Below are 72,089 nucleotides of genomic sequence, written 5' to 3' on the forward strand. Positions count from 1 at the left end.
AACTGTCTAAAACTAAACACCGATAAGACCGAGGTAATGGTGTTTGGAGACCTAAAACCATCTTGGCCTGGTCTGGTGGCCACCAGAAATGGGTAATCCACCTACTCCAGTCTCGAAGGTTAGAAACTTAGGAGTGTTGTTTGACAACAAACTAAGTTTCACTAATCATGCTAATGCAGTGGTCTCCTCCTCCTTTTACACGCTACGAAAAGTGAAAAAGTTACTACCTTTCCTTCCCCTGTCTGCCGGGAAAACACTTATGTCCTCCTTGGTGTTATCCAAGGTGGATTACTGTAATGGGCTTCTGCTGAATGCCCAGGAGCAGGTTTTTAAAAGATTACAAATGGTGCAGAACGCTGCTGCACGAATTCTGACCAAAACTCCTAAGTTCGCGCCCATTTCCCACATTGTTTACCAACTTCATTGGCTCCCTGTGAAAAAAAGAACCAAATTTAAGGCTTTGTGTATTATGTACAAAGCATTGAACAGCCAAGGACCTGACTTTTTTAGGGAATCACTGTTGGTGTATGCCCCTAAGAGAGCTTTAAGATCTGCCTCATCTGCATCCCTTTGCATTCAACGGGTGAGAACAGTTACATGGGGAGACAGACGCTTCCTGGTAGCTGCCTCGAGGCTCTGGAATACCTTGCCCCACCATATAAAATGCAGTCCATCATTGATGATTTTTAGAAAGCAAGTGAAGACCTGGCTATTCATTCAATAAATGCAAAGGAGTTGCCTTTCTCTCTGCCTCTCTGTCTGCCTAGCGCCGAGACACCATTCGTGGTATTTGTTTGCGCTTTATAAGTTTAAAAAATAAATAAATAAATAAATTGTTCAGCTGAAGGACGCACTGGACCGGGCTATTGGGGTGTGTAGGTACCCGAGAGTGCAGGTGTCCTAGGTGGGGTGGGGGGGTCGAAAGACTTTGGTGGGGCTTTCGAGTGGCGCTTTTCCTAGTCTAGGGGGGTCAAGGTAGGAGGACTGGGGCGTTTCTGGACAGAGGGGGGAGTGTACATACGACAAGTTATTTAATCAGTTAGTCAGGCATTGTGCAGTTGGCATTTATGTTTATGTTGTACTTCGGGGGGAACCATTTTAGGGGTGGGGGTGGGGGTGGGGGGTTGTTAGGTAGTTCATATTTAGTTAGGCCTAGTTTTGTATGGCACAGGCCAAGGGTTTTGTATTTGTGATGTGCACCTGCTTCCAATAAAGCGGCCTTTGTCACACCTTATACTGTGTCTGCAGTTGGTCTATCTCCCCTCCCCTCTCCCGATGGGCCGCAATGGGGCTTTGCAGGGGAGTGGCCGACTGGAGGGAGGCTTGCTGCCCCCGGATGTTTTGGGGCCCGGGAGGGGGGGTAGTGGCCGAGCCAGCGCAGTTCGCGGGCTGTTTTTGGGCTAGGTCGGTGGTTTGGGCTGGGCTTGGGCTCCCCTTGGGCTGGCTTTGGGCTTGCTTGGGCTGGGGGTAATATAAGAGGCCATGTTGTGTCACTGTCCACCATTTTGGGGACAGTGACACGGCAGCCGGAGGGTTAGGCAGGAGCGTTTTTGTCCCTCCCACCCACCCAATAAAGCGGTTGGAGGGGGAGGTCCCATGGTTTCCTGGGTTTTTTCATGGCGCAGTCAGGGAGGTTTGTTTCCTGGGGGAGGGGTTTTTAGGACTTTTCTTGGGAGCCGGTGCATCAGGGGGTTGTGTTGTAGGGGTTTTGGTGTCGCTGGAACAGGTGCTGATGTGATGGTTGCTTCGGGACGCTTTTCCTAGTTTAGGGGGGCGTTTCTGGACAGAGGGGGGGGGGAGTGTACATACCACAAGTTATTTTATCAGTTAGTCAGGCATTGTGCAGTTGGCATTTATGTTTATGTTGTTCTTCGGGGGGAACCATTTTAGGGGTGGGGGGTTGTTAGGTAGTTCATATTTAGTTAGGCCTAGTTTTGTACGGCACAGGCCAAGGGTTTTGTATTTGTGAGGTGCACCTGCTTCCAATAAAGTGGCCTTTGTCACACCTTATACTGTGTCTGTGGTTGGTCTGTCTCCTGCCCTCTCCCAATGGGCCCCAAATCGAGTCTGCGCAGTTTATTACACAATACACACTGCGTAGACTCGAGGAGTCTTACCGCGCCTCCAATAATTCCAGGAAAGTGTAAGCGCCATTCCTTTGAGCTCCAGTTCTGGTGTCTGCAGGGTCGTGTTGATGTCACCTAAACGCTTTTCTGAGCAGTGATAGTCCCGAACGTTCGAAGACAGCAAGAGAAAAAAGTAAGCAAAAAAGCCTAGAAGGTATTGCTGCAGACACTTGCTCATTGCATTCGCTGTAATTCAGTAAAAAGAGTCACGGAAACACACCATAATCCTCTGACAGCCGTTGTTAAACCAGAGTCTGTAGTGTACTGAGCAAGTTACTTGCTCTGATTATTAGGCTGGAGTCCGTCCTGAGTTGCTTGCTATAAACGAATAATTATTTCATTTCAACTCTGTGAAAGGAGATGGTCTGAGGTGATGGACTGCAAAGTGCAAGCCCCCCCTCCCTCTCACTAACAGCTGTCTCACAGACAGCTCACTGTCCATAAGTCTGTCGGGCCTAGCAGCAATTGCGTGTGCAAGTTTGCAGTGACCTTCTTAGAAATGTTTGGAAACTGGCACTTAATTTCTATTTACAAATGAAAGCACTGGTAGAAGCCCACCAGTTAGTATTGTGATGAGTGCCCTTAAAGGCTGTCTGTAAAACCTATGGCTTTATTTACAAATGTGTTTGTGCAAACTGTACTGTAATAAGTACAATTTGGCTCACTGTTTCAAAACTTTCTTGAAAAGAACATCTGCAGAAAGCCCGGAGGTAAATTAGACTTTCTCGTTAGGCTCAGCTACTTTAGATCAGGTCACCAATTTAAGCCTCACCAGTTTCAAAGTTCACTGGCCGCCACTGCGATACGCCACCATGTTCTGTGAGGTACGGAGGGTATGGTTGCCGCAGTGGATGTGGGGCATAAACCTGATGGGGCAACTTTGATTCGGCGAATCACGAGATGACTGCATGTCCCTAGCAAGTGTGTGCACCAGAATACAGGCTAGGTAAGTGTTGGAAAGTGGGTTATTGGTAGGGGCAAATGTAGGTCTGCCACTGGCAATAAGGCCACTAACACATGATAGGACTCAGCATAGGTCTTAGAAAATTATTCCTTTGCTCAACCCTTGGTAACGTGGCTGCGAGCAGACAGGCTTAACTTCAAAGACAGGTATGTAAAGCATTCAAAAACATCATTTCAGTAAATAATTAAGACACAACACAAAATAAAAATCCAACACCAATTTATAAACATAGGTAATATTTTTATCTTTTAAATGACACCAAAACAAAAATAATCCACTGTAAGGAACCAGAGATATGAATTTTTAAAGATTAGTCACTTTCTACTGCTTAGAAACCAACAGTGCCCCTTAAGTCATTTCGTTTTCTCTGTCAGGGACATACCTTTATAAATTGTTCTGAAGAATTCCCACCACTGTAGGGGGCCGCCTTCTTCAGCAAGCGGGGTCCAGTTAGAACACCTTCCTGGCATTCTGCTTGCGGGTCCCAAAGTATCCAAGGTTCTGGAATCACCAAGAGGGTCCTTGAAAGTGTGAAACTTCAATTCCGCAATCCACTTGAACAAAACCCTTACAAATCCACTAGTACTCCAGTCTTTGAATTCTTTGTGGGGCTGTCCAGGTGAGCTCTGTAACCTGTATCTTGCAGGGAGTTTCCACTCTTGAGTCTTTTGGCAGAAAGGTAATCCACAGGGCTGTAGTTTCAGATGGTGCAGTCTTCATAGGTCAGGCCTTAGAGTTCCTTGCACATCAAAACCTTCAGCAGGGCACTTCTTGCTTCATTCAGTTTCAAGCAGCAGATCTGGAGGGCTCTGCCCCTCTCAGATACTTATTCAAAATTCTCTGGGTCAAGCACCAGGTCACTGCTGACCAATGAGATCAGGGCAACTCCTCATAGTTATGACCACATCCTGTGGAGTGTGGCATTAGTTTGTCCCAGAGTGCATCATCCTTCCAAATCCATAATGGCTGATTTTCCAGCAAGGAGGTAAGAGCTGGCTAAACACACCCCCTGGGATATCTCATTTCCATGGACCATCCCCGTACCATCTGCAAATACCTTTCTTAAGCCTAGTCCTGACTCTGGGTCACGACTGTCATAGTGGACTAAAACCCAGGCCTCCCCTCTTGCCTTTGAAGAGCGTAGTTTACGACGCCACCTCCTGGCCTGGCATTCCTAAAGAACAGATCACTGCCCTCCCAGCAGCCTGGCTAATCCACTTAACTCTGACCAATCAGGGCAGACCACTGAAAGGCTGAATTTGGACTTACAAACAAGAAAGTCTCATAACTTATTGTATGTACACTTTAGGGGAAATTCAACAATATAATATCGTTGGATTTACTACGACCATTCTGGGAAGTCTTTGAATGGTCCGGCTAGTCCTCTCCTATCAATATTTATTAATCAATCACTTCCTACCATGTTAACCTATGGGCCATGGGGTTTGCAATGGGGAAAATGACTTGCACCACTTTTGTAGCACCAGGGCCTATAAAACTATATTTTATAAGTATTTCCCTAATTTCTACCGGACCCCCACCCCCTGAGCAACTAGGGGAGACTTCAGGGGTTCTGAATTTGCAGAAATATTGCAGATCACCCTTACCCAATTCTTCCAGCATCAAAGTCGAATTTGAGCACCTCTTTAAGACAATGTGGGGAGTGAAATGTAAAATTTCACTTTACCCAGGCTTCTAAAAACTCATTTTATAAGGGCGCTCCTTATAGATAACTGACCCCCCACCCCTGGGATACCAAGGGGTGACCCTGGGGGTCCCTAATATGCAAAAACATGGTAGGTTTTTAATTTGTAACGGCCCCTACCCCCAAAGTCGAGTTTGGGCACAATTTAAGGTTTAAAAACTGTCCTGGCCACCAGTGCAGCTTTTAAAGTGACCTCAGGCTTCAGCACTGCACACATGCTGGTGCAGAGAATCTGCTGGCCTCTAAACTGCCATGCACCAGGATACTGGAGACTTCTAGGTAGTTTCAATCCCCTGCCCTATTACATACTAGGGGCTTAGGTGGTAGGTCATGCCAAATACAGGGGTACCCCACCGTACTATAGTGTACCCTAGTGTATGTTGGGTGTCTTAACTGTGTTCTATCATTCAAATCGTTTTTATTGAAGAAAAGCAACATAAGATGAACAGAAAGTAAATGACAAAAAGCATAATAGAAAAACTACATACAATACATACGGGTATTGCTGGCACTGTAGTCACTTGACAAATGAGGTGTAAGATAACATTACAAAGATGCACATTTATGTCATTATACCTGTACTATACAGCCATGAAATTGTTCTACATGTCTGAACAAAATATACACGGAATAAATAAAGTATAAAGCATAAAGTATAAAATACACAAGTACTTGAACGGTAAGTTACAAATAGCACATAAACTGGTTCTTAACGGCAAGATATCAAATATAGCCCATGATAAAATCTTGTCAGTGTCGCAATACCACAGTGTAGGAGGAAACAAGCCATCAACTATGTCTCTCAGAACATATTCGGGTCACATTCATGCAAGTAAGAGAACCTAGTGCTCCCTCTACAGGGGGTCGAATGAGAAGGAGGAAGCATACAGAGATTTCCAGAGTTTTTTAGTGGATGCACGCCAGGGGGAGGATTGTAAGGCACTATTGTCTACTCCTCTGATACAAGATACCCATTCTCGCCACATCTTAAAGGAGACTTCCTCAGCATTCTTCCATTTACACAGTATAACCTTACATGCTAGGGTGAGAAGCAGGTCTAGCAGTTGTCGATCATATTTGTTAGTCACAGTTGGGTCTACAGCACCTAAAATGACATAGATAAATTCTCTCCGCGGTTTGATTTTAAAAATATGTTATATGCAGTTGAAAATGTTATTCCAATAGTTGTTTAGGGAAGGGCAATGAAAAAACATATGTGACAGGTCACCTTCAGCCTGATTACAGTTCCAGCACTTTGGGCTATCCCGTAAGTTAAGTTTAAACAGTTTTTGGGGTCTTAACTGTGTTCTAATGTGTTCCTTTTAGCTTGGCCCTGGCACTGTGCCTAGTTAAACAGAGCCCAGGCTCAGTCAGAGTCAGTTACCACAGTTCCAGTCAGCAAAAAGTTGGGGGTGCCCAGGACACAGGATGACTTTGCAACAGTAAGGTAGAAAGACGTAATGTAGGGAGAAAATATGCTGCACTGTGGAATTGATGTGTGCGTGATTGAACACTGCCAGAAAGGTGTCACACAATACCTGTGATAGCTCCTTGAATTTGAGCAAGAAGGGTGAATGGGTGCCCACCTGGTTGTGGAAGTGGAATGTACCTGAGTTGTGGGTGGACCCAGAATCTTCCAGCTGCCCCTAGTATATTGCCCATTCTGCACGAACCCTACAGTTTCACACCCACTCACAGAAAATGTCAGAAGGCAATATGAGAAGACAAAGCAAAAATAAGTCTGTGAGGTTCTGTGCTTAACACAGACTCCGTACCTGATTCACAAAGGTAAATTTACACTTTTCTGCCAGTGTGTGGGTGTGGATGCTGTGAAGTCTGCTGCACTTCCACTTGTGCATAATGCACATATAGTAGCCTTGAGTAAGGCATAGCAGCAGCTCTTGAGACTGGGCGTGCTAAAAATGGGACATTTATACACAGAGGGCAGTTTTATAATGCTGCTCAAATTTAAAACATTGGGAGAGACAACCCCACTGTACACCGTCCTCTACTTCAGCATCCAACTCATGCTCCAGAGCAGCAGTCACACTTTGTTAGAGGAGCCAGGGACACTACTTGTCTTATAACATTCCTGTTACCGCAACAAGTTAGAACACGACTAAGGAACAGAAAACTCAAGCGGAAAGCCAAATAACTATGGGATTGAATTAACAGAGGGGCAATAGCAGTTCTGCTACTCTCAAACAATATACATCTCACTAAATAGCAGGCATAGACTGATCCGTTACAAATACTTAGAAAGGTTACATCACACCCCAATGAAACTGAATCATTTGGCGTTGAGGCAGACACAGAGTCACAGTGGAATATACTCAGTGACAGACTTCATGCGCTTTGCCCATCTAAGTAAAAAGGCAATACTTCCCTCTCTGGAGAAGTTACTCGTGATACATCACAGTTCAGCGCCAAGACGCCTCTGCGTTTGCACGCTCTATAAATGCTTTACTTACTTACCTGCCTCATGCTATTGACTTACTGGTAGAGGGTCCTTGGACTACAATCAGACATGATGGTCGTGAACTTTCAGCTGGCCACATTAATGGCATTGCTGGGTTACAGAAGGGAATTGGAGGCTACCAACAGGTAATTCTGGCAATCACATTGCTATTGGCTAAATGAAGTGTGGCCATATGGTAAGAGCTAAAACTAACCATTATGGAGTGGCTGAGGAAGGGACTTAGTGTATTGTAATGATCCAGTGAATGTATAAACCACATTGACCCCTCACATTTTATGTCCTAGAGATATCTAGGACCCACCTATGGTCATAATAGTTACAAACAGTGAAAGATCTTGCATATTCAAGAGGAAAATTGTAAAAGCCTGTTTGTAGGAGAATTACACTGGGGCAAAGAGAAGCAGATACAAGTGAGGTACTGCCTAACAGCTAGGGTGGTCGACTTCGAATCTGGGGAACTAGGTTTGAGTCTTGGCAATGATGCTGAACATCCTGTGATTCTGGGCAAATCAATTAATATCTAACAAAAAAATGATTGCGTCCTCATGTAATGCAACTGGCGCTATGTAAAGCGCTCCGATACCCGATTCGGGTCAAGTTTGCGCTATATAAAACTCTGTAAAACAAAACAAAACCATTACAACTTATGTTGCTTATATAGACAGTTTTTTAGGATAAAATAAACTATGAGCATCAAAGAGTAAGAGTTAACTGATGAATGCACAACAAACATGAATCCCTGGTGACGTGCATTTAGTACTGTAACTATATCATACAATGAGACTCAAAATCTTGTGACTAGTGATCCACAACGCTGTACTCTGATACCTTTTTGAATGAAAATTAAAGCAAGCATATTTTCTGTTTCTATATTTGTGTATCAAACACACAAAGGGCCATGGGAGGATGCTTGCAATTTGTCTAATCACTGACAACCGTTCAGGGTAGCATTCAAACCCATCATTTTTGTACCCACCATGCCACCTCAGATTAGACCCAGCCATTTGCAAATCAGTATTGGGCCTGCTCCAGTGGGAGCAGTACAGCCCAAACTGCCAAACCAAGTCTTCCGGAGCACAAGAGACCCAAGACCATTTTTTGGCCTGATTGCGCCTCTTCAGTCGCATGTAGCTTGGTTCCAGTGGCACAGTGAGCAAGAGACCCATGTCTGCCCATACCCTTGGTCACGTAGGGCATTGCATCAGACACACAAAAGGTGATGGGAGGCTGCTTGAATTAAGTCTAACCCCTGCTAATTGCTCAGGGTAGCATTCCAACCCATCATTCTTTTGCTCGCCATGCCATCCCAGCTGTATACAAATCATTCTTTACCCAGCTCCGTTGGGAACAGTCCGGCCCGAACTGCCAAGCAAGGTCCTCTCTGAACTGGAAAACATGCAGTCCAGGATGGGTTTTGGCCTGATTTGGTCTCTTCCGTCAAGTGTAGATTGGTCCAAAGGGCACAGTGAGCAAGATATCCACATCAGGACATACCCTTGGCCACTCATGGTGTTATGTCTAACACATAAAGGTAATCAGAGGATAACCACTGGCAGTCACTCAGGTAGCATTCCAACCCATCATTCTTTTGTCCACCATGACACCTCAAATTAGACCTAGCCAGCCATATGCAAATCAGTTTTGGTCCTGCTCCATTGGGAACAGTCTAGCCTGTACTGCCAGACCAAGTCCTATCAGAACCAGAACACAAACAACCCAAGACCAGTTTTAGCCTGAATGGGTCTCTTCAGTCGAGTTTAGCTTGGTTCCAATGGTACAGTGAGTAAGAGACCTAAGTAGGTTGAAACCAGTCTGCTGTTGCTTGTGGTCTCTTGCCTGGTAGTTTGGATGGACTGTTCCCATGAAGAGCTTGGTCGGTACTGATTTGTATAAGCCGGGCATTTATCTAGAGTGGCATCTTGGGCAAAAAACTATAGAATGGAATATGGCCCAAGCGATTGCCAGTGGCTGAGAATAATTCAAGCATTTCATACATCACCTTGTCATTGCCGTAGTTGTATACGTGGGTATTCATAATGTGCTAATTTTTATATCAATATGTGAATTGTTCATTGAAAATTCGAAATGAACATTTTTTCAAAAAATCTGCCAGGACATCCTTCAGTAATACAGCGTTCACTGTAACCTATGCTTTAGAGCGCCCTAAACCAATAATTGATTTACGGAACATATCTAGTTTTCAGGAATAGGAAATTTGTTGGACAGTTCATTGTGTTTCTGGATTCTACTGAATGACATATTTCCATCTACTTTGGGTCTCTGACAAGAATGTAGCACTTTGCTGCTGTTGGCATGACCTGAGATGACCTGCAGATGTTTACCTCAACTTTTTAAGGGCTGCTTAGTCTTTTGGGTCTTTCCTCTAGACGTAATAGCATGTTTATGGCATTCTAATTTCAACTAAGTTCAGTCTTTGTTTCTTGAGCTCAAGAAGACTACAGGATAAAGTGGGCTCATGTTTACAACAATAGCTATGATGGCCAATGTCATGTTACTGCAAAATGTTTCCCCACTACAGAATGAAGCCCATAAAACTTTTAAGGTGCTTTAACGAGACAGAGGAGCGGCCACACCAATGTCTCTCAAGTTCAGGATGTCCCAAATCAAAAAGAAAACAGACTTTGTCACCACACTAGGACAAGTAAGTGAAAGGGTTGTCGACTGTAGAGTCCTGTATTACTCTCTTTCAAAACTCTTTGCGCCTCTTTCTTCAATACACCTCCTCTAACGAACACGCGTTTCGTCAGGCTTCGTCAAGAGATGGGTTATTCCTAACCAGTTTAAAATGAGTTGACTTAATGTGTTATTTTGGGATATGATTTCTAGCCTTGGAGAAGTCAAGGTGACTACCATTAGGAATACTTGTCACAGCGTGCTCACAAGATCGGTTTGCTTTTTGGGTTCATTTTTTGTTTCCCCGGTTTTTACTCACTGGTGGACATCATAGGGCTCCCTCTCTCCACAGTAATGCTCAATTGCTATATAGTCCTACTGTTTTTCATTAGGGCAGAGCTCCAGCTGGTGTCTTGCACCTTGCTTAGCGAGGTTCAGTGCTACCTGTAGATGTCAACAGAGGGGGCTGTAGTGCTGAGTTGGTGATTTGCACGGGTAGAGTTGAATCGTTTATTTACAGCCGCTGGCCACAAGAGGCATGCTGAGATGGCAGTAATGGCACTGAGTTGTTTATCACTTCATTGATGTCCTCTAAACGTCCAGATGCTAGCTCTGAAAGGCCACCAGACAGAATTAGACGTCCACAGTCCTACTCTTGTCATTTGCTGGGAGTAAGCTTGCGTATGAAATAGTGAGGGTACAACCAGACAGGGTTACGCTTAACGACCCCACATGTAAACCCAGTATGATCAACTTTACACTCAGCATGTTTTCTATATACCGTGCATGTAATGTATGGGTGTAAAATGATGCCACTGTATGTTTCACATCCATTTTCCAGGGTGGAGTCGATGCAAGGCCGTGTTTCTCATTCTACAGGGCTGCATGATGATGGTCCAAGTTGTCACTGACACCTCAGAGCCTGCAACAGTATTATGGATATGTCTTTTCAGCTCTTCATAAGAGTTCAGTAACTATGTACTGCAAAAGCCAGCAAAAGTGTCTTTCTCTCTCTCTCTCTCTCTCTCGCTCTCTCTATCTCTCTCTCTCTCTCTCTCTCTCTCAGAGTCGCTGGTTACCATCCCGCCTGGTGGAAGTCTCCCTCCATGGTGACCACCTAAACTTGTCATCTCGGGTTGCCCAAGATACCTAAGCAAATTCCAGTAAAATGCATCTTAGCTTTGGGAAATTGGTGGGTATTCTAAGCAGTGATAGGCATCTTTGACATCATGCTTCCCACCCTTGGCAGGAAGCTGCACCTGCCATAATACAGCCAATCAGTGCTCGCACGTTGCTGCCATCCTCAACGTTTCGAAAACTATCGCTGGGATAATGGTGTCTCGTGCATAATGGTAGTCATTCTTGGCATACTGTCGGTATCGTTGTGGATTCTTCTCAAATTATGGTATGTTGGTTTCCACTCCCAGCTATCTCTGGCATACTATAGGCATTATCGCCATGATAGTTACTACCTACGTCTTGTTACCCATTATAAGAAAAGGCATCATATTTGTAGTAGTCTCTCCACGATTTCCTAATTGTCTTTGATCGCTTGTATTGCCCTGTATTCTATGAAGCTGTTAAACAGTGTCACAGCATATATATACGCTCCCCCAAAAGCATGTATTGTACCATGGTTTCACCTAATAGACATATTGTTTGGGGAACACTCTCTTCTACAGTGACTCCAGCAAATTCAAAATACTACAGCGCATCTTATGTTTAACCTTCCAGGTCGGTCCACCAGCTTCACTTGTCACCTTAATGTCAATTGGCTTCCAGTCACACAATTGATTATCTTTAACCGCATCGATGCGGCGGCTTTTCTCGCTGTGTGCAGCATTTTTTAAATTACCGCGTTACATGACGAGCTCAGCTCGTCATCAGCACACAGCTGGTAAGCCTGATGACGAGCTGAGCTCGTCATCAGCATCGAAGTGGTTAAAGCTCTTTGTTTGGACTACAAGGTCTTCTATCATTCTGGGCTAAACTATTTTCAAGACAAGCTCATTCACTAGTCCTCTGCTTGATAGCTCAGCTTTTTATCAGCCCTTCTTGTTGTTGTTTCATGCATCTTATGTTCTTGTTTTGACACCACGCCATTTCTGTCTTAGCAGCTAAGCGCTAGAACTCTCTACATATTAGTCTTTGGGCTACCACTCCTCTGTTGCCTTCCACAAACAACAGAAAGACTGGCCTTTTTTTTTAACTTAACTATGTTCTTGTGTCTAGATATTACTGTTAGGTGAATAAACTCTCCAGTAGGGCGATGATAAGTTGTTGCAGAAATTGCATTACTGGTGTGGAAGTTAACGTAATTTGTTTTTAAGTGCAGCGTGTATTCACACCACCCTCATATATGAGAAAAACAGTATAGCTCTAGAAAGTACCACTGTGTGGTGCTTAACTGCAGTTTAAAAATATTACGGTGTACATGGCAAGTACATTGCCATTTTAGGAATCTTAATTTTATAGGTGTTGTCAAGTGGTTAGCATACCCAGACCAAGTCCAAAGTGCAAGGAGTGAAGGTTTCAATATCATAAACTGTGCTGCGCAAGTGGAAAATGGTCATGGTTGGTTTCATCAGGTGTGAATGAAATAGAGTATTTTTGATGAAATTTCAGAAAATACCATAAAAAGTTTTTTTTTTTTTTTTTTAAATATTTTTATTATTTTCACCTGGTATTGAGTTACAAAATACAATCAAATATTATTTCAGATTAAACAAGTTTGTCACATACAGACATGATCATCTCCCAGCTTATCATCAATGTACATAAATCGAGACTTAATGTCAATTCAGTTCAATTCAGTTCAATTCTAGTATTCCCCATATTTTCTCGTATTTCTGCAATGATTTGACACCTCTAAGTTCTGCCAATGTACATTCCATGGTATTGATTTCGTTAACTAAGTACCACCATTCCAAGGCATTAGGTGGCTTAGGACTGACCCAAGCTCTAGCTAAAATTAGTTTAGCGCAGGATAGTAAGATAGATAATAGTACGGGATGTGGTTGATTTGTAGTGTATAAACCTAATATTACCATGGGGGCTGTTATTGATGTGCTGGTAACGTTTTTCATAGCTAGAATTTTCCCCACTTCTTCCCAGAACTTCCCAAGTTTTGGACATGTGAACAGCATATGTGTTAGATCTGCTGCATATTCGTCACATTTTGGGCACTTGGTTTTTTCACAAATACCATAAAAAAAAAAAAAAGTTTTGTTAAATTACATCAAACTATTACGGTATCTCTCATTACTTTTTTTTAAAAAAATGAGCATGCAACTACTGTATAGGAGTATCACAAATATATTGAAAAGAAGCTAGTTCCAGAAGAATATAACTCTGTGAGACATTTTCTATGAAATCCAGTCTCCTGCTAGTATCTTGCAAAGGTACCTATGAAATTTGCTCTCTCACTTAAAAAGAGGTTATCCACAATTTCAGAAATTGAAATTCTGTAATTTCTCTCATTTTACCGGTGCATTTAAATTGTTTCCAGGCCTATGTTTTTTATGTGGTACTACACATCCTTACATTTTTCTTCAGTAAAACTCAGTCTTAGTCACTCTGTTTCGAGCTTAAGGAAATCAAATAATCTAGTCTAGCATTCTACTTTGTAAGCAGTTAAATATTCACACAATGTAATGATTCAATATCAGTTTGAATACCAATCTGTATTGCAAGGGAACATTTCACCAGATGCATCTACACTTGCGCTTTGGCAGACAAAACCTGAATTAAATAATGTGTGTAGTGGCCGAACTCCAACAAAACAGCATCAATGTTTTGGAGCGTTGTGTTCTGTCTTTAATATTCCTTCCTCTCTTCTGTATTTCTCAAATTCCTCTGGCCCTTTGTGTTGGAAATTTCAATCTCATCTTTTAAAACACAACTATACGTTTCAGTATTTTAATTGTTAATGCCCCACTGAATTATGGTCTCTATAAATCCTTCCATAGGCATAAATAACTGATGACTAAGCAGTTCACGGGACCATGGAGCTTGTTAGCAAAAAGGCAGAGAACACACAGAACGTCAAACAGGATCAGAGAGGCATACTATGACCTATTTGGAGATTCTCATTTGGATAAACCTTATGGCATATTTGGCGTGTTTATCCCCTGTCTTTTTTGCTTCTGACCTCCTGTTTTTGACTGAGTGCGGCATTTCATCTTTGCTGGGTTTAGAATTCTGGGCACTTTACCACTGCTGATCAGAGCTAAAGTGCAAGTAGCCCTTGTGTAAAATATGATTGTGATTGGTGGTCTATGATTGGCATATTCAATTACTGGTAAGTCCCTAGTAAAGTACACTGTGTGTGCCCAGGGTCTGTAAATCAAATGCTACTAGTAGGCCTGCAATGCTGATTGTGCCACCCACATGAGTAGTCCTGTAACCATGTCCCAGACCTGCAACTGCAGTGTCTGTGTAGATTGAAACTACAATGTCAACCTGTCAAGTGCATCCACATCCCAGGCCCAAACCTTCCCTGTTATCACATGTAAGGCACCGCACAGCAGGGTGCAGTGTATTTTAAAGATAGGACATGTAGTGGTGTGTTTTACATGTCCTGATAGTGAAATACTGCTAATTCAATTTTTCACTAGTTCATGGACTATGTATCCCAAATGGTTATCATTGGAGCTGCTGTGTAACATCTTAAAAGTGTAACTTCCAATTGGAAAGAGATACAGATTTGAAGTTTGGGCTCTCTGTACTCACAACTAAAAAATATGTGAAGTTGGCTTTAGAATTATGTGTTTGAAAATTCCATCTTTAGAAAGTGAGCATTTTCTTGCTATACCATTCTTTGCATCTGTCTGCCTGTGGAACCCATGATTGGTTTAGACTAACAGTTGGGTTGTTTGTGCCTTGACTGTATACAGTTACACAAAGGGAGCTGAGGTGTGCCCTGCATATCCTGATGGCCGACCACCAGGCTGATGGGTCTTCATGGGCTAGAGTGGCAGGAGGAGATGTCACTAACACCTGAAAAGGGCTGTGCCTGTCCTCATAAAAAGCTGTCTCCACCACCCTGTAGTGTGTCTGGAGTCTGGTCAGGGCAAAACAGGGCCTGGCGCACTACAAAAATATACTTTTAAGTTTGCCTACTTCACAGGCAGAAACTGATATAAGTAGTGTAGCTGTGACTACATATTTTTCGAACACTTCAGGACTAAAAGGAGATTCTGTCAAGAAGAAGAGCTGGGGAAGCTACACGAGGTGAACTGCCACAATGCTTGTTGCTGTTTTGGGCTGGCCTGCTGCTTCTGTCTTGGAGAGTGAAAGGACTGGTACTTTGATTTTTTTTGTATCCTGCTTGCCAGGGTTCTCAAAGGGCTTGTGTGTGCTTGCCTCTGTTAAGAAGTCTCAGGGCCATCAAAGACTTCACCTGCAGCCGTGGAATTCTCTGCTGGGATTTCTGACCTACCAAGTGGTGCCAATTCCAGTTCTGGACCATTGGCGGTGGCTTCGCTGCATAAAAGAAAAGAACCAGCTATCGGCTGAAAAACGAATGCAACACTGCAGTGCGGCCAAAGATTTGATGCAGTGCCTGCTGTGCGACTGAAAGATTGCTGCAGCCCAAGTCCTGAGCACCGTGTCTTGGATGTCTGTGACACCTGCTCCAGCTCAGACGTGGGCCCTGCTGTGCAGCTGAAGAAATCGACGCATCACCTGCTCGCAGCTGAAAAATCAATGTAGCGCCTGCTTCGTCGCTGCTGACGCATCAACCCAGCGCGTCCGGATTATAGCGCCTCGCACCCATGCACAAAGTCCTTCATCTACGTTCCCCTGAAGTAAGAAACTGAGCAGGCATGTCCATATTTTGATACATCACCTCCCCTGACAGTAAGGAACTGACGCATCACCTCCCCTGTGCCGCAGTAGGGAACCTATGAATCACCACAACTAGCAGTAAGGAACAGACGCATCACCTTCCATGAGAGTAAGCAAATTGATGCATCAATTTACTTTCACGGCACCTCACCTCCCCAGCGCCTGTATTTGTCTTTGATTTGACTCATCGCATGTACCTTGTGATAAAAGTGACACATCCATAGTTTCCTATGGACTGAACTATTTTGAACATTTTAAAAGTGATATCTTTGCTTGTGTATGTTGGCTTTGTAGTGGTGTGTTTTACATGTCCTGATAGTGAAATACTGCTAATTCAATTTTTCACTAGTTCATGGACTATGTATCCCAAATGGTTATCATTGGAGCTGCCGTGTAACATCTTAAAAGTGTAACGTCCAATTGGAAAGAGATACAGATTTGAAGTTTGGGCTCTCTGTACTCACAACTAAAAAATATGTGAAGTTGGCTTTAGAATTATGTGTTTGAAAATTCCATCTTTAGAAAGTGAGCATTTTCTTGCTATACCATTCTTTGCATCTGTCTGCCTGTGGAACCCATGATTGGTTTAGACTAACAGTTGGGTTGTTTGTGCCTTGACTGTATACAGTTACACAAAGGGAGCTGAGGTGTGCCCTGCATATCCTGATGGCCGACCACCAGGCTGATGGGTCTTCATGGGCTAGATTGGCAGGAGGAGATGTCACTAACACCTGAAAAGGGCTGTGCCTGTCCTCATAAAAGCTTGTCATTTTGGTCATATTTTATTGAGATAAAAATTGGTTGTTTTTCTAAACTGGTGAGGTGTCCTTTTGTAGTGTTTTCACTGTGTTACTGTGTGTGTTGGTACAAATGCTTTACATAATGCCTCGGAGATAAGCCTGATTGCTAGTAACAAGCTACCAAGGGGGTGAATAAGGGTTATCTTAGCTGTGCAATTCTTTTACCCTGATTAGAATAAGGGCCCCTACTTGGAAAGGGTGCAAGGGTTTCTAACATCTTAAAACAAATATTATGCTACTACCAACAGCCTTAAGGGATGTGGAAAAGATAATCACTGTTATATACAAGTCTGCATACTTTAATTTACCAATATTTAGAAGTAGAGGCTCACTGTCAAAATAAAAGTATTTCTTTTTATTTACACTAGGATTCACAGTTGTTCAACCTTGAATGTAAATATGAACAATACTCAATTATTGTCACTCTGCCCTTTAAACCGTTGATGCAGCTGCCTGTTCAATGTTTACAGCTTTAGGTTTAATTTGATGCCAAGAAAAATAGATTCAAATACTAACATTTTCAGATCCTTAAAGTTTACCGAACTTGTAACAGACCAGATATTGAAAACAGCTAATAAATATTGAAGAGTTAATTAGTTTAAAAAAAGAGCACTATTCAGCCCAAATGGAATATATGTATTTCTGCATCCAGATCCAGGATTTCTGTTTACCATTGCCACACAGTTGCTCTTCAAGGTCCCCCAATATCACTCTACCACTCAAGATAACAGAGGATCCAAGCTAGGATGCCATAATTTATTATCTAATAACAACAGGGGGTACCCAATCAACCACTAGGCATCTGGGTGAAAATAAACTAGCAAAATACAAGTGATGCCAATGATATCAATTTAGACAAACTTATTTCAGGAGAAAGACACCATCAATTATCTATCTCCACCATACACATTTGTAAATGACTAAATCGACTGTTCTATTTTTATGTTCATCTTACGGCTAATTATCTTGAAAAAAACACAAAACACATCAGTGATATCTAGTACTCTTTTAGTAGTCTTTTCAAAAGTTTTTTGTAGTATTATAATCATACACATCAATATCTATTCTCTTCAATCGAGCAATTTTTAACAGGACATACAGGTAAAACAAATGAATAACAAATAAAGTTATACAAACGTTGACCCTTAATCCATGGGTTATGTCTGAAGCCCAATAGTTTGCAAATATGGAAAAAACGGTAATGGCTCTTATAACCCTAATTCCTTCTTCGAACACCACAATTGTATCTAGGAGTAGGTGAAGCACAACTCAATGTTTTTATGGCTTCTCAAATCAGTCCAACTCCTAGGGAATATATCCCGTATTGTTTCCAAATCAAACAAAGTGTGTCGAAATCAACAATAAACTGTCGACGCGTTTCGGCCTGTCAGGCAGTTTCAGGCCTCATCAGGACAATGGGCAAACAAAACAAGCAGTACTTTACCTAAGACAAAAGTCAAAACATACAATAAATATTCATCTAAAATATTCACATTATCATGACATTAACATTCACGGACACAGGTACCCTAGGGTGCCATTACCATTCTAGAGGGGAAAGTTCTTCTCTGAGGTTGGGGTCTCTTATTTAGTATCACACCGAAAGGAAAAGTGATTGTAGTCAAAAAACCACCACCAAGTAAGTACATTTGTGAGTAAAAAAGACGAATTCTCTAATCTCACTTTTCCTTATACCCTAAAGACACCATATTGCCATGCATTAAACCACTATTCTAAAAATCTAACCAATACGCCCTACGTGAAACTCAATATGTTACCTACCACATTCAAACCCGGTATACAATTCCAGCCTATTTTCAAATTGGTCTTCGCTATAGTGTATCACACCAAGCATATCATTTGGCAATTCTCCATATCTGCGAACAACCTGCAATGTCAATATACACAAAATGAAACTACATCTAAATAGATCATAGTTACCATCACAGGAAGAAATCAATCCCCCTATCCTAGTTCCCCTGGGGCCTTTTAGTATATTCTCGTGTCAAATCGAGTTCAAATTATAGTCCCCTTTACCGAAGCTCTGACACGTCCAAAACTGGCAAGGTCATTCATTTAAATCAGGATGTGACCCAGTACATGGCTCGTATTAATAAATAACTCTCCCTAAATCTACAAGAAAAAAGTATGTACACCCATCCCTAGTGAATAAACGTGTCTAAAACACAAGTCTCAAAAACCTAGCCCTCGCCACAATTACTGGCGTGTTAGATAGCATACTATCAGCTCGGGTGGAAGCTATTAAACAATGTAATAGTGGATGGAATGACTTTTCATTAAAAATAACTGCTGCAATAGTGAGTGGAATGACTTTTCATGATGATGAAATAACATATTTGTAACTACAAGTAGAGTCCAACATAGTTTGCCATCATGATGTGTGTATTGAAGTCAGATACTGTCCGCGATCAATGATGGCTACCCGAGTTCATAATATATATGCATTAATTGTCCACAACCCAGCTTCCTCTCCTATTACTTGTTGACTTTATACTTGTTTTTGATCGTGTACAGCACTCCTCTGCTTTTTGGCTAGGTTTGCTCTATAGAAACACCAAAGACAAACATACATATAAATAGTTATCCTCTTAATGAAATTAAAGGCAGAAGCAACCATTATGAAGAAACCAGCAGAATAAAAATGTTCAAAATCTGATGTAAGGAATTTCAGTAACAACAAAAAGGACAGTCGCAGATTAGTAGGTTGAAGGGAAGAGAGGGAGGGTGGTATTAGCTGAATGATTGATTACAGAGTAAAATACGGACTAATTACAGGATACAGAGAATTACTTGGAAGAAGTATGGAAAAGAGCGATTGTTGGGAAAGATAAAATCACATTTTAAAGTACTTAGGAATTTTAACTGTATAACGAATATATAGAAGATGAGATATTAGGATGCAAGTGGGAAAACGAAGGAATTGAGAGCCTTAAATAAATAGTGGTGACTAATCATAGAGCAAATAAAAAAGGAATCAGTTGTGTGTTGTGGAGATACTGCTTAAGAGGAACAGACGTCAATGGTGGGTAAGAAAGTAGGGATTCGTTGGTGGCTGTAGGTGGAAGAGGTTTTGTAGTATCAAAGGGAATAGGGAGAAAATAATAGAGAGAATAAACTGGGGGAGGGGGATGTTAGAATACAGTCCTTAAAAATATCGTCAGAACAAAATATGATTTCCAGAATTTTGATTACCACAATATCACTACCACAATATCTTGAAAGAGCATGGGAGGTAGTCATTGATGAGAAGAGAAGAAAGAGTGGTCAAACGAGAGCAGCGAGGAGAGTGGCGGAGTTAAAGTTGTGTTAAAAATCAAGTAAAAGACTGATTTTTAATTTTGTGTAGAACAACAGCAGAAATAGAAAGTGATTGGTTATGACGTGAAGGAACTATTTCAAAAAAGGATCCTAGTACAAGTAACAGCTACTGGCCTTAAACCAAAAAAAGCATAGTATAATATTAAGAAATATTTGATTTAAATGATTTGATTAAATGATTTGCCAGAAGATACATCTTAGCTTCGGGGCACAGCACACTGGTTAGCAGCTGGCAGCTTATTGCAAATTACGAGTCCTTTGGTAGATCAAAGTACTGCAATTCAGTAGTTCTAAATCATCCATTTTCTTCACCATTGCCCTTTGTAATGTATTAACATTCAAGGATGTACCTTGTCCCAAAAAAATATAATATTTAATGTCACCAATTATAGTCACATGGGTTAGAATGCGTTTCAATAACAGTAACAGTTAGGCCAAGCAAAAGTGACAAAACAAATAAGCCAAACACCAGAAAAGATGGATTCTACTCACAAAGGCTGAAAACCAATGAGGGCTTCTGCTGCTGGGTGACACCTGCAAGAAAAGGACACAGTGAGAACACATCACGCAACCTCTTAGGATACAAATCACATTTCCATCAGTAGCTATGTCAGTAGTATGTATTCCCCCTGCGAACATATCTTTTAAAAGACAAACCATGTACTGGGTGGGGTGGGATTCTCACTTGCGGAAGGTTTTCTCCTGTTTTCTCGTTATTAGTAAAAAAAAACTTGCTTGCATAGCACTACATACAGCTCTTTGGTAATTTTTAACCACCGCAAGTAACAGATTTACTACTACCCAATACACCGAATTTTAGCAGGAGTATTTTTTTTCATCGAACTGTGACATATCCTTGCTGACCTAACATTTTCCTCCTGGACAGTTCCCTTAGTGGAACAGGTGGGCGACCTGCTTTGCAGAGAAAACAGAACTCCGTGTTTGGCAGTGAATAAACTGATGTGTGTTACTGATGGAGTCAATTAGTTTGGAAACAATTGAGCAACTGATTGACAAGTTAGTTGATAGAGTGTGAGGGGCTGGGTCAGTGACTGAATATTTCAGTAATTAATTGGGGCATATGTACAAATAAATAAGGTAGCGAGCGGGTGGGTATTTGCGATCACAAGAATATGTGATTAAGTAAAGTTTGAATAACCAAACTAGCTTATTCATTATTACTGTATTATCAACTATCTTGTAAATTTGCTTCCCAGTTCACCCAAATTCAATTTAACAAACAGTGGTAGGAAGACTCAAGTTTTTTATTTCCATTGAGATGCTCCCTTCACCTCCTCCTGTCAACCCCCACCCCCCCAGTTTTCACCGCTCTGAGCAACCCTTTAACCTCATACAACACTCTCCTCTTCTTCCTTTTATCCTTACTCCCACACCTCACACTTTGTCCTGATCTTAATTCGTGTACATCCCATGTTCTCCTTCCATACACTTCAGTTCTCTATTCCCAGCACTTCCCATTTGTATTCCTTTCTCCCTACTTTCACGATCCACAGGCCTCCGTTCTCTTTCCCTTTCCAATCACTCCCATCGCACTGACGTATAACAGCTCCAGCTTTTGATGGCCTTAGGGCCATGGAAACATACTTTTTCTATGCAACAAATTACGAGCCATTTCTAAAACATTAATATCCTCACTTACATTTTCTCTTAGTGAATGATAGTAATAATAATTATTATCATAACCAATTAACATAATACATTTCAGTTGAGCCAGCGAACATGGCTAAAGCATCAGTGTGAAGGAAAATCACATTAACGGTTCCTGAATTTAATTTAAGAATCTGTCAATCCGATTTGGCTAAAATGTGATGTGTAATAGTCCAGAATCTTCCTAAGCACATTTTTTTTAAAATGTATAACTGTATAAATGTATAACTGGAAGAGTACAAGTTTCATATATAGAAACTCTGCATTTGTCCAAAAGCAAAGAGGGTGACGTTTGTTTCAACCAATCTGCTTTCATAGGAACTTCTGCTTAGGTCAAAATATTTTGTCAAATACATTGCAGTTCACCAATCAAAGAAAAAAACGAAGGAATGAGCTACACACAAACCAGAATCTAGTGATACCAAGCACTATGATTTAAGAATGACTGCATACTATTGGGGGATCACTTCCTCGAATGAAAACAACGATACATCCAGATTTACTACTGGGAAGACAAAGGATCCCCAATCCTGGACAATATCTGGCAGAACTAAAAAGGGAAAATAGCTTTTGTGATCGTCTTGGAAAGGTGCTCCACTGGAGGGATGCTCGAGATCTGTTTGCAGCAGGTTGATTACTTTGGTCTTTCTACTCAACTACTCGATCACGTTATCACAAACGTTCCTAAAAGGTGGGGACTTCCGGAATATCAGAGGTCCTCCTAATTACAGGGGCTTAATAATAGTTTTACTTTGACATGATTTGCTAGTGAGCCTATTTAGCATGTCTCGCTTCTCCCACCAAGGTAATGGATCCATGCACTCATCTGTCTAACAACCTGGTTACCGTCAGCTCAACAATTTCAACGACACCTTGCTGTGTCTAATCCTAGAAAACTGTGAATAAGTTCAATGTGGACCTTCAGCAGTCTACGTGCAAAAGGAACGTAGCTGCTCCTAAAGAAAGAGTAAGAGAGGGTTGGTTGGAATAGACTGTGGCCCGAGAAATCTTCCTTATCAGAAGATAGAGCCCTCACACACCCAAATGGGTGCCAGGCTTCATCGTGGCGCTTTGCTCCTCGTGGGCTGGCGCTGCAAATTCCCACGGGCCACGCGAGAGGACTCTTTATCAGCAATCTTTTCTATTTACCATTAGGATGAGTGAGGGAAAGTCAAGATAGTGTAGTAAGTATAGTGAGATGTGTTTTTAAACTACCTAAGGAGTACCACTTGGTTTTTATAAAAGGGTCCCCTTGGCAGGGCTAAAAAGTGAGTTTTGTCAGTGGGATATTAGGAACCATGACAGCCTCACAGTGTATCTACTGAGGTCGTCATATTTCACGCCTGAGTGGTACAGATGGTATCTCTGGCGTTTCTTCGAGACCGAAAAGTAATATATCCGTACCCTACACCAAAATGAGATAAGTGACTGGGGTTACAATGATTTTTAGTAAAAACCTGAAAATTTGCTATACTCACATGTATGTTGAATCATTAGCTAGATCTCAAATTCCAACCCTGCTGGTGTATTGGTAAATGCGTCTTAGATCAAGGCAGAGACCCACATGTATACTGCAGCTCAATGTGGTCCCACGCGGATATGCATTCGTGACCTACACCTCTCTGCCCATCTATAGGTAGAATTTGAAATCTAACTTGTGATTCAACATACACCTCAGGATAGTGAATTTGTTGCCCTGCTGAACCAGCAGTGCAGGAGGCCCACAAGCTTTGTGATTTCAGATGGACCCATTTATCTGGAGAGGTGTGGTGCAGCGGCCGGGGCAGCTGACTTCAGAGCACAGGGGTCACGGTTCGATCCCCGGTAGCAGATCAGCTCAGCACCATGTGACTCTGGGCAATAGCTCACTTAATTTCCACGACAGCCCCCAGCGCCTTGAGACCCATGAGGGCGAGTAGTTCACACTTTAAAAATACTGGATTTATTTTATCTGGGCAAGTGCATTGCCCTGTCACAGAAAACTACATGTGGAAACATCTGCTCAGCCTCAGCTTGACCTGAAAGATGCAGGACTGGACAGGCCCCCTTTCCAGCAGCATATTGTCTTCCAGGTGAAGGAAGAGGGGCTTCTCCGTAGCAGGGTGGTGCCGAATAGTCAACCTGCAGTGAAATAGTGCAATGGGCACCACCATTTAGTTTCACTTTCTGTGCCTTAGTCATCGTGTTCATATGTGCAGAGAGCAAAAAAAAAACAAGCATTTACAATGCAATGGTTTCGCCTTTGGAAAAGTTTGATCTATTGGCTTTGTAAATGACAAAATTTGTATTTATGTGTTGGTTTTGAAAACAGATAAATAAATGGCATTGTCATTTACATTGCCATTAGCTTAATCTCTCGCAAATGTGAGACCTATTGTACCCTACGGACGAGCTCAGCAGACAGCAATTACTACCACACACGCACACCCAGAGCCACACAAACACACCCAGAGCCAGCCACACACACACACCCAGAGCCACACAAACACACCCAGAGCCAGCCACACACACACACCCAGAGCCAGCCACACACACACACACCCAGAGCCAGCCACACACACACACACCCAGAGCCACACACACACCCAGAGCCACACACACACCCAGAGCCACACACACACACCCAGAGCCACACACACACCCCCAGAGCCACAAACACACACACCCAGAGCCACACACACACACCCAGAGCCACACACACACACACACCCAGAGCAACACACACACACACACACACCCAGAGCCACACACACACACCCAGAGCCACACACACACACACACACCCAGCCCACACACACACACACACACACACACACAGAGCCACACACACACACACACCCAGAGCCACACACACACACCCAGAGCCACACACACACACACAACCAGAGCCACACATACACACACACCCAGAGCCTCACACACACACACCCACACACAGACACACAGAGCCACACAGACACACAGAGCCACACACACACCAAGAGCAACACACACACACCCAGAGCCACACACACACACACACCCAGAGCCACACACACACACCCAGAGCCACACACGCACACCCAGAGCCACACACACACAGAGCCACACACACACACCCAGAGCCACACACACACACACCCAGAGCCACACACACACCCAGAGCCACACACACACCCAGTCACCCAGTGAAGGTACCTTAGAGGAGAAGAACGGGACACTATCAGGATAATCTGTGTCAGAGCAATCAGGGTTGGATTAATCGAAGTTAGTGGGCAACTGTAGGTGGAAATTAGAGGACAGCCGTGGTACGTCAGTGATTACTAGCTTCGATTAATCCAACCCTGATTGCACTGACACGGATTATCCTGATAGTGTCCCGTTCTTCTCCTGTAAGGTACCTTCACTATCGGTGCCAGCACACAGGACAGACTGTTGAAGCAAGTAGCCAAACCTATTGGGTAAGCATTGCCTGCCTCATCATTTTAGCATGGCATCTGTGGTAATGCATGTGCCTGGTTGTCATTATCTCTTCATTTGATTTTATCCACCACATAGTTGTGGCTTGTATTACACTGAACCCCATGAGTAAGTCCCATTCTCAATGGGTCTGGTGTTTTAAACATGTTGTTTTTGTCCAAGCACTTATACGTCCTTTTGAGGGATCAGAGGCATCACGTTTCCTTATGCTCTTTGTTTTTCCCCCTGTTGGTTTCACCTCCGAAGCAGGGCCGGCTGGCCTGCCTCGAATTACCCTAAGGAAGGTAGTATAGCCCCTTCCCCAGTTCGACACTTAGGTCCTGATGAATTGCTTTAGGTAGCATGAAACATGTCGACCATTTATATAGGTAGTGGATACGGGACTGGATCATAATTCCAGTGGGTATCCCTCCTTCACTGTTTTTATTAAGGGAGGCTACCACACTATTAAAATTTGATTGTGGATTACCTCACCTTTTTTATTTTCTGCACACACACACTTCTCACATCTACACCAATATCTGTGCCCTCATACCCGCAAACAACAAATGGCAGGAACAAAAGATCTCAGATAAAGAGCCCCTTCGCAGGTGCCCGGCAGACATTGCAGCGCCAGTCTGACGAGGAGCAGAACCCAGATGATGAAGTATGACACCTAGCTCGCTGGGTGTGTGAGGGTTTTAGTTCCGAAAGGGGCATTCCCCCTTCTATCCCCTTCACTTTCCTTTCGCTTGGTTCGTTTTTACAATTCCCTGGGGAACTTTGTACCTCTTCTTGTCTTGGATTTATTTAGTGAAGTCATTGCTGCTGGATCAGGAGATAAGAATAATGGTGGCAGGCAAGGATATAGAGAGGGGATGTAGAAGGTAAGAAGTTGAAATGGTTTGAGTGTTGCGGATTCACTAATGATGCAAGACCTGTGATCTTCTAAATGGCAGTGAGTCTACTGGTTGTCTTCTTCTGATCACTGTAACCTATAGGGATGGGGACATTGAATGTTGGTGGCTGTAGACAAGAGCCTCTTTTATGTAATGAAAAGGATGAAGAGTTCACATAGTTTTATGTATGATGATGAATCTGATGTGAGAGGCATGGAGAACTGTCAAAGGTACATTGATGAGCATGAGGAGAAAGTTGTATATGCTTGGGAATAGGATGTGGATAAGACTCTGGAAGTTTTCCAAGCGAGTGCAGTATGAGTGCATGTACGGTCTTGATCTAGGTTTGAGTTGGGGACAGAGTGAGGTGCATGGTTTGAGAGGAATACGGTGAGTGTCCTTTTCTTGGAGTTACGGGCTCAAGTCGAGACCATTCCCAGCCCTAAAAGTCATAATCAGGAAGTACTCTTGACATTGAAGGTTATTTACCATGCGTGTCCGAGCATGAGATGCCCCGCCGGCAGTGGATGTTTTAGAAGGTGGGAAAGGAAGGATTGAACCGATGGGCCCCTGGAGGCTTCCTGTAATGGCTTCAGGAGTGTTTTTGCCCCGTAGCAGTCAGAACTTGACCCGAAGGTATCGGGTATCAAAGCGCTTTACATAGCACCAGTTGCGTTACATGAGGACACATTCATTTTTGTTCAGGGCCGGACTGGGAACCAAATCCGGCCCTGGCAAAGTGCTCGGTTGCCCGCCCCCCTGGGGGGGGAATGCACCGCGCTCTTTGCCAGGGCCGGTTTTCGTCCGATTTTGTTTCAGGGCCGTTTTTACAAAATGGCCCCCAGGGGCCCAAAACCGGCCCCCACCCTTGTGGCCCACTGGGGGATTGCCCGGTGCCCGCAACGGCCAGTCCGGGCCTGTTTTTGTTAGGCGCGGGGAGATTAGAATTGCCCAGAATCACAGGATGTTCCGAGTCATTGCCGAGACTCGACTCCTGTTCTACAGATTCGAGGTTGACCGTCCTAGCCGTTAGGCCAACTCCTCTCCGGAGGAGTTGCATATTTGCATGAGTGGGAAGCCAGGAAAGGGCAGGAAAAAGAGGGGCTGGCGTGTGGAGGGCAGGAGTGGTGTTAGGCTGGACCAGAATCTTCTGGGGGTGGTTTGCTTGTTAGTAACTGCTGGCTGGAAGGAAAGTGAGGGAATGAACCGGTTGAGGCTGACAACTGTGGCATTCTGACTCTGGTGGCCTCGAGGAAGCTTCTGTCCCCAGAAACAGTGTTTCTGGGTCCTGGAACCCTAACATTTCACCAAAGATTACTTCTGTCAGACACTTATTAATAAGTGCTGAAGTGTTCACCGGTATATGGCAGCTGATTCCACTTTTTTCAAATTTTCTTTAAAAAGTCAGGCAAAAATCGTATAAAATAAAACACTATGTGGACAAAAGGGGATCCCTGTTCTCTCCATTGAGTCATGCCAAGTTTTATGAAACATACAGTATATGTGATTGTGGTGTTGTAGCTGTTGTGTATCTGGCTGTGTACCTCCACCACTGCTTTGATCCAGGTTGTGCACTCGGTTGCATAATTGTAGCTTGTATGCAATCTGTACTGTGGAGGTGTAATATTCCAATGTGCACTGTAGCAACAGCTGTAACTGGGGTCTATCAGGAATGCCTTCCCTCGTAGGATATGTACATACAAGGGTAATAAGCTACACTGTCTAGCATTGCAACCCTGAGTATACCCAGGTGCAAAAGCAGTCCAAGCATATTTCATCCCCTTGAGCATCCGTTTCTTCATTGATGAGCACCGTTGGCACACTGCTTGTCACATTAAGCAGCCCACTAAAATATTCAAGCACCACACACATATATTGGAAGAACTTCAGTATATCATGTGCATATGCTCATGTAGAAATGTGTCAGCAGGAAAATATAACAGCACCAGATTTGCTACTGTTATACTTGGGAGGGAGGTTCATGAATACAGCACCTGCACTTACAAAATGCAACGATTTGAAGGTCAAGAGTTTGAATCCTAGCAGGGCAAGCTCAGACTTGCATCCTGCTGAGGTCATTCAATTAAGTTACGAAAATTGGGCAACAATATTTGTTCATTTACAGTGCTTAGAAATGGCAGAAGAGTTCTACTATGTGCTATATAAATGCAAGGTATTTTTAGAGAACCTTAAAGCAAATCTTGTATTTTAATTCTTACTACACATTCATTTTCATGGCCTAATAACCTGCAAATGGACAGCAACAAGGACATAGTATTGAGCACTGCATTTCTTGTGGCAGAAGTATTTGATTTATGTGCATTGTGGGGCATATTATCAAGGGGGTTTATCTCCGCTTTTTTGGCTTTAAAAGCCAAGAAAGCGGAGATAAAATGATCTCCCTATTACCAAGCTGCCGCTAACACCAGTTAGCGACAGCTAGTAGGAGATAGCGACCATCTTGGGCCCCACTTTGCATGTCAGTGATATTTATCACTAATGAGATGCAAAGTGGGCGTGCCAAGATGTTAGAGACTGAAAACAGTCGCTAACATCGCTATCTCCTATTACCAACCTTTGGAGATATTCGCGCTAAGCGGGAATATCTCCAAAAGCTAACACCTGCCCTGAGCAGTTCTTAGCCATGTTATCCAATGGGAGGTGGATAACATGGCTAAGAGCATTTGCTCGATAATGCATGAATATCGCTGACTTTTCAGCGATATTCATGCATTGCGGCCGTTTTTTATCGCATTTGCGATAAACCTTGCTAATAGCAAGGTTTATCTGCGATAAAAATCGCCGATGTGCGGCGATAATTTTTGTCTCTAAACAAGTTAGAGACAAAAATTATCGCTAGTTGTTGGTAATATGCCCCTAAGTGTTTTCATCAAGCGCCCAGTTTTCTGAAAAGCAATTACAAGATTTGTTTGTGATGAGAAATAATACTTCTGGCAGCCCCTGAATTAATGGGACGTACCTTAAGATTCCTTTGAGCAGAGCGTGTAAGACATACTAGCTAATATTGTTTTTAAACCTCCTTATAAAAAACAAAGTTTGATACCATGTGTTTCCAAGCTGTCGTGAGGCAGGAGCACCCTTCGTTGTCCAATGATTGCAATCAATGCATGGTGTTTATGCCTCAGCAGCAAAATGAAACACTTAGCCATTGCCAGTTCCTGCAGACAGGTAAAGGAGGGTGCCGGAGGCTTAGTGTCTTGCTTAGTATCATTACATTTGATGAATGGAGCGGCTAAATTCTCCTGTGCCAACATAGCTACTATAAAATCTTAGTGATAGCGGTGGGTGACCCAATATACCCTTGCGGGCTTGGGCAATTAAAGTATTCTAGGGAAGGCTGCCAGCAAGGGATTTATTTGGCACTTAGAATTTAAAAGTGTAGTGCAGTCTATGTTGATTAGACTTGGCAGCTGAATGAAGCAGCGACTTTTCAATCTATTATGAACCTGTTATCCCAGATCTATGGTGACTACCACACTAGCCCCATAGAACTACAATAGTCAGAACAGATTCCGTGAAAAACTTGTAGTTTCAAACAGTGAATGAGATATTAAACACAGGAATGAAGGTAAAGCAACACGAAGAAAGTTTGTTTTTAGAAAAAATTATTATTATTTATATTCATCCAGAAATAAATCATCAAAAAAAAATGGAGGGTGTACAGTTATTAACAAATGCATATATTTCTTATGTAAATGGAGCTGATGAAACAATCCATAAATACAAAAGAAACCAATCCAGTCTAAAGGAAATTAAATAAAATTGACTTCTTTAAAAGATGATGAATAGAAAGCCAAAAGTTGGAGAAGAGACTTGGATTGATTTGTCGACGTTTCGGTCTCAGTGGTGTAATCCAGAGACCATCATCAGGACAGGGAGGTAATGCAATAAGGATGACCCTTATACAGTGTATAAGACCAAGCTATTGGTGAACTTGCATAAAATTTAAAGGTTCATTATCTTAGGGAAGTTTCAAGTCTGCCCTTTGATTGTATCCAAAAGTTTTGGTCAGCAAAAGATTCTTTTTGTTGTGGAAACTGTGGCAAGAGTATCAGGATCCAAGATAGTTTGAGAACGAGTAAATCGAACGAAGCGTCAACTCTGTATCCAGTCAGGAGTGAGCGGCTCACTCCTGACTGGATACAGAGTTGACGCTTCGTTCGATTTACTCGTTCTCAAACTATCTTGGATCCTGATACTCTTGCCACAGTTTCCACAACAAAAAGAATCTTTTGCTGACCAAAACTTTTGGATACAATCAAAGGGCAGACTTGAAACTTCCCTAAGATAATGAACCTTTAAATTTTATGCAAGTTCACCAATAGCTTGGTCTTATACACTGTATAAGGGTCATCCTTATTGCATTACCTCCCTGTCCTGATGATGGTCTCTGGATTACACCACTGAGACCGAAACGTCGACAATTCAATCCAAGTCTCTTCTCCAACTTTTGGCTTTCTATTCATCATCTTTTAAAGAAGTCAATTTTATTTAATTTCCTTTAGACTGGATTGGTTTCTTTTGTATTTATGGATTGTTTCATCAGCTCCATTTACATAAGAAATATATGCATTTGTTAATAACTGTACACCCTCCATTTTTTTTTTGATGATTTATTTCTGGATGAATATAAATAATAATAATTTTTTCTAAAAACAAACTTTCTTCGTGTTGCTTTACCTTCATTCCTGTGTTTAATATCTCATTCACTGTTTGAAACTACAAGTTTTTCACGGAATCTGTTCTGACTATTGTAGTTCTATGGGGCTAGTGTGGTAGTCACCATAGATCTGGGATAACAGGTTCATAATAGATTGAAAAGTCGCTGCTTCATTCAGCTGCCAAGTCTAATCAACATAGACTGCACTACACTTTTAAATTCTAAGTGCCAAATAAATCCCTTGCTGGCAGCCTTCCCTAGAATACTATACAATCTTGACAACAATGCACACAGATGAGACAGCATTTCTTAACAAGTTAGAGGCACAATATTAGGTGTATGTTAAAAAAGGTGAAAGAGAACAAAATAATCAAAGAACATAGCTTTTAAGGGAGGAGTGACCGACTAGTTTTAATTTCATTTTGAATGGTTTTCATTTCACCTCACAGGTAATCCCCAGAAGGCCCTTTCATAAAGACTGTGCTGATTTAGGATTTTGTGAGACCCTGGACAAAGTTAACCCCTCATCAATCACATTTCGGTATGTCCTGCAGTCACCATGACTACAGAGCATGTTCATGTTTTTGATGTTAATTGCATCCCTGAAGCTCTTGCTGCTTGTGTGCATAGAGTGATAAGTAACCCTGAACACGGTGGGTGGCAGGGTGATTGCATGGGGGGGGGGGGGGGGATTACAATATCTTGCAGGGGGGGGGGCTAAGATTTTATTACGCCGCTGTATGCAAGCACATGGACGGCCGGAAATAAGGTTAGGAGTCCAGGGCCCTTTAAAATGTGAATGCCAGCCCCATGGCTCCAGGTTTGAAAAATTCTTAGTACAGTGGAAATTGGGACAGAGGGGGGAGTAAGGGGTGTACGTGGTATTCTAAAAAGCAATAAAAGATCAAACACTCGGTTTGCCAGCCTCACAACTCAGCAAACAACATAGAAAGGGAGAAAAACGCATTTAGGCCATGTCCTCCCTCCACCTTCATCTTTTCCCGCCTTTCTCACTCCCTCCAGGGCTCTCTGCGGCGCTGTGAAAAACGTAAGCAAAGGGAACTGAGCCGGAAAGGCGTGAAGTGGGTGCAGCGGACGTGAAACATGTTTGGAAGCCAGCAGAGTGTGCAAACTGCCCGCCGCTGGCAAGACCCCGAGGCACGCCCAGGGTCACGGGGTGCACGGCCAGCTCACAGCAGACCCGCAGCGCCTTTATAGTCTCGCTAGGAGCTTTTCCAGATTTAAAATACATGTTTTACACAGTTAAATTAATTTTATTTGAAATCTTTACTAAAATAACGTAAAATTTTCGCTTAATCGACAGCACATCAATGAAAAAAAAAGCAAAACATGAATTCATGTATAAATTCAAGCTTGCACCAAAATGTAATAATCACCTAATAGACAAATTACTTTTTTTCTGGAGATTGTTTTTAGACGTTGGGATGGACTGAGGTGTGGTGCACAGTGGCACGGTCAGTGGCCTGTTCTACTCCTCAAACCAATGCTTTAAATGGGCCGGTACTTCTTATTTTTATCACCCCGAGTACCGGCACTTCTCTATGGCGGGGTGGAGTACCGGTACTGATGGAGGGTAGGCGCATTGGAGGCTAGTGGTAGTAGCCTCTCTTTGACAGCCACATCACTTTTATAGCTCTAAACTGAACACCCAATGAACTATTCAGCGTGGGCTGATTTGCATGATAACCCAGTGTTCGCCCTCATGCTGTGTTGCAAGGAATCGAGGCAACACAGTGACAGCACAATGAGAACAGCCATGGGAGGTTAAACGGGCTTTAATCCCACCTGATTCTTTTGTGTGAGTGTCTGCTTAGGTGTGTCTGTTTGCCTGCTTGTGTGTGCGTGTTTTTGTGAGAGTAATATTACAAAATAAGGAAATGTTAAAATATCCCTGTTAGACTTTCATTTTGTATCACAAATTAACCTGATTTGTTTATAGAAAGACATTTCTCGTGTGTGCTGCAACTAGTATATAAGCCAATAAACTTTACATGTCTTGCCTTTAGCCCCGCCCATAGTCCTGCCCACTCACCAGATTTAAATGAGTACCTGCACTATATTTTTCCCATTTAAAGCGCAGCCTCAAACTATGTCCTTAAGTGAATGACATGAGATCCTTTGATATCAGCAATATTTAGAGCGCTCTGTTACTGGTTTATCCGCCCAATGGGCTCCTGATAATCTCATAGAAGCATGGCCGAGGATTGAAAGTTGGGCATAACTATCTCAGTGCAGACACATAGCTCACTCAGTGTGTCTCTGTGCAAGGCACACAGCAGGCTCCATGCAGTAGTTCAGAAGAAGAAATTCTGAAACTGTGCACACTTAATTTTGTTTTATTATTGTTGTGTCCTGTGTACTCTGCAATGCATTCTTCCCTAGTGCTCTGCTCCCTGCTGCTCAGCCAGTGTGAGAGGTCATGTAGAAGGGTGCGAGTGTTCGTGCTTGGATGGGTAACAGTTGGAGTGAGTGGGCTGAGCAGCATGGATACTGCTCCTGGTGGGGCTTACTTAACAGCTTACTTACCATCCAACCTGTAACTGGCTGTAACTGAGTCTTAATAAACCTCTTCTTATATTACACTACTGGCTACTGGATTACTTACAAGTCAACAAAAAGAGAGGTAGGGAAAAAGCAACACTCTTAGTCCCCACTATAACTAGAAAAATAACAACAAAAGAGTGTTACTTGGTTGGAAACACAAAAGTAATCGAGCACAAGAGATCAACAACACCAATTAGGTTTGTTTAGAAAGCCCTCACTCACCGACCTGGTTGGTGACATGCTTCATCATTGGGCCCCACTGGGTGTGACCGAATGTCACCCCAGTGTGCTTCAACGCCAGATTTACTGCGGAGCGGGTAATGTGAAGATGTGAAGGCTAGGTGATGAGTTACGTGAACAGAGTAATGTGTGAATTAAAAATGCCTTGTATGTATCAAAAATTAATTTAATGACTGATCACCAAGGGAATATTAAAAAATGTGTTGAGAAAATCAAATCGCCGGTAAATCATGAATGGAGGGGTTGGAACATGAATTTACCAAGGTTTTTCAACAGATGTATGTGTTGGAGAATGCAGTTTAGGAACTTCCTCGTAACATTAACATTAATGCCATACTGGCCACCCTAATAGGCCACCCATCCGTCGATCCTAAAGATTTTTCGCCAAAGGAGCAAGTGGACAAAAGGACTGAGAAAGCGATCACATGAAGCTAATAATATGTATCTTAGAGCAGAGACCTTGCCTGAACAGCAGGCATGTTTCCTGTCGGATATCTTGTGTGACTCAATCAACTCAGCTGCAATGGCTTCTGGGGCCTTAGTCTTCACTCGCAGACATATGTGAATCTGGGTCAGAAAAATAGACACAGCAGAGAAATCAGTCCTGCCTTTTTGAGGCAATAAATTGTTTGGATATTTGCTTGAGCAGATTGTAACTAAGGCTTTTAAGGACTGTAAGCATGCCTTGTCTTACAAAGGCAAAAGGAACAAATGATGGACGGTATGCTGAACAATGCAAACATTCACCCCCAGTCACAAAGATCTGTTTGTCCATCAATTGTTCTTTTTGCATTTGCCTTACAAATGGGAAACTGGTCTATCTAAGTCTTACAAACATTATAAGAAGAATGATGATTACAGGTCGTCCCGGAAGAGGCGTTTTCAGCCTAGAAAGATAGAAAATCAGAGTTCTCATCTTTGAAACAAGGACCTAAACAGCAGAAATCCTGACTATCCCTCCGGAGAGAACCTTCCGGTTGGAGGCCACCTTAGTTTTTCCAGTCAGAATAGGAAGCAGCCATCTTCAATCAATGTGTTCAAATTATCATTCTGAAAGGCAATGTGATCAAATTCATCCACCAACCTCCAGAATCACATGCCTACGCCATTGCCAAAGATCAGGCAAAAATCATCAGCTTTATGGGGCGTTCAACGTCTTTTACAGAGAACATAGATAGTCCTGGTTCCCTTAGAAGAAGAGGGACAGGGATTTTACTCAATCCTGTTGTTGATGCAAACAACATCTGAAGCATTCGGACCATTACTGGATCAGAAGTAGGTCAACAAATGGGTGAGAACAATCCATTTCAAGATGGGCAGTATTCATAAGATAATTCTGATGGTTCTGCCAGGAGAATTCATCATGCTGTGGATTTGCAAGACACTTACCTCTGAATTCATATTTTTTTCCTCGACATCAAAAGTATTTATGATTTGCAGTTGAAGGCCAGCATTTTCAGTTTGCATCACTTCCTTTTGGGTAGGCCTGGGTGGTGAACTCTGCTCTGTTTGTGGAGTGTTTCACACTCCGCGCTCTGCAAAGCACTTGGACTTCTGAAAAACTCCACTCAGTCAATCAATTAATCAATCAGTCATGGTATTTATAAAGCACACTACCTACCCGTGAGGGTCTCAAGGCACTGGAGGGGGGGGGAACACTGCTACTCTTCGAAGAGCCAGGTCTTGAGAAGTCTCCTGAAGGTTAGGAGGTCTTCAGTCTGCCGCAGGGAGATGGGGAGGGTGTTCCATGTCTTGGCGGCGAGGTGGGAGAATGATCTGCCGCCGGCGGTCACTCTTCAGATACGAGGGACGGTGGTGAGGGCGCGGTCTGCGGTCTGCGAAGCGGAGCTGGCGGGTGGGGGTGTAGAGGCTGAGTCGGCTGTTGAGGTACACAGGTCTGGTGTTGTGAAGTGCCTTATGTGCATGGGTGAGGAGCTTGAAGGTTATCCTCTTTTTGATGGGGAGCCAGTGCAGGTCTCTCAGGTGGGGTGTGATGTTGATGTGGCTGCGGCGAAGGTTGTCGAGGATCAGGCGGGCAGAGGCGTTCTGGATGCGTTGGAGCCATTTCAGGTGAGTTTCTTCCTCGCTGGCCAACATTAAGTTGGCGAGCAAGGAAAATACAATGCTAGACCATTTCCCAGCGAGATTTCTCAACGCATGTGGTTGTGGATGGTAGCGACCGCTTGCATTGAGAAACTATCCGTTCGCATTAAAGAAGCTTTCGCTTGAGTAGAATACCTACTCGAGTGGCAGAAAGAAGCAGGGCCCACTTGCGCTGCTCATGGTGCCAATCGAGCTGACATTCCAGTGAGGGCCAAATATCCAGCACTAAAAATCAGTGCGAACAGCTTGGCCTAACACACTCCGCGTGCTTGTGGAACTCTGCATAACACGGTGGAGTTTTTTGGTATTTTTGCAAAATTACCCAGGCCTACTTTTGGGCTCAGGTCCACTCCGAGATTGTTCACAAAGTTTCTGGCTCCATTGGTTGGTCTTCTGCACAAGGAAGGCATCCTGGTTCACCCATATTTTGACGATTGGCTGGTCCATGCAAATTCAGCAGAACAGGTTATGCTGCAACGAGACAAGGTATTGGGCATTCTTCAAACACATGGATTTTTAATACATTGGTAAAAATATAATTTCCTACCCTCCCAAGACTTAGAATTCATAGGGAGTAAGGTTCCAGATGTATCTAAGTTGTGTGTCTCTTCCAATTAGAAGACAGGAGTAGATGTTCAAGGTCGGCTTCACTTCATGAGCCAGAAATGACAAACTGCCAGAGAATGGTTAAAGATACTAGGGGGACACAGCAATCTACATGGTTCCATGGGTAAGCTTTCATTTAAATCTATTCGTCAATCAGTTTTTGAAACTGTGGTCTCCAGCAATGGATCAACTGGAGAAGAAAATGCCTCTTTCTGTTCAGATTGTGGAGACTCTCAAATGGTGGTTGGATCCAGTCTATCTCTCAGAAGAGTTTTAACAGGATCCTCCGAGCTGGGTGATCATAACTACGGATAGCAACAAGGCTGGATGTGGAGAATCGATGGGTGATTTTGTACTTCAGGACAAATGGGAAGCTCTGGAGATGATGAGGTCGTCCAAGTGGAGAGAAATGGAGGCAGTACATCGAGCCCTACTTCACTTTGCTCCAATATTTGAGGGCAAAACGGTTATAATCTGAACAGGCAATATGTATTAAAAAGCCTATTTACAAAGACAAGGGGGCACAAGATCAAAAACTCTGATGGGTTGAGCAACTCCGATTTTTCACTGGCCAGAGTTAAATCAACAAAGGCTGTCGGCAATTCATGTTCAGGGGATTTTGAATCACAGAGCAGACAATTTAAGCTGTATGTTTCCATCATCTCAGGACAATTGTCTGGGTCATCTAGTTTTTACAAATATTTGTAAAAAATGGGGGACTCCAATAATAGCACTTTTTGCCAGTCAGGACAATTTTCTTCTTTCAGTGTTTTGTTCGAGGATCAAGGAGAACAGCTCTTGGAATGTAGATGCTGTTTCCTGTCCGTGTCCACATGGGATGTTGTATACCTTACCCCATTCCCTTTAATACTGAGGTTTCTCATGAGGGTGAACACAGACAATGAATCTGTTGTTCTAATTGCTCAAGCTTGGATCCACTCATCATGGTTTCCTCTGATGGTGAGCATGGACAAGCGACGAGGGACATGGTCCTCTGGATCCATCTCCCAAAGTTCTCTCATCATTGTACCTGAGGGTCCTTCAATGTCTTCAACTAATGGCTTGGAAATTGAAAGGTTAGGTTTGAGAAATGTAGGTGTGCTAGAATGGCTGGCTAGGGTAATTCAGGCTTTTAGGAAAGGGTTAACACTGAAATCTTATAATCATCAATGGTCTTCATTTAGGAAATGGTGTGAGATCAAGCTGCTGATCCTTCGTCTGAATATTTAAATCTTCCAATTTCTGCAAGATGGTTTTGACCTAAGTCTCAAATGTGCTACCTTGAAATTACCGTAGGCAGGCATTAAGGCATTCAGGGAAAATTGGATAAATGTTTTTGAATGTGAGATTTTGGTTTCTACACTCTGCAAAGGTTTCTTAGACCTGATGGGAGAAATCCTTTTCCTTCTTGGGATATTCCCTTAGAGTTAGATGTTCTGAAAGGGCCTCCTTTGAACCACTAGAAACTGTGGATTAATCGTTTCTGACCAGAAAGGTGTGTTGTTCTAGTGGCAATTACCACAGCCAAGAGAATGGGGGACTTTGTCTCTTTTTCAGCAAATCATCCCAATCTTGGGATTTTTCCAGATAACACTGTGTTAAGATTAGGTCCATCGTTTTCTCTGAAGAGTCTATCTCCATTTAATTTGTAGCAAGAGGTCTTCCTCGCTGAGTTTTTTCTCAATACTTTGTCACAGGAGGAGTTGGAGTGGAATAAATTAGATGTGCAGAGCCGTTTTCATTTATTTGGAGAGGGTATCCCAATTTTGTTCTACGGAGGCTCTTTTTGTTCATTTTGGAGCAGTAAACAAGGGTGGGCATTCATTCAGACAGACTTTGAGTAGATGCAATCTATTATTCCTTCAGCATACCTGTTAAGAGGGTTTAACCTCCAGAAGGGATTGAGGGGGGTTCCATGGGTAGTATGGCCAATTCCTGGGCAGAATTTAAGGGCACTCCCTTCAAGAAATCTGTAGAGCAGCAACGTGGTCTATTTCATCAACTTTTATAAGACATTACAGAATTGATAATGTTTCTAGTCAACAGGATGCATTTGGTGTTAATGTATTTTCTGCTTCAAAGTAATAGTGTGAATTTCACAATAAATGTTTTGAAACGGCTTCTTTTTGTCAGATGAATCTTTGTGATGAATCCACAAATGAAGACTGCCCCTAGATTGTGTTCCTAAAGGTATCTACAGAGTTAGGGGGAGATTAGTTGCCAATGGGGGCATCTCACAAAAAGTTAGGGACTGGCCTCACACACCCCCCGGTATCATGCTTCATCATCGGCCCACATTGGCAACGCATCTCCCCCTAACTCTGTAGATACCTTTAGGAACACAATCTAGGGGCAGTCTTCTTTTGTGGATTCATAGTAGAGTGTAGGCTGGCTTGCCCCTTAGCACCGAGCCTCTGGTTCCCACCCTTGGCATCTGCTGAGGTTAGTGTTTATGTATGGAATCTTTGTGATGGTCATAATCATTTGACAACAAGCTCTGGCATACCTAATTTCGCAATGGGAGGAACAGGAAAGGGAATGAAGAGGTGATGAATGCATAGATTACTTACTGGTACTGTCATTACTCTGAGTCCAAACGTCCTTGTTCCGATCACTGCATTCCTCCCTCCCACCTCAGGTACTTAATTCAAATAGTGAAGCTTTGTATACCACAGGCTGTTTCCAGGTAAGCCAAAGCTATATGTAGCAGGAGGGAGGGGTGGGATTGTGTTAAGTTTATTTTTATTTACAGGATTTGGACTTATAGAAGTGACAGTAGGGGTATTAATGCCTCATTTCATAATGATTGAGGCAGGGAAGTCTGGACTCAGAGAAATGACATTACCAGTAAGCAATCTATGCATTCGCTGTTATCATTGAGAACATGCCAGGACTGTTTTTTCCATTTACATAAATATAAAGCTGATAGTAATCAGACAGAAATGTCAAACTTTCAGTGTCGACACAGTAATTATTGCTTTTATAATTTAACAAAAATAAATTGCACTTTAGAAATAGTTATTTGTGGTGTCTACAAAGAGAGCCTTTCCCTCTGCAGCCTTGACTGCATCTTGGCCTGTGGAGAGGGAAGGAATCAGGGGAGCATCTTCCTCATCCCAGTTATATTCAAAGGGGCTGAGGGGGGCCTTTTTAGAGACAGTGTTGCAAGACTGCACAACAGGCATTGTTTTTGAAATGAGGTCTCTGAAGCATACTCAAACCCTAACTGATCTTATCTTCATTCTGTATGCATTTGAAACCTCCCATATGAAAGTCAGATGCATTTGTGTGTAAAGACTATTATGTCTACTTTTACTTGCTGCACATACATTAAGGTATTGTATGAGGTGCCAGGGGCGTATGGAAAATGCACAGTAACATTAAATAATCACTGTCTGTACACATTTTACATAGCAAATATCAAAGTTAGATTAATAGTATCGGACATATCCAATAGGCAACTACCTCCGAGCTTTCATCTAGCAAGGCACACTGCGTTGCAGATCACCTGTATATGTGAGCTGTGTTGTGTCTTGCAAATCCTGTACAGGTATCAGCTTGCAGGGTGGATAAATGCACACATGTCCCAACAACACAGCAGTGGCCTGTTGAAAATGTGCAGTTCTGCAAACTCATAGCTTGAGTTCTTTAATTCTCGAGAAGTGGTGTTTATTTGAGTCAATATGGTTTCAAGAAAATTATGAAAAAAACCTACACAAGGCACTGTGCGACAACCCCCTCCCCCCACTGCAGAAGTAATGCCTTGATAACTTCCTGAAGCAAGAAGGTGGAGTGAGCACAGCACCTGGAGATGTGTTGAAATGGACTGGTGTCTACGTTTGTGTGTTCATAGCAATAGATCAAGTCCTTGCACAAGTTCAAAATAACCCGCCTACTAACCATATATTTGCTATGAATCTCCTTCGCTGTTAGATAATAATCACTTTGATCCTAAATATCCTCTCCAGGGTCCTTCTTTGCTGCGCTCCCAAATTCCTCCTCCTCCTCACCACTGTGTAGAAAGCAGCAATTTTGGAAAAAGCTGATGTATTCTGAGACCCATTTTAGATCTAGCACCTGGTTAGCACTTCTTTAACTTGAGGGTAATTTGCAAGTGGCAATTGCAGCTTTTATGACTATTCTCCAATTGTAAATATTTAGCTCATATTATATTAGATTGCAGATCGGAGGACCAAGAGTCATCTGGGGTGGTGGTTGGAAGTGCTAGAGAAGCTTCCATTAAATAGTATGTTCGACTCCAATTTGGACATATTGTTGGCAACAATGGTTTGTTTGGTGGTGGAGCCACACAGAACCCTTTGTGCAGTGAATTCCTACCTGTGGTCCCTCAAAGTCGCTGACAGAAAAAGGAGACTAACAACAGCCATCAGAGGTTGGCACATCGTCGGTGTGACACTTGTGTGATGGTGGGTGGTGTCGAGCCATGTAGTATCACTACCTCGGTGTACTGAGAGAAGAAAACTTGCAACAGGTTGGGCTGCAGACTCAGTTCTGCTGCCAGAAATCATTGTCCGTGTTGCAGTCACACCACGTTGACGCGTGCAACACAGCAGCGTAGCTAGACCTTTGGCCTCCCGTGGCCGTCCTTTTTTTTGCCGCCCTGCAGCAAAAGGGGGGGGGGTGGGGGGTGGGGGGGTTGCTGGCGATTCTTGCGTTTGCCGCCCAGCGACTGCCGAGGTTGGAGCCGCGGGGGTGGGGGTGACTGCGGGAGGCCTCTGCCCCCAAAACTCATGCCACCCAGGGTGGACAGCCTCCCTCCCTTGCTACTCCACTGGTACATCACCACACTAATTACTAACAACAGTTACCACGTTGAGCCATTTAAGTAACACATCAGATTTAGCTCACAACGATACGCATGTGTTGCCACCACATGGATTGTTGTGTGCTCTGCAAACGAAGTACAAACGAAAGGATTCGCATTGGGCCGGTCACGTGGTGTGATGGGAAAACTCTACTTCTAGCAGAAATAATTAAAAAAGAGCAGGTGTATTCAGTGCTGAAAAATCTGTGTGTGACATGATTGTATTAACAACCTTGCTGTGTGATGCAGGTCTATAATAGCGAGAGCGTGTAAGGTCCATAAGCGGGTGAGTTCTTGTACTGTACATTATGGGCACAAACTTATTTTCATGGGTTCGCTTCTAGTTGCCTGGAATTTGCTGTGTGTTGTTATATCATTATCTAGAATCTTGAAGTCTCGTCAGCGTTATTTGAACCTTCCGAGAGAGGCAGGAATCATGAAGCTGGAACTTACAATAACATGAAGGCAATTAATCATCACTCCTAAGTCCCCAGAGAACCACGAAACATGTGTAAGGAATGTTTCAGGTCTTCCAACATTTACTTGGAGGAAATAGATGGTTTTACATTCAAACTAAAAAGGACAAGTGAACCCTAGAGTTTTTTACAGTGAATGGAGGATAAAAACATGTTTTGAACATTTACCTGTAGTTGAACACCAGGAAGAGGAGTATGGGAAAGCTGTAGCAACACTTGACACACTATTTTGTACGGCAGGAAAGTCAGTTTTAGCCGACACCATTTGTTTTCTGGGGAATTGCAAGCTGGAGATACGGTGGAAATGTATGTTGCATCTCTCTGTGCCAGCGGCAAAGTGTGAATTTGAAAACTTCACTGAACAATTAATTATAGACCAAATGGTGACCAGGTGTTACAACACCTGGTCACCATTTTGTCACAACGTTATTGACTTGTAAAAGTTCCTCTTTGGAAGAAGGGTTTAAAGGCGAATAGCATCAAGTACTTAGAGTCAACCAACGCACTTAGCAGAATAAGAGAGGTCACTGTGTCTACTGAAAAATTAGAAAAAGGTGTGATCAAGGACAGTGATAAGTAAAAACAAGATATGTAATATATGTGTGGGTCACGTGGTTCCTGATTCTTTTAATAGGTTTTCTCCTGCACAACAGAAGGAATGCAATGAATACTTACCAGTAGGTGCTAAAGGGCAGAGAAAAAAGATGGTGTAAATGAGGTGCTGAGGACCCTGATCTCTCTGAAAGTTTCAAAAAAATGATTTCAGCTGATCGGGGGGATGAAACTGAGGTTTCTGAGTGTAGGGATCCGATTGGGGCATTGAGATTGAAGAGGAGAGCGTTCGGTTACTGACGGATTCTAGATCAAAGTTCACCATCTTCACCACAGATGGTTTGATTCAAAAGGATATGGAATGGAACTGTTTGCCATCTGATGTCAACCCTAGAGCTTATGGGAGCACGAAAATCAAACTGCTAAGCTACTTTTACGGGCAGTGATTTCAGGGAAAGAAATGTTTGTGGGGAAATGTATGTCTGAAGTAGGTCATACTTGGCTTGCATCTTCAGGCCCAGGGGTATCTTGAGATTGTGTTGAAAGCCAACAGAAGGATCAAACTTTAGGGGTGTCTGAGTATCGGGTTAATGGGTGTAGTGATGCACGTGAGTACTCAATAAATCAATCAATCAGGCGTTTGTTAAGCGTGACTACTCACCCCTAAGGGCCTCAAGACGCTGAGGGTGGAGGGGGGGTGCAGGTTCCAGTCCATCAAGGTGGGGGGCTGTCAAAGAGCAAGGTTTTTAGGTTTCTTGCGAAGATGTGGAGCGATGTTGTCTGTCTGCGGTGGAGCGGAAGGGTGATCCAGGCTCCGGCCGCGAGGAGGGAGAAGGAGCGGCCTCCCGATTTGGTCTTCCTGGTGCGGGGGATCCTGGCATGGGAGAGCTAGGCTGATCGTAGGGTCCTTTGGGGTGTATGGAATTTGAGTTGGCTCTTCAGGTATGCTGGTCCGGTGTAGTGGAGGGCCTTGTGTGCATGGGTGAGCATCTTGAAGGTGACTCTAGCCTCGAAGGGGAGCCATTGGAATGTGCGCAGGTGCTGGGAGATTTGGCAGCGTTTTGGCAGGTTGAGGACCAGTATTGCGGCGGCGTTCTGGATCTTCTGTAGCTTGCAGGTGAGGTTTTTGATTATTTCAGCATAGAGTGCATTGCCGTAGTTGAGTCTGCTGGTGACCAGGACTTGAGTGACAGTCTTTCTGTGTTCGAGGGGGATCCATTTGAAGGTTTTACGTAGAAGGCTGTGGAAGCAGGAGGACGAGAAGGAGTTGATCTGGTCATCCATTTTGAGCTTGGAGTCCAGGGAATTCCCAGGTTGTGTGCGTGATCTGTGGGGGTGGGGGTGCTTACGAGGGTGGGGGGCTACCAGGTGTCCTTCCAGGCGTCGGGATTTGGGCCCATGATAAGCACTTCTGTTTTGTTGATGTTTAGTTGTAGGCAGCTGTTTTTCATCCATTTGACGACGGCTTCCACCTTTCTCGAAAATTGTGTCTGGCGGTGTTGGGTTCGTTGGATAGGGAGAGGATGAGTTGGGTGTCGTCTACGTATGACACAATGTTGAGTCCGTAGGTTCTGACGATGGGGGCGACCGGATCCATGTAGACGTTGAAGAGCGTAGGGCTGAGGGAGGACCCCTCGGGGACTTCACAGGTGGTTGGTGTAGGGTACGAGAGGAAAGGGGGGAGGTTGACCCGCTGCATTCTGCCGGTGAGGAAGGAGCGGATCCAGTTGAGCGCCTTGTCCTGGATTCCTGCGTCGTGGAGTCTGCGTATTAGGGTGCTGTGAGAGACTGTTAAATACCACTGAGAGGTCGAGGAGGATGAGGGCTACTGTTTCTCCTTTGTTCAGTAGGCAGATGTTGTCTGTTGCGGCGAGGAAGGCAGTTTCCGTACTGTGTTTTTTTCTGAAGCCGGATTGGAAGGAGTCGAGGATGTTGTGGTCTTTGATGAATGTGGCGAGTTAGCTGTTGATGGCTTTCTCAATGACTTTCGCTGGGAACGGGATCAGGAAAATGGGTCTGTAGTTTTGGAGGTCGGTGGGGTTCGCTGAGGATTTCTTCAGGAGGGGGTTGACCTCGGCGTGTTTCCAGTTGTCGGGAAATGAGGCGGTCACCAGGGAGCGGTTTATGGTGTGGCAGAGCATGGGTGCGATGGTGTCGGCAGCTCTGTTGAAGATGTGGTGGGGGAAGGCGTCCGTGGGGGCCCCAGAGTGGATTGACTTCATTGTCTTCAGTGTGTCTTCGGTGGTGAGGGCTGTCCAGTTGTCAATCGCTAGCTTCAGGGTGTCGGGGTGGTGTGTGAGGGTTCAGTGTGCTGGTTGACTTAGTCAAAGTTGTCGTAGATGCTCTTGATTTTGTGGTGGAAAAAGGTGCTGAGTTTGTCGCAGAGTTCTTGTGAGGGAGGGATATCAGTAGACTCGCTGGTGGGTTCGGTGCACTCCTTGATGATGTTGAAGAGTTCTTTGCTGTTGTAGGCATGTGTGGACATTCTGTCTTCAATCTCTTTTTTCCTCGTTTTTCTAATGAGTTGGTGGTGGGCGTTGGTGGTGGCTCTGAAGCTGTTGTTGGCTTCTGTGGATTTGGTGTTCCTCCAGGCCTTTTCGAGGCAGCAGCAAGTGTGTCTGAACTCTCGAAGTTTAATGGTAAACCATCTGGCTTCCATGGCATGGGTGGTGGTGTTTTTCTTGAGGGGGGCTATGGTGTTGGCGCCGTTGTAGATCCATCTGTGCAGGGTACGCTGCAGTGTTGGGGTCATCGTGTTCCACAATGGTTCGGGTGGAGTTGCTGAGTGAGGAGGTGAGCTGGTCGTCGGTGATTCTGGTCCAGTTTCTTCATGGGAGCAGGAGCTGGTGTCTGTGGATGGTGGGTGTTCTGTAGGTAAAGTGAACGCATTGATGGTCAGTCCATGGGAGTTTGGTGGTGTGGCTGACGGTGATGGAGTTTCCTGTTGTTAAGAGGGGGTCGAGGGTGTGTCCTGCCGAGTGTGTGGGTTCAGTCACGATCTGGCAGAGTCCAATGTTCTGGAGGTTGTCCAGGAGGGATGTGGTGTTGGGGTCCAGTTGCTTGTCGAGGTAGAAGTTGAGGTCTCCCAGCGCGGAGTAGTTGGTGGATGCAATGGCATGCAAGGAGATGATGTCCGTGATGGAGTTGGGGAAAGGTCCACGGGGCCAGGGGGTCGGTAGATGAGGGTTCCTCCGAGGGAGGTTGTAGTTCTGGCCAGTATCTTGAAGTGAAGGTGTTCCATTAGGTCTGTGGGCTCATCGGGGAGTGTGCTCAGGCGGAGGGTGGATTTGTGGACGTTGGTGTTTCCTCCTCCGGGGCGGGTGGAGCAGTCCTTCCTGGAGATCTTGTATCCTTGGGGAATGGCGATGTTCGGTCCCGAGGTGGTGGTGGTCCAGGTTTGGGTGAAGAAAGCTACATCCAGGGTGGTGCTGTCGAGGAGGTCCCAGATTTTGGTAGCGTGTTTGTGGAGGGATAGGATGTTGAGGAGGATGCATTGCAGGGTTTTCGGTTCAGTTGTGTTCTTGTGGGCGGGTTGTACTGGGTCCGTGTTCTTGGCAGTGCTGTAGGTGTGCCAGCAGCAGTGACAGTTGAAGGGTCCGTGGGTGTCGGGCGGTGACGCTAGCTTGCAGTTGTTGTTGCGGCCTGGGTTGAGTTTGTGGAGTGCTGCTGTGTCGTAGCATTGGAGATGCGAAGGTCCAGGGTTCATGGTGCTGGTCGCAGTCGGGTCGTCGATGAGCAAGGATGGGCTTGCACCTTCGGCGTGTCTTCTGCGCACCAGGGGTGCGGCTGCACAGCGGCTGCCATTAAGTAGGGGTCGGGGAGGGCTGGACAGCAGGGAGGCGGGAGCGGGGAGGGGAACTGGAATGGGTCGGTCGTGCAGGGGGCAAGGGGCCGCTAGGCCAGCAGTGGCAGGGAAAAAACGGGCGACAAAGGGACGAAAAAAAGAAAAAAAAGAGGACAGAGTGGAAAAGGGCAAAAAGTGTAAGAAAAGTAGATGAAAGACAATGAAGGTAATATACCTGAATATCCCGCATTCTTTTACACCGCAGGGAGCCACAAAGCGGTTGTTACAACGACCGCGTTGTGATTCTGCATACCATTACTCCGCAAGTCAGAACAACGACTTGCGGAGAGGGGGCGCTGGAAGTTGGAATAGTATAATTTACTATTCCAACTCCAGTCTGTGCTGTGCGGACACTAGGGAAGGTGTTGGATTTTAAATCAACACCTCCCCCCGCCACAACTCGTTGTTCTGACTTGCGGAGTAATAGTATGCGGAATCACAACTACCGCGTTGTGATTTCATGCGTGGTAAAAGATTTGTTGTAAACGTCCAACACCCACATAAGGAGAGTGAAAGGAAAAGATTGAAATGAGGGACAAGCGAGAGGAAAGAGACAGAAGGAGAGTGAAATTGAAATGAGGGAAAACTGAGTGAAAACTGAGAGAAAAAGCGGTGCGAGAGAGAGGAGGCAGAAGTCCATCGGACCACCAGGGAATGAGGCGCTGGTTTTGTCACTGGGGAACGGTTTTTCAGCAGTGCTGCAAAATCGGCCCCATGTAACAAAAGCGGGAGCAGTGCTTCTTGCTCCCTGCACCCCCCCACCCCAACTCACCCCCACCCCCAGCTCCCAGGGACGGACGAGCAGCAATCTGCCAGGGCTGGTTGCGGTTCCCAGTCCAGCCCTACCCTCCTGCCAAGTGTGCACTAAATATAACTGCAATAAAAGTACCCGAACTTGGCCGAAATGTCGAGTGTATTCCAGCGCTGCGGCCTTACCCTCTAAATGACAGCGCAACAGTTCCAATGTGGGAGGCTCTGTCTTTCAGACCACATCTCCTTAATCCTGTCACGCTGTTATTTAGAGTCTAAGGCAGCAGCAGCAGCAACCTAGCGCTGGAATACCGTCTCTGTTGACTGTCAGAGCGCCTCGCAGACGTCAGCTTGCCTCTAGGAGTACGGCTACTGTCTTGACACAAGGAGAAGCCCCGGCACTCAGGGGAGAAAATTGAGAAGTACCGGCCCATTTACCTACACTGTTTCACTTGGGAATAGAAGCGTGATAGTCGTGATATATCAAACGGGAACGCTTTGGAAACAAGCGCTGGAAATAAAGAAAAAAAGCTAGTTAATAATTATTTTTATGATCCACTGGAATGGATCCGGGCCCTCAGAACGAACCTTGGAGATCACTTCTTCACCTGAGGGCAGTGAAATGCATGCACTCTGGGGGTAGGGGGGGGGGGGCGGGGGAGGAGCATGAAGGGTGTGCTAGCCGTTTACGCGCTCCCCTACTTTGTCAAAGCGTTTAAAATATCTATGCTAATTTATGTAAAATATTATGTAAAACGCAGCAGAAATGCGCTGCGAAAACTATAAATATGTGTGGAACGCCGCCCCATAAATACAGCCGGATGCGGCAGTTTCTTGCTGCGGCTTGATGCTTTTCTGCAGGTGCTGCCCATTAACCTATTGTGTGCTTGGCATAAATAAGGCAGGCGCGGGGAAACGTCGGCCCAGATTGGCTCTTCCGTCTGCGGCAGCGAACAGTAATGCTTATCGTATGTTTAATAAACCGGCCGTAAAGATGATAAAACACATAGCCGTCGCCGAGGTAATTTAGCGGGAATCGCTCGACTGCTGACAGTTGCTGATCGTTCGCGGCTTCTTTTTACGACTCCCTGGCCCGGATACAGGCTCGGGTCCACGCGGCAGAAGGCCACGATGGAAGCTGTGCACGTGGAGGACGAGTCCAAGTACCAAGGGATGGGGGGGAGCTGCGCGGACCTTAATAACCCCCTCAGAGGCAGTGGCGGAACTCGAAATGACGCCGCCTCTCCCGCGAAACAGAGAAAGTGGCTCGGAGTCTCCTCTATGTAAGAGAAATACGGGGTCCTTTGAGGTGGGTGCACCTGCGCTATGCCCTTGCCCAGAGGCACAGGGCTCAATGACAAAGTATGGAATGTTCAAACCGAAATCACGTGGCCTGTAGTCTTATACCTATGATCTCACAGCCCAGTGCCTGCACTCCTATGATAATGTACCTGGAAGTATAGTGCCTAGTCCTCTCATGATGCCTTTTTAGCCTAATGCCTGCAGTCATCTGCTAATGTCACCCACAGCACAGCGCGTAAGGCCTCTGATAATGTACCTTCAAAGTATAGTGTATGCACGATGCCTGCAGTGCCATGACAATGACCCTGCTGTGATAACGAACCTCACAGTATAGTGCCTACAAACGATGCTCTGAAAGCCTGCAATAAGGCCCTTAAGGGCACAAAACTGAAATATAATAATGACATCCCTCAAAGCACATGGTCTAAAATCTTGCAATACTGCCCTTCACAACTCAAACCTACTGTACAATAATTATACAACTTAAAGCACATTGGGGCCAGATGTAGGTGGCTACATACCGGTCGGTAACGCCGAAATTCTGAGAATTTCAGCGTTACACACCGGTATTTGGCTGAGTGCAATGTAATGTATATTGATACTTGTATAGCTCACTACTCACCCGCAAGGGTCTGAAGGTGCTTGTACGAATACCACTGTGGAACCCATCCTGGCTTTCCCTGTGAGGCGTCCACTCCTGGGCACCCCCAAAGTGGAGGCCAGGCATCCTTAGCGTTGTGGGGGCCGTTGTGGAGATTAAGCAAGCTATTGCCCAGAGTTTCAGAGTGGGACTCCATGATTGAAATAGGCACTGAGGCGAGAATTATCAGGTCCATGGAATTTTGAGCCCAAGACCCCCCGAGGCGGGAAATTGAACCCTGGTCCCGGGCTAGACCTCTGCATCAGGGTCTGTCGCAAAATAGTGATTCCTTATTTTGGGCCATATTTATCAAGCAAATTCGCATTCGCAAAGGCCGAAATTCCCAGAATTTCGGCCTTTGCGAATGCGGATTTGCTAAATTGTATGTATGAAGAAAAATCTGGTGCAAAACAAGAAATCACAAAATTTGCGATTCTTTATTTTGCAATTGCATTTAAGGAATCGCACATTTTGAGATTCCTTAAATGCAATGTATGAAGCAAAAAATGTAAAGTGTCCTTAAGGAATCGCAAATTACCACCAACTTCAAGCTGGTGGTAAGTTGCACATTCCTTGAAAAATGCCCATTTTTGCATTTTTCAAAGTGCCATGTGACGCACATACATGCCCCTAGGGCATTTATGTGCGCCACATGTGCACCCATGCTTATTTCAGTGGTGCAACAGGGTGTCCTTTGGATACCCCTGCACCCGTGAAATTATTCTCATTTTGCGATTCTCAAATTGCGAATCGCAATTAAGGAATACTAAGAATTAGCAAAAAAAATACGAATTTGTACATACATACCAATTTGCGATTCTGAAATAGCGATTTCTACAAAATCTCTATTTCAGAATCGCAAATCAGCTTGATGATACATATGGCCCGTAGCTCTTGCATTTAAGGAATCGGAAATACTGATTCCTTAAATGCAATGTAGGTAGCACTGAAAATAGTACACTTGAGCCTTAAGGAATCGCTAATTACCACCAACTTCAAGTCGGTGGTAAGTAGCGATTTCCTTTAACCCCTTGCCTGCTGATGACGGAACCGCTCCGTCATCAGCTGCGGTGGCGCTGTGCTGATGACGGAGCGGTTCCGTCATGGCCCGCCCAGCGCTCCTGCGTGGCACGAATTCCGCGCCTGCGCTGAGCGTTCCATTGATCGGGGCAGGCCATGACGGAACCGCTCCGTCATAAGCACAGCGCAACCGTCGCTGGTGACGGAGCGGTTCCGTCACAAGCATGCGGCCGCCGCGCGGCTGCCCCGCCCCCTTAGCACTGCGGCGGAATAGCCGCCGCAGTGAAGGGGTTAAAAAAGCACTTTTTTGCTTTTTTAAATGTGCCATGTGGCACACATCCATGCTCTTAGGGAATGTATGTGCACCACATGTGCACACATCCACATTTCAGGGGTGCAACAGGGTGTCCTTTGGACATCCTGGCACCCTTGAAATACCTCCCGCTATTAGCGATTCGGTAATACCGAATCATTAATATTCATTCCTATGGGCCTCCTAACCCATAGTTATGAATGGCTAGGTATTCCTTAAGAACGAATCTCAATTACTGATTCGTTATTAGGGAATGTTAAGCTATCGCTAATATTTTAGAGATTGCTCCCTACATTCCATTTAGCGAGTCCTTAATAGCAATTCGGTAAAAATCGCTATTAAGCACTCGCTAAATTGAAGTTACCTACATCTGGCCAGGACACATGGTCTAAAACACAGCAATAATGCCCTTCAGAGCACAAACTACACTCCAATAACGATACCCCTAACAGCACATGGTCTAAAATACAGCAACGATGCAGTTCACAGCACAAAACTACCGTCCAGTAATGGTATCCGCACGGAACATGGTCTAAAACATGGCAATAATGCCCTTCACAACACAAAACTACAGTCCAGTATCGAGATCCCCTCACAGCACCTGGTTTAAGACATCGTGTTAATGCCCTACAAGGCACAACACTACTGTATACTAATGAAACCTGTTGCAGCAGCACATGGTGTAAGATACGGATATAATGCCCTTCAGAGTGCAAGGCGCCTGGATACCCTCACGGGTGATTGTAGCGCTGTACTACCGACTGATTAATTTAATTGAATACAGGCTTGCACCTATAACATTAGGACCGGCCCTCCTGTAACAATGCCCCTCGCAGCTCAAGATCTGGCAGTAATGCCCTGCAGGTCACAAGGCGCGCGACACCTCTATCACCAGAGCCGTGGCTCCTGTAATAATCCCTGTCAGTCATAGTCCCGCAGCCCTTCCGAGCTCCCCTGGATGGACCCTGCAGACAGGGATGAGGCTCTGAAGCTCTGGACCGCGAGGGGCTGCCAAGCCCTCCGCCTCGAGCCGCCACCGGAAGAGACTGCCCTGTCCGTCTGTCTGCCACTATAATGAAACTGCTGCAGCTTCTTTTGCAGGGCCCACGCTCAGCATGTTCTCAGTTGCTGAGTGTTTCAAATCGGACTTTCGTTGTTCAACTTTCCTCTTCAGCCTTCACCCTCCCAAGGCTCTGATCCATCGCCGCATCCGTTTTTAGGTTCCTAAAGCGCAGCAGAAAGATGATGCAGAATAGGTGTGAGAGGATGGGAAATTAATTAAACTTTGCGGGTGAGGGGTCATTCTGTTATGGTTGGGGGGTCGCCGACTCAGCAGGCTGGCACAGAACAGCACTGCTTGGCACAGCACAATCTACAAATGTACAGACACTTCCTCCAAGTGTCGGCTGGGCTTTAGGGACTGGCACTGAAAGAGGTTCTTTTAGGTTCTTTCTCCTCCAGATGCAAGCATTCAGGAGACTGGTACAATTCAGGACTCCTGGAAGGTGCATGAGGGCAAACAGCCTGTGCCAGGGTGGATAGGTACACCCCCGGGTGGCTCCTCCCTAAAGGCGGTGGAGCGTCGCCCCACTGCTGAAAGCAGCAAGTCAAAACGTAAAATACAATGATAATAAAGCAATTAGTAAAACTGTTCTATTATCATTTTGTTTCACCTGTAGGAGCCGCTTAGAACTAACCCTGGGCGAAGCACTACGCTAGCGGAGTTTGCGAAGTTTGCGCAACTTCGCACTACGCGAGCTGCACGTAGCACAGTGCGAACACGCGTAGTGCAGCGTAGCGTAGTGCAGCGCTCATTTTTTGCTTGTTCGCGGTCCTGAACGTGATGTTCGCGACCGCGAGCAAGCAAAATGACATCCGGCGAGATTCTGAATGCGGGGAGGTAAGGTTTCTCATTGTGAATGGTTGCGCATGCTCGCGACCGCTCTCAATGAGAAACTACCAGTTCACGTTGAGAAAGCTGCAGCTCGAGTAATAATCTACTCGAGCAGCAGAAAACTACAGCTCGCACTGTGCAAGATGCCGTTTTCAATGATTGCACAGTGCCGGATGCTTGTCCGCACTGTGCAATCATTGAAAACACATCTTGCACAGTGCGAACATGCTACTACGCAGCTCGCGTAGTGCTACGTGAAGTTCGCGTAGTGCGAAGTGCACTTCACGTAGCTTCGCGTAGCGCTACTTCGCGAACTACGCCCACCCTTACTTAGAACACCGTAGCCGTCATCCGAGTCCTGGGGGCGGGGCCATCTGCAGCAGGAGTGGTGAGCCTGGGCACTGCTGTCAATGTGCATGTCTGTTTGGCCGGCCGTCTCAGGACAGCCAAACTGGCATGCGCACTGACATCTCCTTAACCCAACCTGCATTGCAGGCTGGAGAGAACAGCAGGCGCAGGCTTCCACTTCCCTTTGGAGTGGAAAGCAAGACTGTTCAGGCCAAATACAGTGCTTCTTGAAAATACTGGGATTGGCCATAGGGGAGTCCGGGATGCTGTGCTCATGCAGGTTGCAGTTCTTGTAGCAGAATAGCACAGAGGCGAGGAACGGGATAAGAGCATCTTAGAGGCGGCGGCTGGCAGCAGGAAGGTTAGTGTACTTTTTTTCCTTGTTTTCCCCTCTCGCTGTCCCCGTGCTGCTCCCCCCACTTCGTGGCGGGAGCAGTTGCCACTGTTTCTATCATCAGCTATCTTACCAGCATCATGCTATCATTTCGTGCATTCTGTAAGTATTTGGGTTGCTGGTTGAAGTGGTGAACTAAAGCAGCAACCACAAGTCTTTTCAAGGTGAAGTCACCAACCAACCCTAAATTAACCTAAGTTCAACCATCAGGTATTTTGGCACAGAGCAGTCAGGCTTAACTCCGAGGCAATGCGAAAGTCTTTGTGCAACACTCCAAACAATGATGCAGTGAATAACACTACAAAAGGATGCTACACCAGTTTAGTAAAAGGGGGTAATTTTAAATAAATAAAACAACACAAAACAACACAAATCCAATAAATAGGACTGGAGTTATTCAGTAAAAATAGAGTTGAAAAGCACAAAGTGCTAACTGTTGATGTGTGGTCGTACCAGATCGGGAAAAAGTCACAAGTTCAGGTCAACCACAATGGAGCGTGGGCCGGCTACAGGGACCATGTTAGACCCACAGAACAAAGTAACTTAAATCGTGGTTTGCAGAGCACAGCTAAAGGGATGCTTTTGTTCCAAGATGCGGTGAAGCTGCAGTGCAAGGACCTGCTTCATCATTGAAGATCCCATTGATGAGGGCTTGCTATGTGATGTCCGGCATTGAGTATGCATCACATAGTCAGGGTGATGCGTCAGTTCCAAAATGCTGCGAGGCGGAGACTGGCATCATCAACGAGGGATACAAGGGCCTTTGCTAAGAATGCATTGTACAGTGGCAGTTCCAATAAGGTGATGAGCTGCGATGTGATGTGGGTCTTTGCAGCAGAGACAATCCACGCAGTAGAGGTGCTGTAGCGGTGATGTGTTGGTTCTCCTTGGGGTTTCACCATGCAGTAGAGCAGATGCGTCAGTACCACTGGATCCACAGAAGGTGGTAGAGCATCATAGGCCCACTGCCAAGGGTCCACAACTGGTATGGCACCACTTGGCAGGGTAGACTCACAGATGGTTGAGTTCAGGTCCATGTGCTGTGGTCATGGTGGTTGGAGCCATATGTCCCTGAGGCTCAAGGTAGGAGGCCCGCTAACTAGCCCCAGAGTCACTCTGGCGGTCCTGGGTTCAACAGATGCAATTCCAGTCCTTAACACTCAGACAGGAGGGCAGCAGGTCAGCACAGTAGTCCTTCAGAGCAGCAGTCCATCAGAGTGGCAGTCCTTTAAGCCGCACAGCAGTTCTTCTTTCTAGCAGAGTATCCACATGTCCAGAAATGTACTGAAGATTTGGTGTTGAAGGTCTAATATATATACGCAGATCAAAGAGAGAGAGAGGACTAGATAGGCTAGCCCGGATCCCCTGGGTTATATGTATAAATCAATAAGGACTAGCTAGTTAGGGAGAGAAGGGGAGACTCAGGTACGTCAGTCAATAGTGATAAGGAAAAACACTGTTTTCCTTATAAAGCCCTCACCCACCGACCTAGTCGGTGGCATGCTTCATCATCGGGCCCACCACAGTGGCACCGAATGTGTCCCGGGTGTGCTGCAACACCAGGTGACTGCGGAGCTGGTATATTGCTGAGTGTGCAGTGAAGAGGTGAGATAGGTGAAGTTTAAAATGCTATACAAGAGGTCCCAGCACCCGAGGGTTAACACATTTTGAATAAACTGGGCCTCTGTTAGCAGGTTAAAAAGGCAAAGGGACGTGAATAGGAGTGTTATGATGACCTCCAACGTCCAGTGTGGTCTACATGTTTCAGCCAGTGCCTTTTGTATTCTAAGCTGGCTTTCCTCAGGATCGATAGGATAAGTGAAAAGTGCAAATTAAATTATAATAAACTATATTAAGTGTTTGTGTTATTTTTTAGTTATGTGTTGCACACGCTAAGGCGCTGTAACTGGTAGAGGGGGATTCCCTCTGGCTTAGTCTGTTAATTTCTGTAAAAAGCCTCATGGGTCGCCTGGCAGAGAAAGAGACCGAGTAGTTCGGTCTGGTTACTCCTTGGACCTATTCGTCCTTCTGCGGCACCCGGGTGCCGCAGAAGGACGAAGCCAGACTAAGCCAGAGGGAATCCCCCTCTACCAGTTACAGCGCCTTAGCGTGTGCAACACATAACTCAGGATCGATAGGATAAGTGAAAAGTGCAAATTAAATTAAAATAAACTATATTAAGTGTTTGTGTTATTTTTTAGTTATGTGTTGCACACGCTAAGGCGCTGTAACTGGTAGAGGGGGATTCCCTCTGGCTTAGTCTGGCTTCGTCCTTCTGCGGCACCCGTGTGCCGCAGAAGGACGAATAGGTCCAAGGAGTAACCAGACCGAACTACTCGGTCTCTTTCTCTGCCAGGCGACCCATGAGGCTTTTTACAGAAATTAACAGACTAAGCCAGAGGGAATCCCCCTCTACCAGTTACAGCGCCTTAGCGTGTGCAACACATAACTAAAAAATAACACAAACACTTAATATAGTTTATTATAATTTAATTTGCACTTTTCACTTATCCTATCGATCCTGAGGAAAGCCAGCTTAGAATACAAAAGGCACTGGCTGAAACATGTAGACCACACTGGACGTTGGAGGTCATCATAACACTCCTATTCACGTCCCTTTGCCTTTTTAACCTGCTAACAGAGGCCCAGTTTATTAAAAATGTGTTAACCCTCGGGTGCTGGGACCTCTTGTATAGCATTTTAAACTTCACCTATCTCACCTCTTCACTGCACACTCAGCAATATACCAGCTCCGCAGTCACCTAGCGTTGCAGCACACCCGGGACACATACGGTGCCACTGTGGTGGGCCCGATGATGAAGCAAGCCACCGACTAGGTCGGTGGGTGAGGGCTTTATAAGGAAAACAGTGTTTTTCCTTATCACTATTGACTGACGTACCTGAGTCTCCCCTTCTCTCCCTAACTAGCTAGTCCTTATTGATTTATACTAATATATATATATACCCAGTTATGCATTTGAAGCGGGAGAAGCTTCTATAGGTTTCCCTTTGAAGTTCACAGGCATCCTTGCCTTTGGTGTCCTGGCTCCAGATTAACTGCAAGGGGTATGCAGCCCTTTGTGTGGAGGCAGGACACAGACTATGCATGTGTAAGTAGGGCTGTGCCCAGCTCTGCCTTCCTACCCTTCTAGTAAAGGCCCATTCAAGCACACCTATGCTTTCTATTGTGTGTAGGAGTCTATGAGTTATACCCAAATCCCAACTGCCAACTTTACCCAGGCACGTGACCCAGTGACATGCTGCAGGCACTAAACAACTAAGCCAGGAAAATGCCCATTCTTTAACAGTGCAAAACCAAAGCACTCTTTGGTATTGCTTTGTTTACCCTAAGTTGGCAGGGTATGCCCAGACATGGGCCCCTTGCTCACTACGCTCCAGAGTCAAGCTATCCTGGCTGTAGACGGGTGATAGCCAGAAACCGGTCCTAGGATGCTTGATTCCGGTCCAGGGAAGACATGGCTTGGCAGTTTGGTCTGGACTGTTCCCATGAGGCACAGGGTCAAGACTGCTTTGCATATGGCCATGTCTGAACTGGGGTGGCTTGGTGAGCAAAATAACAATGGATTCAACCCAGATCTGTGACTGGCGGTGAATGTTTTGCCATTGTGCAACATTCCGTCCATCATCTTGTGTGTTTTGCTGTTCACACTATGTGGGAAGGGTATGCCCAGACGTGGGTCCTGTGCTCACAACGCCACTGGAGTTAAGCTATCCTGGCTGAAGACGGCTGATAGCCAGAAACCGGTCCTAGGATGCTTGATTCCGGTCCAGGGAAGACATGGCTTGGCAGTTTGGTCTGGACTGTTCCCATGAGGCACAGGGTCAAGACTGATTTGCATATGGCCATGTCTGAACTGGGGTGGCTTGGTGAGCAAAATAACGATGGATTAAACCCAGATCTGTGACTGGGGATGAAAGTTTTGCCATTGTGCAACATTCCGTCCATCATCTTGTGTGTTTTGCTGTTCACCCTATGTGGGAAGGGTATGCTCAGACGTGGGTCCCATGCTCACTATGCCACTGGAGTCTAGATATCCTGGCTGAAGATGGCTGATAGCCAGAAACCGGTCCTAGGATGCCTGATTCCGGTCCAGAGAAGACATGGCTTGGCAGCTCGGTCTGGACTGTTCCCATGAGGCACAGGGTCAAGACTGATTTGCATATGGCCATTTCTGAACTGGGGTGGCTTAGTGAGCAAAATAACGATGGATTAATCCCAGATCTGTGATTGGGGGGTGAATGTTTTGACATTGTGCAACATTCCGCCCATCATCTTGTGTGTTGGACTGTTGCCATGAGGTACAGGGTCAGACTGATTTGCATATGTCCATGTCTGAACTGGGGTGGCAGAGTGAGCTAAAGAATGATGATGGATTAAACCCAGATCAGTTGACTGGGGTTGAATGCTTGCATTGTTCAACACTCCGCCCATCATCCCCTTTGGTATTGCTTTTTTAACTTTTTAACAGTGGCATTTTAAAAATCGCAATTTTAAATCCAACTTTACCGTAAGCGAGGATTTTTCATTACAGTTCTAAAACTGCCGAACATGAACGGATTACTTGTTCCCATTTGCAAATAACAGCTTATTAAATGTAATAAGGTAACTCCAATGTTATCTTATAGAAGAGGTAGGCCTTGAAGTACTGAACAACACATTCAATAGTTTATCACTATCAGGACTGTAAAACCTAAAATTACATGTCCTACTTTTTAAATACACTGCACCCTGCCCTATTGGCTGTCCACAGCCTATACCTGGGATGAATTATATCTCTTAAAAAAGAAGGTTTTGGCCTAGCAAAAGGTTTATTTTGCCATGTTGAAAGGGTAGTTTAAAACTGCATACAGGCGCTGCCATGGCAGGTCTGAGAAATGATTAAAGGACTACTTAAGTAAGTGGCACAATAGTGCTGCGGGCCCACTTGTAGCACACCTGTACACAGAGGGCTTTGGGTCAGCTCTCTTTATCCATTGGACTGTTGAAATGGAATTCACATTTTGCTTAAACCCACTACAGCGTGGAGTAATGAGTCAGCTCAATTCAGACACTGGCTCACTTGCGCGGTGATGGATGGCATTTCATGTGATCACGTGCACATCTGCCTAAAAAGATATGCGTTCTAGTTCCAGGGCTAGTGGGCATATACTTTACTTTGCCAATGCTTTTTCTTCTTCCATTCTTTGTCCTTCATATTTTATTAAGCGTTCTTGTATTTTTAAACTGTGTTTTTAGTTTTTCAGCAATTCAAAACCATTAGGAACTTTTCTTTGTGGCAGTATAAATCATATTTTCATGTGATGCGGATTAAAATTAAAGTTGGTTTCTATACTGCGTTGCGCACACCCGCCTGTGGGGAAGCACCTGTGTTTCTATATTAAAATTATATATCCTGGTTAATTTAATTTTTTATTTACATTTTTTTATTTGAAGCATATGGTTGCTATTTTTAAGTAATGGCACGATTTCTCTTTTCTCTTTTCTCTTTTTAACGTTGTGGGATATGATTGCAACCAAAAATAATCAACAACAAAAATAGCAACTTGCACCAACTTGCCAATGCCAGACCTTGGGGCTTTGCTAATGAATCCTTTTTTGGGATTTGTAAGACCAGGGAAGGGGCCAGGATTCATTCTGTCACTGCACTGTCAGGGAAAGGAAAGTGCACGATTACCTAATGCAAGAAGTGTTGTGGGTGTGTATGGGATCCACTTTCGTGGAGGGAGGCCTTAGGAGATCAGTAAGTACAAGAAAGGTATTCATCGAAAGCAGGAGTATCCACCCGAGCTCCACGATGGCCAAGGCCAGGCCATATTTTCAGGACAACCATCGACTCGGCAGAGGATTTGTGTAGATGTGTTGTGTGCCACTTTATCACATTTGGATACCCAGAGGCTTTTGCTTGAAAAAAGCTGAACATTTCAATTACTGGAGGAGAGAGAAGTGCCTGGACTTGGGGAACAAGACTAACCAGTCCTTTTTGAAAGGATGAGAAAGACGGTCAACACAGGGTAAACAATAACATTTTACTCCGTCTCCCACGCTGTAAATCCGTTACAAATTACTTATATCTAGTGTTCTGAAAGTAGCTTGGAACGAAGCTTTTTTTCAATAACGCCATCTTGAGCCTATTTCAGCCATCCTTCATCAACACATTCTCATTGTTGTCAGTTGCTTAATGAGGAGACAAGCTTCTTTTTCAGTGATTTTTACAGTTCGCCATTAATTCATTACTTCATCACAATATTATCAACAGAGGAAAAACATTTTCTGTAATAATGAGAAAGCGGGGTAAAGTATTTATGTGAAGTGATGGCCTGAAACCAGGTACCTGGGTCACGAGATGGCTAACACACTAAACCAAATTAAACCTGAAAAAAAACTAATCCTGCCACCGTTTTACACTGCCCTTAACTTTATCCTCTCCATTAATAAATGTTACAAAATAAAATACCTAGTGTCCTGCCACACACCACCACCATCCAAGTCATTACCCATCTTTTCCAGCGGCTAGTAATACAGTGGGCGTAATGCAAATAATGGGGCCCCCTGCAGCATATGATAAGGGACCCCTGTGTCTACCATATCGCACAGATATTCATAGGCTCTGGGTTGTATGGGCGGCCCCTGAGGTGATGGGAGCCCCCTGCATGGTTGCGGGTCCCTGCACCACAGGTGCTGCAAGGGCCTGTGTTACGTTACTGTAGTAATAAAAATAAACATACTGGGTTTCTTGTCATTCTGTAGCCACCCTTTCTTCCTACCAAAGCTGTTCTGTAAATGAGAGCACGAAGAGCTCAGCCCAGCACAAGGGCCGACTCTTCGAGAGCCACTGGCAGTGGGTACTGAAATCTGCTGTCCACCATTCTTCCTCCTTCAAAGTATCATTGCTGACGGAGCAGTCTGTGAATCCAACATATGACCACGACTGATAGAGGAGGCTGTATCTCCACCCTCCGACCACTGCTGATAGAGGAGACTCCGACTCCACCGCCTGACAATGGCTGATAGAGGAGGCTGTAACTCCACCCTCCGACCAATGCCGATAGAGGAGACTGTGACTCCACCCTCGGACCACTGTTAATAGAAGACGCTGTGACTGCTGATTGAGGAGGCTGTGACTCCACCATCCGACCACAGTTGGAGAGGAGGCTGTGACCACCCTCTAACCACGGCTGGAGAGGAGGCTGTGATTCCACCCTCCGACCACTGCTGATTGAGGAGGCTGTGACTCCACCATCCGACCACACCTGGAGAGGAGGCTGTGGACCATCATCCGACCATGGCTGGAGAGGAAGCGGTGACTCCACCATCCATTCAGGCTGACAGAGGAGGCTGTGACTCCACCATCCAACCACTGCTGATAGAGGAGGCTGCGATTCCACCCTTAGACTATTGCTGATAGAGGAGGCTGTGACTCCACCATCCGACCATGGCTGATAGAGGAGACTGTGACTCCACCATCCGACCATGGCTGATAGAGGAGGCTGTGACTCCACCATCTGATTACAGCTGGAGAGGAGGCTGTGGACCATCATCCGTCCATGGCTGGATAGGAAGCGGTGACTCCACCATCAATTTAAGGCTGACAGAGGAGGCTGTGACTCCACCCTCAGACCATTGCTGATAGCGGAGGCTGTGATTCCACCATCTGACCATGTCTGATAGAAGAAGCTGTGACACTACCCTCGGACCACTGCTGATAGAGGAGGCTGTGACTCCACCCTCCAACCAATGCTGGAGAGGAGACTGTGACTCCACCCTCTGACCACTGCTGATAGAGGAGGCTGTGACTCCACCCTCTGACCACTGCTGGATAAGAGGCTGTGACTCCACCCTCTGACCACTGCTGAGAGAGGAGGCTGTGACTCCACCCTTCGACCATGACTAGAGAGGAGTCTGTGACTCCACCCTCTGACCACTGCTGGAGAGGAGGCTGTGACTCCACCCTCCGACCATGACTGGAGAGGAGGCCGTGGCTCCACCCTGCACCACAGCTGATAGAGGAAGCTGTGACTCCACCATCCGACCATGACTGGAGAGGAGGGTGTGACGCCACCATCCAACCATGATTGGATAGGAGGCTGTGACTCCACCCTCCGATCACAGCTGATAGAGGAAGATGTGACTCCACCCTCCGACCACACCTGGAGAGGAGGCTGTGGACCATCATCCGACCATGGCTGGAGAGGAAGCGGTGACTCCACCATCCATTCAGGCTGACAGAGGAGGCTGTGACTCCACCCTCCAACCACTGCTGATAGAGGAGGCTGCGATTCCACCCTTAGACTATTGCTGATAGAGGAGGCTGTGACTCCACCATCCGACCATGGCTGATAGAGGAGGCTGTGACTCCACCATCTGATTACAGCTGGAGAGGAGGCTGTGGACCATCATCCGACCATGGCTGGATAGGAAGCGGTGACTCCACCATCAATTTAAGGCTTACAGAGGAGGCTGTGACTCCACCCTCAGACCATTGCTGATAGCGGAGGCTGTGACTCCACCATCTGACCATGGCTGATAGAAGAAGCTGTGACACTACCCTCGGACCACTGCTGACAGAGGAGGATGTGACTCCACCCTCCGACCATGACTGGAGAGGAGGCCCTGACTCCACCCTCCAACCACTGCTGATAGAGGAGGCTTTGACTCCACCATCCGACCATGGCTGGAGAGGAGGCTGTGACTCCACCCTCCAACCAATGCTGGAGAGGAGACTGTTACTCCACCCTCTGACCACTGCTGATAGAGGAGGCTGTGACTCCACCCTCTGACCACTGCTGGATAAGAGGCTGTGACTCCACCCTCTGACCACTGCTGAGAGAGGAGGCTGTGACTCCACCCTTCGACCATGACTAGAGAGGAGTCTGTGACTCCACCCTCTGACCACTGCTGGAGAGGAGGCTGTGACTCCACCTTCCGACCATGACTGGAGAGGAGGCTGTGGGTCCACCCTGCACCCCAGCTGATAGAGGAAGCTGTGACTCCACCATCCGACCATGACTGGAGAGGAGGGTGTGACGCCACCATCCAACCATGATTGGATAGGAGGCTGTGACTCCACCCTCCGATCACAGCTGATAGAGGAAGATGTGACTCTACCCTCCGACCATGACTGGAGAGGAGGCCCTGACTCCACCCTCCAACCATTGCTGGAGAGGAGTCTGTGACTCCACCCTCTAACCAATGCTGGAGAGGAGACTGTGACTCCACCCTCCGACCACTGCTGATAGCAGAGGCTGTGACTCCACCCTCTGACCACTGCTGATAGAGGAGGCTGTGACTCCACCCTCCGACCACTGCTGATAGGGGAGGCTGTGACTCCACCCTCTGACCACTGCTGGATAAGAGGCTGTGACTCCACCCTCTGACCACTGCTGATAGAGGAGGCTGTGACTCCACCCTTCGACCATGACTAGAGAGGAGTCTGTGACTCCACCCTCTGACCACTGCTGGAGAGGAGGCTGTGACTCCACCCTCCGACCATGACTGGAGAGGAAGCTGTGACTCCACCATCCGACCATGACTGGAGAGGAGGGTGTGACGCCACCATCCAACCATGATTGGAGAGGAGGCTGTGACTCCACCCTCCGACCACAGCTGATAGAGAAAGATGTGACTCCACCCTCCGACCATGACTGGAGAGGAGGCTCTGACCCCACCCTCCGACCACTGCTGATAGAGGAGACTTTGACTCCACCATCCGACCATGACTGGAGAGGAGGGTGTGACGCCACCATCCAACCATGATTGGAGAGGAGGCTGTGACTCCACCCTCCGATCACAGCTGATAGAGGAAGATGTGACTCCACCCTCCGACCATGACTGGAGAGGAGGCCCTGACTCCACCCTCCAACCACTGCTGATAGAGGAGGCTTTGACTCCACCATCTGACCATTGCTGGAGAGGAGGCTGTGACTCCACCCTCTAACCAATGCTGGAGAGGAGACTGTGACTCCACCCTCTAACCAATGCTGGAGAGGAGACTGTGACTCCACCCTCCGACCACTGCTGGTTAAGAGGCTGTGACTCCACCCTCTGACCACTGCTGATAGAGGAGGCTGTGACTCCACCCTCCGACCACTGCTGATAGAGGAGGCGGTGACTCCACCCTCCGACCACTGCTGATAGAGGAGGCAGTGACTCCACCCTCCGACCACTGCTGATAGAGGAGGCTGTGACTCCACCCTCCGACCACTGCTGATAGAGGAGGCTGTGACTCCATCATCCGACCCCGGTTGGAGAGGAGGCTGTGACTCCATCATCCATTCACAGGCTGATAGAGGAGGCTGTGACTCCACCCTCCGACCACTGCTGATAGAGGAGGCTGTGACTCCACCATCCGACCCCGGTTGGAGAGGAGGCTGTGACTCCACCATCCAACCACATCTGATGGAGGAAGCAGTGACTCCACCCTCAGACCATCCGACCACAGCTGGAGAGGAGGCTGTGACTCCACCATCTGATCATTGCTGATAAAGAAACTATGACCTTATTAGATGACAATGATTGATATTACAGTGCACCTAGTTTGAATATATTATTAAATGTGTTAGCCTTCTTGTGACCCAGGCACTTGGTTTCATGTCATGGTATTACATAAATACTGCCCTATGCTTTCTTATTCTTACTGGCATTTTTTTTTCTATTATGATTGTTAATATTGTGATGAGGTAATTAACCAAGGGCAAACAGTAAAAAGCACTGACACTGACAGGAAGTCTGCATCGTCATTAAGTAACTGACAACAATGAGATCTTATTGATGAACGATGGCTGAAATAGATTCAATATGATATTCTTGAAGTTGCTACCGCTGGGATTCTTATCTAGATTGTTACCTTACCAATCCTTAGAATCCCTGGTCGACTTAATCCTTATTGTCTGCTTAGAAGTGTAAAGGGAAGATTTCCAAATCATAACCTTTGACAGCTTTGTGAATAATCAATCAAATCAATTTTTTTAAAGGGCCACTGACTACGAAATGAAGTTTATAAATGTATTACAGAGCCAAAAATAACTGAACATACACGCACCTCTACAAGAGGTTCAAGAAATAAACAGGCACTAATACAAACATAATTCTACACAAGAGTTTTAGACAACTCAATATAAAAATCAGCGTAAGTTCAAGAAGCATCAGGCAAACGATAACAGTTCCTGCTTGAAGTCTCGACTGCATTTACTTAAAAGGAAAGAAAAGGTTAGTCTGTCCCTACACTAACTCTAAAGTGACATCCCGACTTAGCATCCCTCCCAGGTGAGAGAAAAAGTTGTCAGCAGTAAAGACTTCCTAAGAAGTACACTCACTTTCCATAAGTAAGTTGCCTAAGCTACCAAGCTCGTTCTAAGATGCTCCTTCCTACATCCCTCTCCTCCCTGTCTCCCTCAAATCTGCTCCAAGATCTCTGGTCCTCACCCTTGGGGTGCTGTCCCTAATACAAAATCCCCAAAAACAGTAAACACGCCCAAAACACACCCCTTCATGCAGGTGTTGCCTCTTGGATTTTTCCAGCAATCTTCGATTCCATCCAAAAACCGTTACTGTGTCCTTGGGTCATAGGCACCTTCTATGCCAAATGTAGCATCTCCGCATTCCGATTCACTCCTACCAACCTAACTCCTAAATAATGGATTATTCTACCTAACAAGCTTCATGTATCAGGCCTTTACACATTCAAATGCATTTCTAACACTTCAACACAGCATTACATTTAAAGTTATTGTAAGAGCATTACCTTCCATTTCATTTCTAAAGCATTATTCTTCCTCATGTTAGAGCATCACGCTTGTTTCATTAATAGGCAACTCTACAAAGGCACTTCTAGTATGGCATGTTTATTCCTAATGCAACATTTTAAACAAAAAGCAATAATTTCTGCATTACTTAAGGCATATTCTCAGTTATATCACTACATTAGTCCTCAAATAATATGAGCACACATCTGCATATTGTAATATCCTCGGCCTGGTACTACATTTCTAAAAGTCACACATTAACACAGTCCTGTAAATATGCGGATGCTGACTATTCATGATTATGATGCACCCCTACAAATTTCAGAATAAGATTGCGCTCTATCAAAGGAAAGCCTAGTTTCATGGTAGTGTGAGGACAAAGTAATTTGTAATGTATATATGGCATAGGGTAAGATGCTAAGAGAGGTGAGGACAAGTTGTGCATGGTTCCACCAAGACACCTCTACCACTGTGAAGCAGAAGAAAATGTTAGGGGCCAAACAAAGCATAAAACTGTCTACGGCGAGATGCCAATCTACAGGAGTTTTCCACATTGCTATTCCCACTAACATCATCATTAAAACTTGAACGTCTCTCTTATCTGTGTGAACTCATTTGGAAGATGGAGAATAAGGCTGTTATTGCCAACTACTTATTTTTGTTCCTATATGTTGTGTATTATTTCCATAGGAACCATTATTGAGGAGACGGATTTTGAAAATCTAGCCATACACTACTCTCAGTTTATAACAGTAAAAAACATATAGACAAACCCAATGTCTGGATCATGCTGATCCACTCCTCCCTCAGGCTGGAGGTGCCAGCTCATTAACTATCATCAGGACCGGTTTTTCATGTTCTCAACAATATTGAAAATTGAAGGACAATTTATCAAATGGTAAGTAAGTAAAGATTCTTTATACATAACTCCACACCTATGTACCTTGACGATATATGTTTCTTCAAGGTGAACAGATGTGAAGTTGAGAATAGTAAATCTATACATTCGCTATATGCACCTACCTTTCGAAATGTTGTCCTCAAAATCATGTCCCTATCAGTGTATCACAATATTCCTAGCCTCAATATTCCATCGTAGAATCTATTAGAGCTTATTTCTACATGCGGCAACTTGTATGGTATTTTGTAAATAGAGGAGAGATACACAACACTTTATAGGACGAAGAAGAAAAGCGCATCTTGTCCTGCACCGATTTTAAAAGTATTTTCCGCCCTTAAAGTAGAGTTGCCAAATAAGGCCAGTACATTTAACATCAGAGTTGAATACTCAGTAAACTATGTTTTATTAATAAAATCAGTATTAAGTCAATAACCTAAAGTTAGATCATATACATGTTGGCATTGGGTATTTCCGAGAAATAGTTGAGCAGCATGCATTTAAAATAAGCCCTGCCGAAGAGCAGGGTGAAATAGGCAAGGGAGAAATGGAACACAACTGCCTCAAGATCAGCTCATGAAGAGAGAACTTTATAAAGATAAAAGGTAAGTATTCCTCTGAAGATCTAAAAGTATCTGCAGTAATACTATATGCTCGTTAATTAGTGTCTGTTAATTAGTGACTGTGGTTAAAAAAAGCAATTCAGAAAAACGAGCAACTTCCACATTTTGTGCACTCATTTACATCGTTTGCTTTCGTGAGCTGGATGGAGGCTGTCAAACCCGCGCGAAGGTGTGAGAATAATGCTGCAACTGATGCAGCAGATGGTGGGACTATTTTTGCAAAACTTGTTGCTCTGGGATGGTACAGGAATGAAGAAAGATGGAGATGAAAGCATAATGAAAAGGTGCAGGCCGCTCGCTCTAAACGGGAGACTCTCCCTGCACACACACAGCTCCACGTGGCAGCAACATCTCTGTTCCTGAAGGGCTAGAGGGAAAAAGTGACCTGTGAAGCAAGGAATAGAAATCCTGGGGTGAGAAGGCAGTGCTAATTAAAAATTGAAATATTCACTGACACTGGTTTGTCTGAAGAGGAATCACAGTGAGATGTGCTGGTGCAGAAATGTGAGGAACTGGGGGGCGTTGGATGAAATCAGGTGCACAGAAGAGATGGAATTGGTATGAGCGGGGGCAGGAGGTAAGAGGAAGCAGAGAAGAAGATGCATCTGTTCAATTTCTCTGACTTAGCTAATTATCGCCATCAAATATCCATTCCTGTAATGGAATTGTGATGACGTGGAGGACGTTTGTGAAGCGACATTTCATGCATAACCCTCTGGTGCACAAAATACGGAGGGGTAGAGTGTGAAAAGATGGGCCTAGAAAATGTGAACAGCGACCTATCACGCAGTTGTATCTATATTACACAATATCAGATTGTGTTGCCTGACCTTTACAGGTATGTCATATACTCTCAATATAACCACTGGCCTTGCAAGCTGAGGTGCCTGACCCTAAAATGGCTCTAGATTGTTTCCTCATAGCCTACAACATAACAGGAAGAATTGACTTTACAACAATTTCATTGTGTTGGCTATGCTGCCGTTTGAAGTGTGGAAAAGGTAGGGCCGATGTCGACCACGAACCTTTAAATATTGCCCGGCGTTAACCGGCTTTCATACCACTCGAATCTATCAAATAAAGAGGCAGGCGCTGGAGACTGGAAGGCAGGAAACAGGAGTTTATTCCGACGGAGCAGAACACATCAAATCAGACAACAGGGTATCTTCTCGAGGTGCTCTAATCACATCTCTGAGGCCTGGCCTCTTATACACAGGTTTATGGTCTTTATTGCAGTTTATTACATGTGGCACATTCTTGCAAATACTTTGATGTACGGAAAGACATCCTCGGAATCCCCGCTTCATGCCCGTTCCCACACACATGTACAGTAGAAGTTCCCACCCCGGTCTCAGCAGGTGATGACTGTCGCGCAGCTGGACATTCCGCCGATTCCCGGAATGTGTGCGGCTGATCGGATCTCATGGGGTGGGGGCTTTGATCAGTTGTAGATCCTTTGATGAGAGAAGCTTCCTACTGTATGGGGGCAAAAAACTGCATCCGCAGGGCCAGGTGGCGGCCTGGGAACGAGCAGGACAATCGGACACAGAGGAAAGGGGGGTTCATCAAAAGGATGCATGATCATGAAAGGGATGGAGGGAGGTGTTGGCTGGGTACGGGATGTGGATCCGAGGCAGGGTTGCGCTGGAAGGGAGGTTTATGGCCCAGGCATGTGAGAGCGGGGGCTGTCAGCGTGCAGAGGGGATGTTTGTGAGGTTCAGAGGGAGAGAGAGAGACGTGCTGGCTATCGGCAGTGGGCAGAGAGGCCATGCATTCAAAATGGCTGCTACTTACGCGCACATACGAGCCTGAAAAGGGACAAGATTGCGCCGATAATGTTGAAGTCGCAAACTAGATTTTAACAGTAGTACTCGGTTAACCATTACTCTTACCCAGATCCTTATTTTCTACCTTTTTTCAGGATATTCCTCAATTTTTGTGAAAAGATATGCAGCTCTTGCTATGATTTGTGTCAATATACGTCTTTCGTCTTCTCATGTGCTGAAGAGGACACCTTTTTTCTCACGGCTTACTCTCACTTTCTGAGGCAGGTTCTCGCAACACCTTTCTATAAGGAAATTCTTTTTGTTTTGCCAGATTCTTAGAAATGTTTACCATCTATCTTACTTATATTCTGGTTCTATGGCTTACACCCAAAAATTGTGCAGCTCATGCCTATGTATCTACTTTTGAGAGTAGTAATGGACAAGGGGCTGCTATCATCATTCCAGTTCAGAGTGTGAGCATTCAATAGTGATGAGTTGGCAATCTACCATGGCCAGGTACCCATGCCATCCTGTTCTGAGGTAAGACCTCAAAGGGCTTCCTCTTTGAGTACAAGTAACTTGAGCATAAAGTGCAGGCCATCTAACCATAGGATCCTTCTGTTCCAAGACCAGAGTTGTTTCAAGGTCTCTAGGCTTTAATCAGGGAGACACAATCCTTAATGTTTCCTGCAAAATGGGGCTCACTTGCTTCAACAGACTCCTAATTCTTTTTCAACAAACTGATATGTTCTATTTTTACAAGAGGGTGGTTAAATTTGCGATTCTGGGAAATAAAATGGACTGATCAGGGCCATTAAGATTTTTGTGGGTTAGTGGTGGCAAATTGTTTCTTATTCAAACTAACATTATTCTTTCTTAATGTGCCTTCGAAGCACATATCATCAGCAGAGAATTATAAGGATTAGGGAGTTCACATCTTTTGTTAGCTGCAGAGTTTTAGAGAATTTCATGTTTTTCACAGTTTGCATTTTTTTTATGGTTGGCTCTTTTCTCCTGCACTCACCTTGGTAATGAAATAATTTTCACGCTTACAAAAATCCACCAAAACTAACACAGCTGTGCGATAAGATTCAGCATCCTTGAGTATTTGCGTCATTGTTCCGTGCCACAACATTTTTGTGTACTTGTTGCCCTGGAGCCTAGGCTTACAGACACTTGACCTCTTCTTCTGTGCTGCGCCTGCAGTGTCCTGGTTAGCAGTTCTTGTGGCGCTAGAGCCAGTGAATCTAAGCACTGTAGCCACTTGCCCATAAATACTGCCACAGAAGCACCAAAACCACGGCAGGGACGCCACACAATAAGTTTCCTCTGCTTTTTCACTGCTGTTTCTGACGCAAAGTTCAGTCACCGGACCTTATTGAGACCTTTCGAGATGCAGGAGTACCTGTTCGACACTAGCTGATGCAAGGGCTACATGAAGGCAAGCACAGCAAACACTCAGGCCTGCCAAGTGTCGTAGATTAAAGCAATCCTCCTTTCATGCACCTATGATATGGGGATATGTTTCTGAATCCGCTGTACCCAGGATGGGACAGTCTAGTGTGATTAAAATCTAGGCTCTGGGCTCATTTTGGGGGTGAGACAAGACAGTTTAGCCCTGAGTACCTGGGCAGGTGTTTGGGCAGTGCACAAGCCTGGGGTACACGTAGGTAGATGGTGTTCACCCGATATTTTGACCGAGCGGATGCCGCCCCCACTAAAAAGTTGAGCGCCAAAGAAACCCACTAAAATTGTCCCAGCGTTTGTCCTCATGTAATTTTTAGAAACCGGGACACATATGGTCCGGGATGCCCGCCACCCCTTCCACCACCAATCCCAATGGTAGGAAACAGACACAGTTTGAACTTTTGGAAGGCAGGGGGGCCTCACGACCCCCCAGCCGTATTTATTAAAATATGAAACAATTTAAAACTTTAAATGAAAACGTTTCATGTATCATGTACAAAATTCAACTTTCATTACACTTGATGAAGACAGGTATCCAGGCTAACCTTAACAAATCTCTAATACAAAGATTTTCCTAACCGAGTCTAACATCATGACATAATGCATTGCATACCAATTTTGTACATCCTATCGTTAGGGGCCAATGGCAAGGTCTTAACTGGTGTCAGATCCCTATCACCAAATTTCCGCCCTCACGTGTGAGTGGCGCATGCGCAGAGGGCTTTACCCTCGTAGCCAACTGTAACTTCCCTTGTCATGGGGGCCCCCTTCCACTCGGCGCCATCTTAAGGTCGTCCGAGTTCCCGTGCGGGGTATCCGTAAGAAGGACAGCGTGGACTCCCCTCCTTTCCCCGCACTCTCTTCCGCCGGAGCGGATATCCGGCCCCCGGGAAATTTGTGGGAGGGGCATATAGCCGTCTCCCCCTGGGAGGGGCCTATGGCCATCTCCCCCTGGGCGATCCCATCTGTAATGGGTGCCGCCCCCCGTGGGAGGGGCCAATGGCCGCCTCCCCCCGGGCACTCACATCCATAACGGGTGGCGCCCCCACTAGGGACCTTGAAATCACTGCTCACCGATCATGACCTTACCGCCCGACCGAAGACTAAATAAATACGACAGTTAGTTACCTACTAGGGGGAAAAAACCTATGCTTAATCTTAAATTACAGCTAGGTATATCCAATGAACTATAAACATTGCTACAAAGGAGAAAAAGGTCCTATAACAGAGAACGTTTTTATTGCATACAGTTTATTACATTTCTACAAAGGAAAAAAAGGCCTATAGGCAAGTATTCAGTTGCATGCACACTCTTGGCATCAATCTAAGATGAGAGCAACGGTTCCAACAAGACGTTTATCCATTACAATCAAATTGCGAATTAGAACTTTGTTTATTCCCAAACTTCTGCAACAGGGGCTGGTGGGTGGGTCAAAAACTGCAGCTTGTTCCCTTGAGGGCTCACGAGCGACGAGTGGTGCAGCCTTCAGAGCGCAGGAACAAGAGGACGATTGCCTGGATTCCCGCGCCTTTTATCTTGCAGCGGGAAGGCGGGGCAGCATCCCCATCCCGCCCAGAGGTGCACGGACTTCCGGGCGGGTGTTAGGACAACCCTTTTAGGCGGCGGGGGCGTGCTCCAACCACGCCACTATGGGCATACCGGCCGGGACACGCCCCCCGCCCGCAAAGGTTTCCCGGGGGATCGGCACCCAGCCATACGTTCGGGGTGACCGAGAGGTCTTCCCTTTCCATTCAGCAGCACCTGCTCGTTATCTGCTTTTGGTTCCCAGCAGCAACGTTGAGGTGGCGAGGGGGATTTTTGTTATTTCGACCTTTAGCTGGCCCAAGACAAAGGCTGAACTTAAGGAGCCATCAGCTCGCCTTTTCTTCTGGTGTATTCCTGGCTGGGAGCTATCTGATCCTCACACCTAGATGCCAATACAATGGAGCGGGAAACAAAGGCACACAGCATGTACTTCACAAGTACTTAAAAGAAACCACGATTTAGAGGCAAGCTATTGACATTTTTCAATTCCTGTATGTAAGAGATATGCATGCACTGTAAGAATGTTAGATGTATCAGTCTATACGAGTATATTCACAAATAATTAAAAACCACTCATACGCACACATTATACATTGACAATAAATAATACACTGCACAGGATGTGTTACATGACTTCACTTGCATACTGCCTTACTTAGTTAGTCCTAGTGGCAGCTGCTATGGAATGGGTCTGGTAGAGGGAGGGAGGATAAAAAAGAAAATAAATATAATTAACCATGTTTCGGCCAGGGCCTCTCCTCTGTCCTCTTCTCTTCCTCCTGACTTTCAGAAGCAGGAAGCGCCCAGGCTCCCCTAAGCCAATCATGACACTGCTGTCACCAGCATGACTGCAGCGTCGTGATTGGTCTGAGCGGTCTGTTTGGCCCCTTCAGGCAGTGCCTAGGAGCTTTGGGACGGTTCTCCAGCCAGATGTGCAACACAGCCAGGTGGCGAAATGCTAAGTGTGAATGACTGTCTGGCCAGCCGAAGACGGATGGCCAAATTGTCATGCGCACTTATAGTGCACCAACCACTCCCTTCTGTGACCCCAGCCCCGCCATAACCTGGCCCCAAAGCCCGGACTAGAAAGAAATGATAATAATGCTGCTTTTATCTTTTTATTTTCCCTTTTTCCACTGCTCTGAGAGCAGTGGGGTGATGCTCCCCCGCCTTAGCGGAGGAGTCGCTGCTGGTTAGTCCCCTCACTTCTTTTTGTTTAATGACTCGAGCCCTGGGCAAGAGCATTGAGAGATAGAACCATAAGGTGTGTTCGCATATCAGCACGTATTGAAACATAGGACACCCAGGATATTAAATAAAGCACAGAATAATGAGACATCTGTTGCACCGTGTGACTGATTGCACATAAGACACCTCTATGGAAGGCAGGGCTGCCTGTTTGGTGTTCCTTGGAGATGCTGGCAAGAACCGAGGCCAGCATTTCATAAAGACGAAATGCAGCCAGGCTGGAGCGCATCAATTTACAAATACCGAGCATGTTCTCATGTTTTATAGCTTCTTCTGCCCGAATCATAAAGGAAAGGTGGGGGAATCACCTGGGATGTGCACTTTCA

The sequence above is a fragment of the Lissotriton vulgaris genome, chromosome 2_2, assembly GCF_964263255.1.
Source record: "Lissotriton vulgaris chromosome 2_2, aLisVul1.2, whole genome shotgun sequence".
Lineage (NCBI taxonomy): Eukaryota > Metazoa > Chordata > Amphibia > Caudata > Salamandridae > Lissotriton > Lissotriton vulgaris.